This window comes from Pinus tabuliformis, chromosome J (assembly GCF_031772625.1).
Source record: "Pinus tabuliformis cultivar Carrire ecotype Pingquan chromosome J, CPIR1, whole genome shotgun sequence".
Classification (NCBI taxonomy): domain Eukaryota; kingdom Viridiplantae; phylum Streptophyta; class Pinopsida; order Pinales; family Pinaceae; genus Pinus; species Pinus tabuliformis.
In genome coordinates this window covers 1250706902-1250778990 of record NC_142295.1, presented here as the reverse complement: position 1 = coordinate 1250778990, position 72089 = coordinate 1250706902, and positions in this window count along the sequence as shown.

Sequence of the window (72089 nt, the reverse complement as noted above, 5' to 3'; positions counted from 1 at the left end):
AAGCATTGTTTGGCAGGACCGTCGGTTTGCCGTACATGTAGGATAAATAACTTATATCCTTCCAAAAGCATTGTTCGGCCGTATCATAGTTTTGCCGTGCATGTGGGATAAATTATAAGTGAATTATCACTCGGCTGGCCTTCTCAAAAAAATAAGTGAACCATATATGACAAAACTAATATATTACTTGGGTTCCCTATATTTTCCCCATAAACAAAAAGCGTTTTGAGTTTACTTCTCCATAGTGCAAATTGGAAATCATGCTGAAAATGTATCATAATCATAATCAGAAGACATTTGATATCCAGGCATATATTATTTAATATGTTAGTTATTATCACGTTTTTCACGGATTGATACTTTATTAGGAAGGATGGTAAAATTTAAATAAGAAAATGATATATTTGTTAAATGTGTTCAAAATTACATAGTTTATTTTTCAAATAAATCGTGGAAGTTGATATATGAAAGTGGCGCGTAATACTGGAAAGGCCACTGTGCACAAGCATTGGAACAAAAAATGTGGACAAATAAATTTACAGGTAAATGGCTGACTTACAATTGCAACCAGGATACCGCCCTATCTGGGATTTCTGAATCACATCTACTGTCACATCCATTTTCTTTTCCTGCCTTACCATCTGCTACATCATTTTTACTCACACAGGAAAAATTATTGGACAAGAACAGACCCAGTTTCGGGTAGTCCATGCTCATCAACCAAGACTGCAAGTAAGGAGAGCTGCGGGTTTGGGCATCGGAGGCTCCATGAGAATCCACTGCATTACTACTCAAATTATTGAGGTTTTCAGCATCACAATCATCATCAACAGGGGCAGGCAAGTTTAGGTCCAACAGCTCCACTCTTGCAGGCATCTGCTGCTGCTGCATAGGGGTCTCCTTGTTGCTAGAAATAGTACTAATAGTATCAGAAGCTCCAGCACTACCCCAGTGGCATCTCTTGTGACCACCCAAAGCCTGACCTGAAGCAAAAACCCTGTGACAGATTGAGCATTCATGGACCCTTGGAGTCTTCTTCCCTGAAATGGCAGCAGCCTCAATTGTCGTCGTTTCATCCCTCGCTTTGACACAAGAATCCTTAGTCCTCTTCCTGGGACGAGGCAGCTGAGAGGAGTCCGATCCATGAATCAACTCCTCATCAGTAATATCTTCCTCTAGGCTCTCGTTCTCCTCTATCTGTGAAAAAGAGCCCTTGACCTTATTGTGGCTAGTCCTGTGGCCTCCCAGAGCCTGATGGGAATGAAAAACCTTATTGCAAGTGGTGCATTTGTACCTGGCCTTCTTAACCTCATCATCATCATAAAGAACATCTCCATCAATTTTCTTAGATTTGGGCTTCTTCCTGATGCATTTCGGAAGCTGGGAACCAGTGTTGGAAAGCTTGAGGTCACCTGATCCAGGCTTCTCAGCCCCCATTTGGAATTGTGGGTTTTGAGCAGTGTTTACTCCACTTGCAAGCATTACAAGACACATTGCCATGTCCTCTTCTTCATTATTGGTTTCCAAAACAAATTGCTCATGGGAATAATAGATTTCATTGCATACCTGAGTCTCTTAGATTTCTTTTCCTCATCAAACCTGCTCAAGTTCCCCCTTGCATCATCAATCTCGATGTCTTCAACAGTCCCACTTCTGTCTTCTTCTTGGTCTTGGGACTCATGGTTCTGTGATTCTTCAAGATGGGCATCGCAACTATCTTGATCTTGGGTATCATGTTCCCCTGATTTTTCAAGATGGGCATCACCACTATCTTGATGGGTCTCAGAGTGGCACTTCATGTGACCAAACAGGCCTTCCCAGGAACTGAATTCCTTCCCACACAGATCACAATTTATAGAAGAAACAGTGAGTTTGGAATCGAACCTGTGACGCAAAAGAAACGAGGAATCCCGATCTGCACACCGCAAACTGCCCTTGGGATTCCTTCCTAGACCAAACATTCGATTAGTCCCATTGTCATCCGATCCCTTCTCATCGTCTTTCTCCTCCATTGATTTGTGATCCGAAGTTCTGGGCCTCTTGGTCTTCTGCAATTCAGTTTCAGTGAGTGTATCTGCAGCCATGGAAGCGGGGACGTGGGCTCTCATATGACCGCCAAGAGCTCTTCCCGAAACGAATCCCCTGCTGCAAATCTTGCACAAGTAACTCAATGGATGCTCTGGCCCTTGTTTCTTGAAAATCTCCATACCTTGGGACTTGGGGTACAATATATCCACCGTGGTCATGCTGTAAACTCTTCCCCACCTTCAATACAAAGCTTCCTTTCCACACGGGGAGTATAAATCAATAAACCAGTGAACTGTTGATTCAAGCAATTGACACTAGGTACATGTATGACCTTCTTGAAGCAAGCACGGACTTCATTTACATTTCAAAGCAAGCATGCCGGCGACGGTTTAATAGTCTAATTGCGTATGGAACAAGGCTGTTGAACTGAATTGAATAGATTTCAGAGGTCAAATTAGCGTGGGTAACTTGTAGATTAGGGAATAGCAAACAAAATTGAGAGGAAGCGTCGAAATGGACCATGAATGAGAGTGTGGAAGTCTTCCTGTTTGCTTCTCTGTTGCTTCTGCTGCTTCCATTCACGCGACCTGCGCATTGACTTGGCCTGCTTTATTTTCGGCTGAACCCTCAAACCCGGCTGCCCCGTGAACTGAATGGACCGAATCGTGTCTGACTGACTCGTGAAACCCAGTAAAGTTTCGTGGTAAAGAATCAAAGTTGTTTGTGTCAGTGATTCTACAGTGTGTTCGTTATATTTTAGTGGTATGGTATGATCTATAAGGTAGACCAAATCATTATTATATTAATTCTGTTAAGTCTTAGTTAGCCCACTCCAAATTATGACGTAAAAGTAGGTCAATGAAAAAGTATGCTCTTGCACCAATGTATGCTAGTTGTGATTAGATGAAAATGACATGCCAAGAACGCTTTTTTTTGGGGGGAGGGGTCATCCAAACTTCATGTTGCTGGTCTTAAAGGGTTATTTGGGAGCTGTTTCTATTTTTATTATTGTTTTGGTTTGTGTGCTTTAAGTTGAGGTAATTTTTTATTTAGAAAAAATATTCTTATATAAATATGAATTTAATAATTTAATTAAATAAATTTATAAATATTTCGTAAATTATATTTAAAAAGAATTTTTGTTATTTTCATATAAGCCCAAAATAATACAGTGAAAGGAAAAGGGATTATAAAATATATATATATATATATATTTTTGTAACCAAGGAAAAATGAAAAAAAGGTATATATAAAGAATTTATGAGAATTTCTAAGAGTCATTAAAATAATGATAAAATATAATAAGATGTTAGATTTAACCTTAGTTAATTGATAATGCTTTTTTGTGTGAGTCCCATATATATCTCTTCATATATGCATATATATCTTCTTTTGCAATACCTTGTTGGGCTTAGGTTCAATCTTAGTTGGAAAATGTGATCCAACTAAGATTGAACCTAAACCCAACAAGGTATTTCAAAAGAAGATTCGTATAAAATTGCTTCATTGTTTCTAATCTTGAATAGAAATGGAAAAGTCATCAATAAAACAAGTTTTGGCCAACTAAGCTTTGAAGGGGAGACCCTCATAAATGACCAACTAAGCAAAGAACTATTTGATAGGAGACTCTAATTTGAAAAACCAATTGCACACTCAAAAATTAATTTGCATTATGACAAACATACATATAAATACATTAATTATTGGTCTAAGATAGAAATAGTATCTTAACCACACAATCACTATGTTGAGAGAATATCTCAACCAACACCAACAACTCACAAACCAACTTTTCACATATTGAATGTAAAGTATTAACTCCAAGTGCCCCCCTTAATACTTACATTACAAAAAACCTATTGAAACCACCCATAGACAACAAAATTCATAATCATTCTTTAAATACTTTATAACTCCCAGATCAACATGGACTCCATCAAGTTGCCTCATAACCCTCATAAAGGTGTAGTCAACAAGTTGGATTCCCGAGTTCCACCCCTGAACTCCTGAATTACGGATCTCCCAAAGTCAATTATTGAACAACATCTCAAGTTGTCGCATAACCTCACTCACATCTTCAACAATGAGGGATCCTTCCCTAGATCCACGACTGCCATACTATCCGGACAACCATCTATATTGAGCCTTTACTTACCATTGATAGCTCCAAACCATTTATTCACAAAAATATGCACCTCATACAAAATCTCAAATAATATAATAATGACAATTTGAAACCACCAACATGAGCACCTCATCAATGTCGTTGACCTTAAAGATTGAACTTAACCATGAATTCACAAGGTGATGGGAAAGTGATTGGATTTATGATATCTATCTCATTTAGACTCATCACATCCAACACCCTACAAGTCGTGGCCTTCAACAAAATAAATTTAAGCTTATGCATACCACATACACCTTAGGCTCCATGGTGTACCTTCATCCAAGGCTTTATGATGGTTTCTCACATACAACTTTATACATTGGTCTACAAATCAAAGAACTATCCTCTTTGTGCCACATGTTGACCTTTATGTAGAAATTCCTTGTAGATGCAAACTACTAATTGTAATTTACTAAACTAATAGACTTGAATCTACTCTACCAACTGTGGAAACAATTAACAATCACAAAATCACGAAGAATACAAGAGAAAGAATTCAATCAACACATTACACAATGATTTCCTGTGGAAACCACAACTAAAAAACCCTCCTATCTATTTATTGCATTAGTCAGAAATATGAGAAGATTACAATGCTTTTCACAAGACTGAGCAACCTCTGGACTATCTCTGTTTGTCTCACAACATCCTAGACAAGCCTTGGCCAATACTTAACCAATTTTCTGCTTTCCCAAGTCCCTATGTCTTTTTTCCTTGGGAATTAGCCCCTATTAATAAGGGAAATCCTCAACTGGAATTGTGCAATCCATCATAGGCCTTCCTCTGATTGCATGCACCACCTTTACAATTTGGATGATTATACAACTGATAGTACACTTCCCTTGAACTCCAATCTCAACTGGGTAACTTTCAGATCTCACATGCATGAGTTATTTATCGCTGAATTATTAGTTAACTGGTTGAACACATGAAGCAACACCCCACTATTAGACCTCCTACTAGTTCCTCCAACAATTGGAACTAGTTTAACTGACTTTAACTCAGTTAGAATGAATTAATTAATTACAACTCAAAATAAACTCAACCAGGCTCCTATAAAGTAGGAGACACTCTACATGACTCAAGTTAGGCCCTCAAATCGAATTAACTGAGCCAACTAAGTCAAATTAACGTAGTTAACTCGTACAAGTTGTCTTGTGATGTGGAATGACGATTTTTCTCCTAATTTAATTCAAGGGAAAATAAAATCGAGATTTTCTTGTTGCATTTTCAACACTCCCTCTCAACAAGAAAGGGATTATCAGATAACTAATCATGCCTCTATGGAACACGAATCTGCCTCTTGACAGTGCCTTATTCAAGATGTTTTCATCTTGTTCCTTTGCAGGAATGTACTCCAGAAACATGATTCTCCTTTTCACACAATATCATAGATGGTGATATTGGATGTCGATATGCTTGGACTGATCATGAAAAAATGGATTCTCAGAGAGTTCGATAGAACTTTGATTTTCATGGTAAATCACTTTAGGATTCATCTGCTGACCAAAAAATCCAACAAGGGTCTTCCTCATCCAAATAGCCTCACAATTTGCTTGACTAGTAGCCATGTACTCTACTTTTGCTTAATTGAGTGCAATTGATCTCTCCTTCCTGCTATACCAAGAAACTGTTGTTGACCCAATATTGGATATTCCCCCTGATATGCTCTTCTTGTATGATGGACTCCCTACGCAATTTGTATTTGTAAATCTTTGCAGCTTCACTCCCTCTGTCCATCTTTACCAAAGACCAAACTGAGTGGTGCATCTAAGGTATCTCAACACATGTTTAGATGCCTTCCAATAGAGTTTGGTTGGCTTAACCATTGCTTGACTAAGATGGTTAACTGCAAAACACATGTATGGTCGTGTGTTCACCAAGTACATAATTGAACCCACAAGCTACCTGTAAATAATAGCCTCTACTACTTCGCCTGAAGTAACATCTTCCTTCCTCCAATTTCTTGTTAGAGGAGTCTCCATGGGTTTGTTGCTCTCCATGTGGAATTTCTTCAGTGTCGCGTTGGCATACTTTCCCTAAGAGACAAACAGTTCCCCATCTCCTTGCCATGCTTCCATATTGAGGAAATAATGCATGAGCCCCAAGTCCTTCATCTCGAATTCTCTTGCAAGATCCTCTTTGCAAGATTTCACTAGCTTCTCATCACCTGTTAGAATTAAATCATCAACATATAATACTATAATCAATAATTTACCTTCAACCACAATATGGTAAAAATTTTCATCTGCTTCATTTTTGGTGAAGCCAAACCTGGTGAAATAGCTATTAATCTTGGTGTACCAAGCACGAGGTGCTTGCTTCAATCCATACATCTCTCGCTTGAGTCTGCACACATGCGACTCTCTGTTAAAGGTCTCAAATCCTTCTAGTTGCTCTATGTACACATCTTCCTCAATCACTTCGTTGAGGAAGTTGTCTTCAAGTCCATTTGATGTATCTTCCATCCCATCTACGCTGAAAGTGCTAGAATATATTTGATTGAAGAGTACCTTGCTACTGGAGCAAAGGTCTCCTCGTAATCAATTCCCTCCACCTGAAAGAACCCCTTGGCCACAAATTTGGCCTTGTGTTTCTCAACACTCCCATATGTTGTTTTCTTCACCTTGTAGATCTACTTGGAACCTACCACTGACTTGTCCTCTGGTCTTGGGACAACTTCCCAAGAATTGTTCTTGATAATGGAGTCATACTTCTCTACCATGGCATCAACTCATAGTGGTTATTGCACTGCTTCCTCAAATCAGGATGTCTCAATCTCTACACTCTCGCCCATTAGAGCCATGAAGTGAGTGTACCAATCTGGTCACCTCCCCTTCCGGTGTTGTGATGTGGGTGCTCCCGCATTCTCTCTAGAATCATGCATCAATTTTTCATCTTCTCTTGCGTGTTTCCTTCCATCTTTGGATGTCTCTGCAAGAGTGGGTGCTTCCACTCTCTGCTTCTCTACATGTGGCTTCTCCACATCATCTTGAGGTTCTCCCTTTAGAGCTAAAATCTCCTCATCTGCATGTAACTGAAGCTCCCTCTCAAGGGAATATCTCATGGCCTTTCATCAAACTTCACATCTCTACAAACAATTTTCATCCCATGAGATGGAAGGTACACCCGATAGTTGTGAGGTGTATCAGTGTACCCCACAAATATTCCCAAATCAATTGTCGGCTCTAGATTTTTCCTCGTATCCTTGGTAACATGAAAGTTAATTGATGAACCAAAGATTCTGAAGTTTACCACATCTGGTTTCATGCATGAAAAATCTTCTTCTGCGTACTCATCCCGAGAATCTAATGACGACTCATGTTCTGCACATATACTACTGTGTTGCATGATTTAGCCCACAAGTGCAATGGTAAGCCATAATCATGTAACATCATCCATGAATCTCCCACAATAATTTTCTTCTTCCTCTTAGCGACCCCATTCATCTGTGGGTTATGGGGTGTTATTAACTCCCCTTGAATTCCTTTTGACACACAGAAGTTCTTGAATTCATTCAACACATATTCTCCATCGTTATCGCTCCTAAGAGCCTTCACTTTCCTGCCAGAGTCTTTTTCAACAAGTGCTTTAAATTCACAACATTTAGAGAAGGTCTGGTCTTTCTTTTACAAGAAGGAAATCTAGCACTTATGTGAGAAATCATCTAAAAATACCACATAATAATGTGCTTGGCCATGGAGGCTGTTGAGAATGGTCCACACACATCTAATTGAACTCTTTCAAGGATCGCTTGCACTCGACTGCCCTTGTCATGAAAGGTGGCTATGGTGTACTTCCCTAATTTACACCCTTTGCATGTATCTCCCTGCTCTAGTGCACCCTTGGGAAGTCCTATAGAAATCCGTTTCATGATCTTCAAGGCTCCATGGTGCAAATGGCCCAATCTTCTATGCCATAATTCACTGATGTCTTGGATCTGCACCTTCTCTACTTTCATTCTCAAAGAAGCACAATCTTCTACATCCAATTTGTAGAGGTTATTCACTCGAACCCTGATCCTCTTCACTTGTACTGTGACTATGTGACGAAGGAAAGCCTTTCCTTTGCTAAATATCACATCATAGCCTCGGTCTTCCAACATAGCAATTGAAACTAAATTCTTCTTCAGACCTAGAACATACATGAAATATTTTAACGTGAGAGGAGAACCAGACTCCCTCTAAAAAGTAACTATACTAATACTAGTTGCGCTATACCTTCCATCATCTCCCATCTCGATGTGCATCTGGAAGTCCTTCTCCTCCAAGTCACTAAAAAATTATTTGTTTCCCGTCATATGGAATGAGACTCCACTATCCAGATACCACACACTACCCATCATTCATGTCACCATGCATGAAATGAGGGCGAAATCCAACTCGAATTGTGACGCTAAAGCTTCATTTTTCGCTCCTCCTGAGGGCTTCTTTCCAAACTTCTTGTGTGGACACTTTGTGGCGTGTCCTAGCTCATGATTGTGAAAACATTTAATACTCAACAAGTCCTTCTTCTTTACACCTTAACTGGAATCCCCTTTGGATTGGAATTTCTTTCCCTTCCATTTCTTTTCCTTTCTAGCCAGGGCACAATTCTCCTCATCATAATGCTTGGATGAGGTTCCATCTCTGGTGTTCCATCTTATCTCTTCTTGCACCAAGTCGGACCAAAAATGCTCCCACTTTGGTAGATTCTCCCTCCCATTTACCGAATCCTAGTAGTTGTGCCACCTCTTGGGAATGTCTGGAAGTGCTAGGCTGACCAGATCATCTTCAACAACTATTATAATACCAACACTCCCAATCTTATCCTGACATTGGGTGAACTTGATCAAGTATTGTGGTATTGTGTCACCCTTCTCCATGTTTATCTTTCGAAGCTTGTCCTTCAATGTCAGCTTCCTATCATCACTGTTATTATGAAACAAGTTTATCAAGGCTTGCCACATTGCATATGGTGTATCCTTCCCGTGAATATTCGAGACAATATGAGCTTGAACTCCTTCTAGTATAATCCTCCTCACCTTTACCACACATTTCTTCCACTCTGCCAAAATCTTGAGCATCAGTTGTTGGAGGCTTAGGAATATCATTGTCTATGAATTCCTTTAGCTTGTTGTCTTCCAACACTGCCTCCATATTGTCCTTCTAAGCAATATAATTCGAACTACCCTTAAGGGCATATTCGAGTCTCAATCCATAGAACAACATCCTTCTGGCTCTAAACAATAATCCTGCAAATTCGATTTCACCTGCAAATGCAAAGTCGTATTCTTCTCTTCTAGTGCGATTTAAGCTATGATGCCATGTAGAAATTCCTTGTAGATTCGAACTACTAATTTTTATTTACTAAAATAATAGACTTGAATCTACTCTACCAATTGTGGAAATAATAAATGATCATGAAATCATGAAGCATACAAGAGAAAGAATTCAATCAACACATTACACAATGATTTCTTGGGGAAAGGCACAACTAAAAACCCTTGCTATCTGTATATTACATTAATCAGAAAATATGAGAAGATTACAATGCTCTGTTCAATCCCGAGAAACCTCTGGACTATCTCTATCTGTTTCACAGCATCCTAGACAAGCCTTGGCCAAGACTTAACGAATTTTCTACTTGCCCAAGTCCCTATTTCCTTGAGTTGTTTCCTTGGGAATTAGCCCTTATTAATTAGGGAAATTCCTCAATTGGAATTGTGCAATCCATCATAGGCCTTCCTCTTACTGCATGCACCACTTGTACAATTTGGACGATTATACAACTAATAGTACATTTCCCTTGAACTCCAATCTCAACTGGGTAACTCTCAAATCTCACATGCATGAGTTATTTATGGTTAAATTATAAGTTAACTACTTGAACACATGAAGCAACACCCTATTGTTAGACCTCCTACTAGTTCCTCCAATAGTTGGAACTACTTTAACTAATTTTAACACGGTTAGACTGAATTAATTAATTACAACTCAAAATAAACTCAATTAGGGCTCCTATAAAGTAGCAAACACTCTACATGACTCAAGTTAGGCCCTCAACTCGAATTAACTAAGCCAACTAAGTCAAATTAACTTAGTTAACTCATACAAGTTGTTTTGTGATGTGGAAATACAATTTTTCTCCTAATTTAATTCAAGGGAAAATTAAATCAGGATTTTCTTGTTGCATTTTTAACATTTAACACATTGGTTTCAACAAACATAGGCACATTGAACACATGTTTCCTTACAGAACCCAAGCCACTAAAATGTTGTTGGTCACATGCATAGGTTGCTTCTCCATCCATGCCACTGTTCCACGCTTTTGCTGAGGTCAAACTATGTGATAAAATGGATTTCGACTTATCAAAACATTAATTATGGAACAATTATGTTGCTGGCTTTCCACACTGCTCACGTTGCTTCCTCACGCAGTTGATCAAAATGCTTCCATGCAGAGGTCTCACACTGGTCTCCACATTGTTGATGTTGACACAATAAGTTTCACATTGTAAGTCCTCCATGCTACAAAAATCAAGGAAGTTGTTGACGCTAATGAGGAAGGAGTCTATAATTAGGTCTAGATCGAGGTCACCCTATGACAGCAACAACAAGTTACTTAATCGATCCCTCCTATTACTGGTTCGCTGCAAAACTCAGTAAAAATATTATTGAGTAGGATTCATCATCGCACTCCCCAATGTACGTTGTCTCACACACCTCTATTGCCTTCAGCCTAGGAAGGGCCAAGGTCCACGCCCTTATAGGCTCTGATACCAATTTGAAAAACCAATTGTACATTCAAAATCTAATTTTCATTATGAAAAACATGTATATAAATACATTAATTATTGGTCTAATATAGAAATAGTGTCTTAACCACACAATTAGTATGTTGAGAGAATATCTCAACCAACAACAAGAACTCACAAATCAACTTTTCAGATATAGAATGTAAGTATTAACTCCAAGTTTATAATTGGCCAAACACCATCTAGTCAGTGAATCCAACCACTTTCTTCATTCGTAGAAACCCATCTAGCATTGAGAAATGATCCTAACTCATGATGTTGATGCAAAATAGAGTAGATCTTATGAGAATCATACACAATCAAAGGCTGTAAGAAACTCCCATCCAAATCTCTCCAAAAGCATGTTAAACCATAGGAAATCCCCATGTTAACCTTATAACTCCTTATTGAACTCTAGATATTGAGTTATTAATTTTTTATTATTATATTGTTATGTTCATCAGAAGAAATAGAAGATATCTAGTACTGGGTCTCCAAGTTGGAAACTCATTTGTCATAGGTGCAAGGATTAGTAAAAATGGTGGATCAAAAGATGGAGGGAAACAAGGAAGAAATACAATTTGTTAAGTAATTCCATGGAAAATATTTTCTCGTAGGGGATTCCTAAAAGAGATATAGAAATCCTAATAAATAATGAAAATAAGGAGAACAATTTTGTTGAAATTCAATCACATGTGGGATGTATTTTAGCACAATTGGAGAGCACAAATAGTGAATCACAAAACCACAATCATGATTTTCAATCCAATATCCATATCATCATGGATTCAAGTCAACACCAAAGATCAATATGATCAAGTTTGATGGTAACGATCCAATAACATGGATATTCCAAATGGAAAAATACTTTGATCTACGATAAGTGATAGCCTTACAAAAGATAAATATGGCATCCAAGCAATCTCTCATGAAACACAAGAGTGATCCACGCACATTGATTAGTTGGATCAATACTTGATGTTGTAACAAAAATCTACAAATAAAGTGAAATGGCTAACACCACCCCTCCTCTACTCTCATATTGATCTATGGTCCATAAAATACCATTACAGTCATAACTCATATGCCTAAAAAATACAAAACTAACCATTTCATCTTCTTGTAAAAACATTATATCTAGCTTAACTCTCTACAAAGCTCCTCAACCAACCTACTTCCTACCTAAGATCATAACCTTTGTGAAATTCCATGAAAAATGTTGAGATTCATTCATATAATAAGTGATTCACCAATGAGAGAGACCTATTAGTTATCAATAAGGAAGAAGCCGCCTTCTTAGGAGAATGGGTCCCTCCCTACTTAAAAGACTTAACCTTCAACATAGAACTCATAGAGCTAATAATTCTCTCAAAATTAGTTAGAGACACAGATCCCTTACACTTATTACTTTCGACTTGCTATCCCTCACCCGCTTCCATACTATGAATCAAAACAATGCCACTTGTTGAAGTTGTTTGCCTGGCTTGGCCTCACGGGTTGACTAGAAATCCATTAAAGCTACTAGAAACCATCAAATGTACCAAACCTACAACACCTTTTTGATTTGTTTGAACCATTACTCCATCTAAATTGGCACCAGATCTAGAATCCAAAGGAGGAATATTCCCTCCCACATGAACATGCAAGGTACCTTTCTTAACAACCTGCACTAAGCCAGTTGATGAACCTGCCTTGTTGGGTTGAGCCAAATACGTTGAAGCACTTGCATCTCCTAAAAATTGAGGATCCCTTGGAAGGGTATTCATATGGAAATAGTCCTAAATGAGATGATCATGTTACTAAAAATGGGCATTGGGAAAGTTTAAATAATGTACCTTCTACTGATATACTCCATTTGTAGTCAACATTGAAATATATGGGGGAAGATTTTTATTTGAATCAACCTCAACATAGACTCTCATATTGGGGTGCAAGGAATTGTGTTTTCCATCTAGGATTAAAACTCTACTAAATTGATGACAAAATAAATCAACAAAGGGCCTCAAATTTGTAGGGAGGGAAGGAAACTCAAGCCATAAAAGGTAGTTAGCTCAACCCTTATAATTTAGGTTGAAATAAGACCTCCATGATTATACATAATCCAAGGAACCTGCAATATGCCAAGTACAATATTGAAGGACGTCTTGGGTTATTGAGTATGTGCTTAATAGAAGACAAATGTTATTTATACCCCAAACCCTAGTATGAATATAGAGAGACCCCCTTCGCCTCTCAGTCAAAAAAACAATATTTATTAAAATTTGCCTCATTTGACATATAGAGAAGGAAATTTATAGTCACCCCATGGTGCTCAAGATTTTGTCATCCATTTGTGTATTCCTTATCACTAGCCAAAAATAATTTTCAATTCCCCATTGCTTGTGGGGTAGGGATATCCACTTTATCAATTGTAAGAGAAATCAGTTGCTTCGATGAAGGTGCCTAACCATTCTCAATTAAAAATTTCCCATCAATTGTGATAAGTCTTATTGAGCATCAACAATTTCTACAATTAGATGGATTGACACTAAGGATGAATCTTCATTCTACAAATAGGTTTTATCCATCGTCGGGTGTGAGTCTGAAGTAGATGACAAGCTTACAACTAGATCATATTGAATGAAATAAGAGCCTAAGTGGTTTTAATAAGAAAGATAAAGAAAGTCTTCATTCGGAGAAATAATTGGAACCTTTAGAGAAAAAAATGTCTCTTTAAGAGAAATGGCCACACAACATGAACCACCTAAATCATGGAAGTCAAGGTGAACAAAACCTTGTAGAGATCATTCTCTTGATCAAATAATCCTAATGTCATTTTTTAAGGATAATTTTGAATTAATGTGGTCAACCATAAAAGCTGTTGAAGGAAGGGGAATGGATAAGAGCCTTGAGTCCCGACCCCTACGAAAATCCAAGTTTTCTACAACAACAAATTTTTTTAAGCATGAATGGTTGTAGTATTTGTTTGTAAGCATGCACAACTCTACTCTTCACATGAATAGCTCCGGTCCTCACATGCATGCGTAATGCTCCTAAAAGGAATGCCTTTGATGTTTGGTTGGCCTATTTTTGCTAAATATTTTTAGTTGAAGCACATTTCTTGTAAAAATATTCAGTAAGAAACCTGTTAGACCCCTAATTGAGGAGGTGCAACCAAATGGGTGGAGTGCCTCAGTATAACAACAACCTACAAAGTTGGGGTTTATATAGCACCCAAGAGACGAGATTGCATGATGGATAGTGAGAGAAAATTGAATAGACCCGAGGAGATCCATACTTAGAACGATTGTGAGTGAGGTAAGTGGGACACCTTGGGCATGAAGGCATGGAAAGATGCTTGCAAAGATGGATAGGTAGACACCCATGGGGCACATATCATGTTGGAAATGTGGCATTGGAGGTAGACTCAACTGGTGTGAGATGGCATGAGGCATAGAACACACCCATATATATAAATGGCACGAGTTGGGGTGGGATCAATGAAGGAAGCAAATGTATAAGTCGAGTCACAAGGAAAAGTACAAGTTAAGGTAAAATTGTAAGATGTGGAAAGACATGGGTGATCATTCCAAGGACTGATTCAAGCCACAGGGGAAACAAGTGCGAAGGTGTAAGGTGACTGTGTGTTAAGGCATGAGTCTAGTGACATGGTGGACAAAAGTAAACTGAGGGCATAGGTTTTGGGTTATTATACTAAATAGTTGACACAAAGAGGTTAAGACTTGTGAAATGTCGAGTGAGTCATGGGAAGTGATAGTGTGATATATCACCAAGTGACGCCACACAAAATGGGAGAAAACTTACCATTTGGATGAAGTCTCACAAAGGGTAGTTTGAAAATAAGTTGCATGTAGTGAGAGTGCACTCCATCCGATGTGGATACATGTGGGAAATGCATGAGCTTATGTTGTATTTCTATACAAGTTTGTTGCCTATGCATATTCACAATCTTTGTATTAGAGTTGCATGACTTAGGGGCTTTATAAAAACTTTTGAATAGCTCAACTCTTATTGTAATATTTCAACTTGTGTACTATAACTGAGTGATAGGTTGATTTTCACTACCAAATCTACAATACTTGTGTTCATATGTGTGGTTGCTTTACTTTTTGAGAAATTGTGTTGGTTTATGTAACAAGTGCACAAGATAATAATTCTAACATGGTTAAGTGTGAGATTGAGTAAGTGTAATCTAGACTTTTAGAGTCTTGGATCAGCCAAGTTGGCAAGATGAAATGAGTCATAGCTTCGCACTCACCATAGTGATAGGAAACTTGGGAGCACTAAGCTGAGATGGGTGCTCAAATGACTATGGGGGGATGAAAGATGATACAAGAGTTGATATTGCAGATGGATTTAATGTACTTTTCACCACTTCCACTACCATCATAGATGGTATCAGATCTTAGTTGATGGATAGATTCACACATCCATGGCCATTAAGAGTTAGAGATGTGGACATGATTTCATTTGTAGTGAAATATGTTGGGAGCTCTAGTGGGTTGGAGAAGAACTTGGAACACAATGGTATATTGTGAAAAGGCTTGCCGAAATAAGGAAAGAATGACCACAAACCTAGCATAATGAATGAAGCTAAGGGAAACTCATATACTTTGGCATGAAAGGTAGCTAAGGTGATAGTCATGCACTTTTGTGCACATCACAGGTTAATGACTTTGAGATGGTAACATTTTCATTCATGAACCAAGATGCACATTAGAAATAAAGGTGGTCAAAGGCTAAGTACATTCAAGGGGGCAATTGATCTAATTTTAGATGGAGAAGATGCCATGGAGAAAGGAAGTGAATGAGAATTTGCTATGGAGGTAAGTCGTGGTTGGCCTAGGATGCAACTAGGAAAGTGTCCACTATGACTTGAGATAAAGGAAGTGAATGAGAATTTGTTATGGATGTAAGTCGTGGTTGGCCTAGGATGAAACTAAGAAAGTGTCCACTATGACTTGAGATAAAGGTTGTTCGTATGAGGTAGCATGCGAAGGTGACTAGGAAACAAGTTCAAGTGTAGAATACATATATGAGTTGGTGGTTTGAGCTAGGGAAAAACAGGTTGGGTGAACTTTTCCAAGACAACTTTGTGCCAAGTCACATGGAATTGGTTGGTTATATAGGATTAATGATCCAAAATGTATCTAGCATGGCCCCTAATTCTAAAAGGCTTCAAATAGAGGTAAAGGCAGAAAAGGTGCTAATAGCGCAAACCACATGTAAATCCGAGTTCGGATAAAGAAAATAGAACCAAGTCAAACTTTGGGCCAAAGAGTCAATGGCTACGTCAACAGGACATGTGGCAACCCAGGAAAGAGTCGCGGGTTTATGGTGATGTCAGCGCAGCGGATGATGTGGCAGTCAGAGATTGGTTCAGACCTTCGATAATGAAGAACAAGGTCAAAGGCGGAGGATCATCCAATCAAAGGAGATCAACGCATTTTACAACTAAACCTACAAGCAAGCAGATCCGAAAGAGTTTATGGAAAATAAGCTAAACCTTTTGAGTTCCAAAAGGAGGGCAGTAAACGGTATTTCAGGCGGGCTTCAGGCAGTAAGTGGTATTGGAAGGGCTTCACCTGATTCCATACACCAGCCGACACGTAGCACGCCGCAGGAGAGAGAAAATTTCTTTTTCGGGTGGGTAATCTCTGTGCAAGTGGGCCACCCGAAATGGTTGTCAAATTTTGGATTGGAGATCGTGGATCAACAGTGGAGATTGAGCGAACTGCTTGATGTTTCAGGTTTAGTGCGCACCATCGAATTACACGGGGAATCAACAATAAGGATTTGATCGGAGATCACTGATCGAGAAAGCTTAAGGGCTGCAGATCAGGGAAGCAGCGACCACCGATAAGCGATATAGTGATAATGTTGATAACCAATGAGGCGCTGATCAAAGTGATCGGAGATCGGGAGATCGGGGCGCAACAAAGCAAAGGGGAACAATAGACCATACAACATTGCAATTGGCGATGGATGCATGGACAAAAAATATTATAGATGCGAGTTGATGATCTTTGAGATCTGGATTAATCTGTTTCGAAATGTATTTCCGTGTATATTGCATCTTATTTAAGTTTGCTCTATTTTTGGATTTTGTTACAGAGAAAGGCCGGACGGTGGGGACTATCATGCCCACCGATCCTTTCAACTCCAAACCATTTCTATTTTACTGTCGCGCCCGTCGGTCCTTTCATCTCCAAACCGTTTCTATTTTAAACATCATTGTTCCCCACCATAAGGAAATGATGAAATAGAACGTGTCATGAAAACATGAATTAGAACGCAGAAGAGAAGGTGAAGAGACAGATAGAAGGGTCCAGCACAGAGGAAGGTGTTTTTTGGAACCAAAGAGGTTTTGGTAACTGTCTAGGGGGTCTGGAGGCATTATTCTTGTGGACTCGAGGAGTTCGAGCCATCTCAGGGATAAATTCCATTGTTGTGTAGAGACTCAGGGGGAGCTCACACATTGTAATAATCCGAGCTAGTGAGAGGAGAACAGAGAGAAGCCACCAGAGGTTGGAGGTAGTTATTCTCCTTACAAAGAGCCAAGAGCTGAGAGTCGAGAGCAAGAGCCGAGAGCTGAGAGCCAAGAACCAAAGTCGAGAGCCAAGAGCCGAGAGCCGCGAGCTGAGAGCCAGAGAGCCAAATAGCCAGGGATAAAGATGGCATTCTAAGCCCATTGGTTCAGTTGTAAACCTATGGTGTTGAGTGTGGAACTTGTAAAAGAATTTAAGCCATAATCCCAAAGAGCCTAGTTGAGTTGACTAAAGCTCACGGAGACGTAGCCCAAGAGGTTTGTGTGAACTCCTAATTATATTGTTGTTATGTGTATGATGTTTATTTGCTGCACTGTTTCACTATTATATTAAGCAGTTAAAGGCAAACACAAGCATACACCTATTTCAAGTTCTTTTAATTCCGCAGATTATCAATCATAAGCACAAATCTTGGAATTGTTTAGGCTTTGGAGTGGGAGAGGTTCTTGTTGATTGACAAGAAGCCTTTAGGTCCCCATTTCAGATCAGGTGGTATCAGAGTTGGTTATATCAAAGCAAGTTATACCAGAGCAGGTGTTATCATGATGCAAGTGGTATCAGATCAGGATGCTTGATTGACAAAGCAATCTATTTGCTTGTTTAACTTGAAAGGTGTTTAAATAGTCAAGGATTTATTTTTTTATTGTTTGATTGTTTGTAAACTGACTATTGTTTGAGTTTGCAGAGGTGAAGGGAAAGCTATTGATAGCTAAGCCCAGGAGAGGACAAGAAGGAAGAAGGGTTGAAGGCATTCTTCTTATCCCAAATGACCTCAAAGAAATCCTTGAAGCACAAGAGGTTTGTTGCAAAAGGCTGCTTGAATAAAAGCTTGACTCTGAAGTCATTTAGTTCAGAAATTTGTCTGAATTTTGTTGAAGTTATTTTGTTCATTTTCATAATGACAACTTCTACAAGTAAGTTCTCAAAATACTCCTCATTTACAAAAGTATTTGATAATTACATGACGCAAGACTTGTTCACCATGATGGATATGGTGAGAGAAATGAGTACTAAACTTCGAGAGTAGTTGAATTCCATGAAGGAAGAGAAGCAGTTGCTTTATAACAAATTGCAGGAAATGGAGAGACAACTTCATATTGAAAATATGGACCTGGAAAGGATGCATGAGTTGGAGACACAACTCCTTGTTACCAAAGAATCCTTAATCAAGTATCAGCTTGAAGAAGAGGTAAATAATTCCAGTTTTTCTTCAATTTCCTCTAAGAATGTTTATATTGGTTCTTTTGAAAAACATACCAGAGGCATAGGTTCCAAGTTAATGTCAAAAATGGGCTATGAAGGAAAAGGATTGGGCAAACATGCACAGGGTATTGTTGAGCCAATAATGGTTGAGGAAAGGCCTAAGTATTTGGGTCTTGGCTATGGACAATCTTATGGAGAAAGTTCCAAAGTAGCTAGGAAGGCAATTGAAACAGTTCCTAGAAGGAGTTTCATGTCAGGTCTTCTACCTCAGAAGTGTAAAGATTGTATTCTTGGGGAATGCAATAGTTTGAAACATACTTTGTAGGACAAAGGTGTTCATAAGCATACACTTGAACCAGAGAGTTGTGGAAACTCTGAAAACCTTGAAGAGAGTGATGGTGTTCCAAAGGGAGCCACTTCTTCATTCGATTCACCTCCTCATGAAGGTAAAAAAGGTGAAAGAGAAAGGTATAAAACTGGTTTTAATCATATTCTTTTTTATTATGTAAAGCATGATAAATTTCCACACAGGCATTGGAAAAGAATTGCATGTTCCTTCTGTGGTTTGGATAACCATAGTGTTTTTAGATGTTGGAAGAGAATGGCCGCATATAGGAAACTTTTGAAGGAAAAGAAGCAAGAAGCTAAAGGTTCATTGGACAAGGCAAATCATGCTGTCAAGAAGATGCACATGCATTGCACTTATTGCCATAAGCAAGGACACATTGCTGAAAAGTGTTGGACTTTGAATCCAACAAAGCTTCCATGAAACTTGAAGAAGGTAGAAAGAAAGAATGGCAGGAATGGAAAGAAAGATTCCATAATTGATGTGTTTCAGGATGATTCACATGTTGATGACGATGTGTAGACAAAGGAAACACCTTTGAAATGGATTGGTAAGAAATGTTTAGAGTTCTTATCCAATTAAAGATTGCATGTATTTTGATTTGATGCATTTCTTTGTTAATGGAACGAAAGTTGCAGCGTTTTCCCAAGAAGGTGAATGGAAAAGTTGAGTAGGAGACTCACTTTATTTCTACAACGTTATATTCATTTCAGCTTCGAAAGTACAATGTACTTAAGCGAAAGTTGAAAGATGAAATGCATGCATAAGCATGATATGCATGAACACAAGGATGTTGATGATTTCCTTGTATTTGAACATGTGTGTGTAATTAACTTGAAGGGTTGATTGCTTTGTTTTTAAGCATGCATGTAATGTTAATGTTGACTTGGAAAAATTTGATTTGGTCTCCAAGATGGAGATAATGATGAAGTGTTTCATCTTTGAAAAAGAATCCTAAAGTTCTTTTTCTACATGCTTGACTTGAAGGGTCAATTGCTTTAAAGGAATGTTTTGTTGGCTTGTTATCTAGCCAATCATTTGTATGCAGATGTAAAGACATGGAGGTTTTCACAAGATGTGAAATCTATTTCTTTTGATGAGGCAAGAGTTTAGGCCATCCAGTTTTTGTCTGTAATTCTGTTGTTGTTAACAGTTGTTGTTGACAATATGTCAAACAGATACAAATGTAAATTTTTGTGAAGAAGATGTAACTTCACATTTGTTTGAGCCACCTTGGATCAATGATCAAGGAAGAGAAGTTCAAACTACCTTCTATCTTCTCAGCAGGAGTTCTAAATGAAGTCAAGGAGGAAGACAGTTCTTAATTGGAGGAATAGCACATCCAGGAAGGAAGTGTTCAAAGGCTTTGGTTCAGAGGCACTATGCAAGGCAAGTGTATGGAGGCTGAAAGAAGAGGGCGCTGTTACTCTCATCTACCGTTCAGATCAGTATGTCAGTCTTTTGGGGTCCAAAAGATTCCCAATGGGGAGGCGTGATCCAAAATGGATCTAGCATGGCCTCTAAGTCTAAAAGGCTTCAAATAGAGGTAAAGGTAGAAAAGGTGCTAATAGCGCAAACCACATGTAAATCCGAGTTCGGATAAAGAAAATAGAACCAAGTCAAACTTCGGGCCAAAGAGTCAATGGCTATGTCAATAACACATGTGGAAACCCAGGAAAGAGTCACGGGTTTATGGCGATGTCAGCGCAGCGGATGATGTGGCAGTCGGAGATTGGTTTAGACCTTCGATAATGAAGAATAGGGTCAAAGGCAGAGGATCGTCTGATCAAAGGAGATCAACACATTTTACAGCTAAACCTACAAGCAATTGGATCCAAAAGAGTTTATGGAAAATAAGCTAAACCTTTTGAGTTTCGGAAGGAGGGCAGTAAACGGTATTTTGGGCAGGGTTCAAGCGATAAGTGGTATTGGAAGGGCTTCACCCGATTCCATACACCAACCGACACATAGCACATCGCAAGAGATAGAAAACGAACTTTTTGGGTGGGTAATCTCCGTGCAAGTGGGCCACCCAAAATGGATATTAGTCGTTGGATTGGAGATCGTGGATCAACGGTGGAGATTGAGCGGACTGCTTGATGTTTCGGGTTTAGTGCAAACCGTCAGATTAAATGAGGAATCAACGGTCAAGATCTGATCGGAGATCGTTGATCAGGGAAGCTTAAGGGCTGTGGATCAGGGAAGCAGTGGCCGTCGATAAGCGATATAGAGATAATGCCGATAGCCAATGAGGTGTCGATCGGAGTGATCGAAGATCGGGAGATCGGGGCGCAACAGAGCAAAGGGGAACAACAGACCATGCAACATTACGATTTGCGATGGATGCGTGGACCCAATATATTATAAATTCTGATGATCTTTGAGATCTGGATTAATCTTTTTTGCAATGTATTTCCATGTATATTGCATATTGTTTAAGTTTGCTTTGTTTTGGGATTTTGTTATGGAGAAAGGTCGGATGATGGGGACTGTCGTGCCTGCCGGTCCTTTCGTCTCCAAACCGTTTCTATTTTAAAACATCATTGTTCCCCACCGTAAGGAAATGATGAAACAGAACGTGTCATGAAAACACAAATTATAACATAGAAAAGAAGGTGAAGAGATGGACAGAAGGGTCCAGCACAGAGGAAGGCATTTTTGGGAAACAAATAGGTTTTGGTAACCGTCCAGGGGGTTTGGAGGCGTTATTCTTATGGACTCGAGGAGTTCGAGCCATCTCAAGGATAAATTCCATTGTTGTGTAGAGACTCAGGGGGAGCTCACACATTGTAATAATCCAAGCCAGTGAGAGGAGAACAGAGAGAAGCCACCAGAAGCTGGGGGCAGTTATTCTCCCTACAAAGAGCCGAGAGCCGAGAGCCGAGAGCAAGAGCCGAGAGGCGAGAGCTAGAGCTGAGAGCCAAGAGCAGATAGCCAAGAGCCGAGAGCTAGAGATCCAAACAACCAGGATAAAGATGGCATTCTAAGCTCATTGGTTCAGTTGTAAACCTATGGAGTTGAGTGTGGAACTTGTAAAATAATTTAAGCCATAGTTCCAAAGAGCCTAGTTGAGTTGACTAGAGCTCATGGAGACGTAGCCCAAGAGGTTTGGATGAACTCATAATTATATTGTTGTTATGTGTATGATGTTTATTTTCTACATTGTTTCACTGTTATATTAAGCAGTTAAAGGCAAAAACAAGCATACACCTATTTCAAGTTCTTTTAATTCCGCAAATTATCAATCATAAGCACAGATCTTGGAAATTATTTAAGCTTTGGAGTGGGAGACGTTCTTGTTGATTGACAAGAAGCCTTTAGGTCCCCATTTAAGATCAATTAATGATGGAACAATGAAATTCGTCCTATGAACTGAAGTGTATTTTGGTTTTGTTGAGAATGGATTTTCAAAGAACCAAACAAAAATAATGGAATGATTTGGGAAACAATAGAAGTGTGGATTTATCCTTAGTGTGGAGACCAACAAGGAGAGCAGAGAAAAAATGGTGGATGCATGTGAGATGGGTTTACAAAAATTTGGACTTGGATAGGTTAAATTGATGAACTTGGGCACCGACAAGTAGGATATTTCATGCAAAGGCTAGTGGTTCAAAATGAAGATAGATAACAACACGATGGGTGTGACCAAGAAGTCGTTGTGCAGAGGTGCAAATGCTTGTGTCGTTGTGTTTTAAATTATGACGAGGAAGATATGGAGGAAGAAATAGGTGGCTAAATAGATCAAGTGCAGCTTGTTCAGGCAGACTTAGAGCTAGCTAAGTCACACCACTTTGGAGTAGATTTGACAATTTGAGATTGACAACACTTGGGTTGACATACTTGCATGAATTAGGTGAGATTATTAAGAAAATTTAGTTGTAGCCGTGGTGAGGCCTTAACATGGAGGTACTTGGTTAGCTTGTTTGAGATGTGTAGACTTGACCATCGTAGTAGAGGACCAAGGATTGAATGATTGAGCAATTAATTGATCCATTCCAAGAGACAAATGGAGATAGCAACAATTCAATGAAAATATTTGTTGACACGTGATCGAGTTGGGGTGAAATGTGGTGTGTGTGACTTGAGAGGTGTCCACCTTCCACTAGTATGGGACATTGGATAAGGCATGACATTATTGAGGTAGCTTATGGGTTTTGGATGACCCAGAGGTCGAGGTGAATTGAAAAGTGTCCACCCACCCACCTTTGGTATGGGACATTGGACAGAGTAGGACATTTTTGGGGTAGATAATAGGTGCTAGACAAACTAGAGGTTCTGGAGACTACGATTAGAGTTAATAGAGGCATTTTCACAAATGTTTCTTCTTAAGGAGGAGGGCACAAAGATATTTGGTGGCTTGTTTGAATTGGAGCACAATGGGTTGTACATTGAGACAATTGATGGGGCAAGTTGAAGCTTGCCTTTATTTTCAGATTGCATGGACATTATGGATGTGTGAGGCAAAACATTATGCATTTGAGTGGATAGATGAGGAGGGAGAAAGACCTAGCCTAAGAAGGATTACATTTGATTTAGATATACTTCACAACAAAAAACATGTTGTGGAGGGCACGATCACAACTGTCGAGATGACATGACATGATTGCATGATAGACTTAGTGAGACATGTGAAAATAGAAATTGCACAACTTTCAATACTCTTCATCTGACTTAGGTATGGCGTGGGTGATGGCAACAGTGGACGAACTTTGTTTTGGGGTGGCTTTGCAAGAAAATAGGGAATAAATGCCTTGATCTAAGATGTTGTGCAAGTGGATTGAATTGCATATTGTAGTAATGAGTACATGCATGATAGAGTAGGTTCAGAGGCATGATGCTTGGTTATTGCAAATGAACTTCTTGATGGAGATTGGATAGTGGCAAACTTGGGCAAGTTAAGGAAATTTCCTTGAGTTTAGAGGTTGGGCCAAGAGATGGGATTGTGCATGAAAAAATTAAGTATGGCATGAGAAGGTACATTCTCATGGGTTGGGCATGATGAATGGATTATATCTATAATCAATGTAAGACATGAGGGTCAACAATATGTGCATCCATGGTAGAATGATTGGAGTAGGGGCATAGAAAACAAGTTGACAAGGTTCAACATTTGGATATTGTAAAGGATAATAACAATAGTGGTAGGAGAGTGAAATAGAGCTAGACAAGTTTGACTTTGGCCAGAATTTGTGTAGGAGTTGGATAATTTGTAGTTGATTTGTCTAGGGAAAGTTTAAGCTTTCTATTGGCACAAAACTAGGGGTTTCTAAGAGGTTGTATATGGAGGATCTACCTCAAGTGGAGTTGGAAATGACAGGTTCTCATAGATGTTTCCAAGGACAATAATGACTTGGGGTGGGGGAAGAATATTAAAACCTCGACTGAGGAGGCACACCCAAATGGGTGAAACACATTAGTATGACAACAACCAACAAAAGTTGGGGGTGCTTCAGTATTCCAAGAGATGAGATGACATGATGACTAGGACGAGAAAACAAAATGGAATTGGGAAACTTCATACTTATATCAGTTGCAAGTAATGTAAATGAGATGCCTTAGGCATGAAGGCATGATAAGGGGCATGTTGAAATGGATGGGTCAACACCCATGGGGCACACGTCAAGTTGGAAACATGGTATTGGAGGATAGTTTGACCAATGAGACATCGAATGAGGCATAGGACATGCCCACATATATAGATGACATGAGTTGGTGTGGAAGAAATGAAGGAAGAAAGTGTGTAAGCTAAGTTGCAAGGAAAAACATACGTTAAGGTGCAAGTGCGAGATGAGGCAAGACACAGGTGGATGGTGAGTGTGTGTCAAGGCATGAGTCAACCACTAGGGGAAACAAGTGCGAAATGTGGAAGGTGAGTGTGTGTTAAGGCATGAGTTTGGTTGCATGAAGGATAGTAGTAAACTGAAGGTATAGTTTTTGGGTTATTGTATCAAAGAGTTCTACATAGAGGTTTAAGTGTGAACCATAAAGTGAGCCACACAAAGTGATAATGTGAAATATCATCAAGTGAGGTTGCATGAAGTGGAAGACAATATATTGTTGGGTGAAGTTGCACAAGGGGTGATGTTTGGAATGAGTTTCACAAATTAAGAGTGTACTCCATCCAAGTGGATATCAGTGGGAGTTGCATGGGGTTATGTTGAATTTCTTTACAAGTTTGTTGGCCATGCATAGGCACAACCTTTGTATTGGAGTTACATGACTTAGGGGCTTTGTAAAAACTTATGAAAAGCTTGACTTTTGTTGTAATCTTTGAACATTGTACTACTAGATGTTAGCCCGAGTTGGGATTCCCAAGCTATACTACTTATGTTCATGTGTATGGTTGTTTTACTTGTTAAGCAATTGTGTCGATTCATGTCACAAGTCCACATGACAATAGATAATAGATGTAGCATGGTTAAGTGTGAGATTGTGTATGTGTAGTTCAAACTTGTGAAATCTTGAATCAACCAAATCGACCAAATGAAATGAATCCTCATGTCACTCTCCACAATGAAAATTAGATGTCCTAGACAAAAGCCCTAGGTTTTGAAGAATGAGGGCGCCCTAGGTTTCGAAGAATGGATGCCCTCAGATTTATTTGTACAACTTTACTTATGAAGACATTGTACACAACTTGATACCATGCCCATTTTGCACTAGAACCATCTATGAAAATGCCATTTCAAAAACTTCCGTACCACTTCAACCATAGCCGCTCTCTGATCTAAATTAGCTACACTTTTCTTTTCTTAAATCAGACGGCCAATCAATGGATTCTCGATGAGCCCTCCATCTAGTGATCCACAACATGAAGCGGACACACATTGTTCTTTGAAGGTAAACTTCGATAAAGACTTCTTAAAATTACTTTAGAGCGTAGAACCATATATAACTAAAAGAGAGTCAACATGAAAATTTCGTGTCTTAATTAATTATAAAAAAATATAGGATAAAATCACTTTATAGGTTATTTATACCATTAAAAATATTCTTACATTTAAATTTTGAGGAAAAAACTATTACTTAAAAAAATATGTAATATTATAGAAATGATAAGAATATTAAAAAAATAGTATTAGTATATATATATATATCTATCTATATATATATATATGTTTGTTTGTCTGGAGTTAAGTTTATTTTATTATAGATTATTAATAGATAATTTTAGATAGTGTGATTTTTTTTTAATAATAATAATGAGTCAACTTGTATTACCAATAATAATGATCTCACTATTAGTTTGACAATTAAGTTATAATATATTTTCACAATTAAATTATAATATAAAAAATTACGCTCCCATATACTAAAATAATAATTAATTTTTTTGTCTACGGTGACATTTGTTCAAAGGTTTTAATGAACTAAAAGAAGCGTTTGTATTTGGCATCTTGAAGAGATAATTATCATCAATATGGTGACGTTAGTTCCTGTTGTGCTATACAACAACACCAACCCCCCCCCCCCCCCACATTTCAATTTTTAAAACTCTTAGTCTTAAAATGATAAATAAGAAATGGGTCCCCTTTTGAATATAAATAAAAGCAATAAACTTTTGAATAAAATAAATTTTCTATAAAAGTCGTATGAAAATGGCTTTTAGAGTAGTTAGGACTGCTCATCGCAAATCGCATTTCTTTACAACCCGTGAACATCCATTTGGAGAGCTTGCGATCCGATCAAAGTCATCTCAAAGCCCACATTGCAAAGTTTCAATCAAAATAAGCCATTTATAAAAACACGATATGATGTGACTATCATGCCCCGCACATCATTAATCCCACGGAATGACTTAAAGTGGCATTGAAACTTTGCGATGCGATAAAGTTATCGCAATCGCATATCGCTAATTCATAGGAAAACATCCAAACACTCCATTGAAAGCTTGAAATGCGATGAGGCTATTGCAATCACATATCATTGATTCATAAGGAAGCATCCAATACACTACATTGAAGAATCGCGATGCGATTTAATTATCGCATGTCGCGCTCTCGATAAAAGCAAAGTGATAAATACTATGAATAAATGCGGTAAAGGGATAAATTGATTATAAAGAAATAACGTGATTTGCCGATATTAAAACTCGCTGTCTCCCCATGCCAGCTCAGCACTCATCGCAATTGCAACTATGCAAACAAACCTTTTGAGTGTGGTGCTTGTAACTCCCGATTTGCGATACGCGATTATTACACAAATATTAAAATAATGCAATCACTGATCGCAAATTGTAGAGTCACGACACCTATTGTTAAAAAGTTCCATTACCAAACTTGTGACGCGACATATGGTTTCAGCATTAAAGTTTCATGTTGGAAGCTACGGTAAAACATTAAGGAGCAGTTATGAGTAAGTCCTTTAAATATTTCATTCGTGATAGCTAAGTACAATAGAACATCTCATGAATCTAATGCGCTTAATTGCATTCGGTCTGTAATTTGTATTATCTCTTCTCAAGTTTTTCGACTGTTATGCTCCTCTTTCTCATATTGCAGAGCTGACTGAGAATCACACAATCAGGCAAGATGTCTAAGAAATCTCGAAAGGCAAAGGCCCCCATTATAGTGGAAGAAGCACCAGCAAAATTGGTGGTAATTGTAGATACTACTTATATATGCCTTGGTAAAATCTCTTGGGAAGTCATATATGCTTTACTCAGAGCAGAAAATCCAATGGAGATAGAATAAGAAGCAACAACGGATGGAACTGATCGAACAGAATGCACGCTCAATGACTTGGCCAGCTCCTTCCTCCATAAAATAGCAGCCCGAGCCAAAGTTTTACCATATAATTATCTAGTGAGATGGGTAATCGAAAGTATTAATATAACAAATAGAGCTTTCTTCAAAGCTGATGGGAGGATGTTTGGGACATTCAAGCCTGAAGATGTCAAGAATATGTATCATTTTCCGAATGCCCAGCGGCACTACAACAAGGCATTTCTGAAAGCTTTCGCTAGAGAGAATGACATAGAGTCAGACCCTATCAAATAGTGGAGGCATTTTCCAAACAAGCATAAACACGAATCCTCTGGTATGTACTATGTGGACTCCTTAGCATCTTTGTATTTGTAGGTTTTAACCCCGTACAGAAATTACCTGCATACGAATTCTAAAACACAGAAAATAAACAATGCGAGAGCGTAACACATAAAACACATATACACAAAGATTTTCCCCTGGATCCCAAAACCAGGACTACTAGCTTGATTTTTCATTTTGTTCCTTTCAATGTTACAATACATATTTTTACATGCTGAAGCATCCAATACCATGGACCGAAAACCATTGCGTCCAATACCATGGATCGAAAACCATCGTGTCCAATACCATGGACCGAAAAACCATCGCGTCCAAAAAAACATGTGCGAAAATCATGCACAAAACCATAGGTGGGTCCACCAACCTAACATAGGGTCCAAAACCAAAATTTTCCGGGGCACTGCCCCAGACCCCATAAAGTGGGGTTACGAGTGCCCTTAAAACCCCCTGTTAACTACGTGGAAAGAATATAACACAACCCAACATTCTCCACTTGTTGTTTTCTTTCCACAGGGGGCTACAAGAGAGCTTAGTCATTTTCCCAGCCCTGAAATGCCCATTGTCTCTCTACACCAAGAGAAATTCTCAGAGCTCACAGATTTTGTCAATGCGTCTGCAGTATTCTTCAAAGTGTCCACCTTTACTAGCAACACCTTTTTGTCTTCTATCATATCCCTCACAAAGTGATACTGAACATCAATGTGCTTTGTCTTTGAATGATATGCAGGGTTCTTTGCCAATAAAATTGCACTTTGGCTATCACAGTCTATCCTTATAGCTTCCTGTACTAACCCCATACTTGAACACAATCTCTGCAACCAAACTGCTTCCCTACTTGCATGAGTGGCTGCCATGTATTCTCCTCTGTAGTTGATAGTCCCACTACAAATTGTTTCTTACTCATCCAACTGACTGCACCTCTAAATAGGTTAAACACATACCCACTTGTAGATCTTCTATGATCCATATCTCCAGCCCAGTCTGCATCAAAAAAGCCACGAATATCCAACACTCTGTCCAATCCTGGTCTTCCTTGGTAGCACAGAACATAATCACTAGTGCCACACAAATACCTGAAAAGCCACTTCACTGCTGTCCAATGCTCCTTTCCTGGTTTTGACATAAACCTGCTCAATACTCCCACTGCATGTGCAATGTCTGGTCTAGTACAGACCATTGCATACATCAGGCTACCGACTGCACTTGCATATGGAACACGGGACATGTCCTCTTCCTCTTCTTGTGTCTTGGGACATTGGTCAGCAGATAACCTCACACCTACAAGAATAGGAACTTTCACTGGTTTACTATCCTGCATATTAAACCTCTACAGTATTGTCTCGACATACTTCCTCTGGTTTAACTAGAGCTTCCTCTTTGCCCGATCTCTTTTAATTTCCATGCCCAAAATATAGTTTGTAGCACCAAGATCTTTCATGTCGAATTTGGAGGACAATTGGGTCTTCAAATCCTGGATAATTTCTTTGTCATTTCCAACCAGCAACATATCGTCCACATACAAGACCAGATAAACAACACAGTCACCAATTAATTTAAAATACACACAGTCATCTGCTTTGCTTCTAGTGAAGCCAAGTTCCCGTATAAATGTATCAAATTTCTGATACCACATCCTTGGTGAATGTTTTAACCCATACAGAGACTTCTTTAACTTACACACCAGTTCTTTCTTACCCTTCACTACAAAGCCTTCAGGTTGCTTCATGTAGATCTCCTCTTCCAGATCCCATGAAGAAATGTTGTCTTCACATCCATCTGTTCTACCTCAAAATCAAAAGCAGTAGCAACAGATAAAAGTAATCTAATAGAAGTTACCTTGGCAACAGGAGAAAAAATATCACCAAAATGAATTCTCGGCACCTGGGAATAACCTTTTGCTACCAACCGAGCTTTGTATTTCTCCACTTTTCCTTTTGCATTTGTCTTCTTTTTGAACACCCATTTGCTGCCAATGGGTTTCCTTCCATCCGGCAACTCCACCAGATCCCAAGCCTCATTTTTGTGCAAAGATGCCATTTCATAAACCATGGCCTCTTTCCAGAGTCTTCCATCCTCTAAATCCACTACTTCCTTCACGGTTCTGGGATCATCATCAGTAATAGACAAAGCAAAATTTGAACAGAAAGCAGATGGACTATACCTTTCTGTCTGCCTTCTTTCTCAAACTGATCTTCTCATAGCCGGAGTTTGTGGCTCTTCATCTTCTGATTCCTCCTCTACTATAGAGCCTGATTCTTCCTCCTTTAGCTCAAACTCTATCTTCTCAGGTTCCTTTGGTTGGACTTCATGTTTAATAACATCTTTCACCTCTCTGAACGCCACATCTCGACTGTACACAACCTTCCTTGTTACTGGGTTCCAAAGCTTATAACCCTTTAACCATCTTTATACCCAATAAAGATGCACTTTTCAGATTTACTATCCAACTTGGTTCTTTTCTCCTTTGGAACATGTACATATGCATCACATCCAATACCCTTAGATGTGAAAGAGAGGGTTTCTTACTAGTCCATACCTCTTGTGGAGTCTTATCCTCCAACGTTGATGAAGGTGACCCGTTGACCAGGTAACATGCAGTATCCACCGCCTTTGCCCAGAATTCTTGTCCTAACCTCACACCACTTGTCATGCTTCTTGCCCTTTCCATCAACGTCTTGTTCATTCTTTCTGCAACTCCATTTTGCTGAGGTGTATATGGAGTAGTATTCTGTCGTGATATACCACACTTCTTACATAATTCTTTAAATTCCTTACTGCAAAACTCTCCACCATTATCTGTCCTTAGTACCTTTATCTTCTTCTCTGTCTGGTTTTCCACCAAAGCCTTAAATTCTTTAAACTTGTCAAAGACTTCAAATTTCTTCTTAAGGAAATATATCCATGTATTGTTTGAGAAGTCATCTATAAATTACACATAGTACACAAACTTACCTAGTGATGGAACCTTCACAGGTCCAAACACATCACTATGCACAAGCCCTAATATCTGTTTCGCCCTCTTACCACCAGATGGGAAATTCACCCGATTCTGCTTCCCATATACACAATTTTCATAGAAATCAAAATCCAGAGAGCTATTACTCATACCTTCTACCATACCTTTACCATGAAGTATTCGAAGGCCCTTCTCTCCAATATGTCCAAGCCTTTGATGCCACAGCATGGTCTTCTATCCAGAGTCCACTAGATTTTTTGCTCCACTTTCAGGAACCATAGAACTATTTCACCCATCAATAACAGTGCTACCTTGCAGCTTGTACAGAGTTCCAATCTGAACTCCCCGCATCAATACCAGTGCTACTCGAACCATTTTGCAGGTATCCTTCTCGAACACTGTTTTTACCCCTGCATCATCCAGCTTGCTTACAAAAATCAGATTTCTAGTTAATGCAGGAATATGTGGAACACCTGGAAGCGTTCTAACCCTTCCACCTTACAACTTGAACTTTACTTTTCCACAACCAATGATTCTAGCCTTCCTGTGATCCCCCAAGAAGACATCACCACCATCATATTTCTCATACTCGCAGAACCACTCTCTATGGGTGATCCAGGTGGATGTTGGTGGCCACCCACCTATCCCATTTGGACCCCCACAACTGTCTCTTTTAGCTTTTTCAATTTCCTAAATTGTATCACAGTTTACTATTTTTAGCAGTTTTTCGGGTCCTGAACTTCCGGAGCCGTTTTGAGGCCCTAAACGACGTTTTTTTGGGATTCTGGGGCAACATGGGTCCATGGACCCATGTTGCCTCCCAAAGTGGTAGTACTCGGATTGATCTTTCTAACGAGCTATCGTGCGCGTCAAACGGAGATCGTATGCCAAAGTTACGACCCCGGGAAATTGATGTACCAATTTACCCAAACGGGGCCCACAATTTGGCGTTTCATCTTCTAGGGTTAGGTTTTGGAATGTGAAGGGTTTTCCATTGTTTCTCAACAATAAATAGGCCTTCGAGCCTCATTGTAACTCAGTTCGGAACAGTTCAGAGGCATGTAGCCATCACATCTCTTCTCAAAGATAAGCTACCATCGCCCTAGCTAGTTCATTTCCATTTCTGTTTGTAAGCATATTTCAGTATTTTCCATTAATGAAACGAAGTATTATTTCCGCTGCATCTTTGTGTATATGGTTATCTCTGTAATTTTTTGCGTTCCTGTTTAAATCCGGATCAGTGGTATCAGAGCGGTCTGCTTTTTCTCTGTTTTTCTTTGCATGTCCCCAACGAGGTCGGGATATAAGGAGTTAGGGCTTGAACTGGTCGAACCTTTGCAAGACCAGCCTCGCAAATCCCGACGGCCTCCCATGGCGGATGAGAAGAAAGACGAGGGGGCAGGAGATCCTATCAAAATCTTGCTCGAAGAAGCGCTCGAGCGGCAAAGGAACGCGATGATGGATAGCTTTGCGCAGATCCTTCAGCGGCTACCCAGAGGCGACGCATCGGCTTCCAACAGCGACTCTGGAAACGCCACGCCGTTTAAGGTACAAGTTAATTTTGAAATCCCCATCTTTGAGGGTCAAATAGACGCAGATGCCGTAGATAAATGGTTAAATCTGCTAGATGGGTATTTTTCTGTTCATGAATTTTCAAGTCGGGAAAAGATTGTTTTCGCTCTTCTCAAAGCAGCCCCCACGTCAAGGACTGGTGGGAAACCTACTGCGAGCAGAAGGATGAAAGTACAGGCTCACTATTTTCAGCCGCACCCACTTGGAATGACTTCCGGGATGCCATCAAGGAGCAGTACTACCCTGTCGGAAGCTATGAGGACAAATACATCAAATGGACCGCATTGTGGCAGGGACAAGACCAAGATGTGTCGGAGTTCACAAACATTTTTCATACCCTTCGCACACAGTTGGGTATCAAAGATTCTGAGCTGCATCTGGTACTCAAATACCGTGGCTGCCTACACAGATACATCCAGGAAGAGATGGGGTTCTTGAACATCCCCTCACTTGGCACAGCATACCGATACGCTGTCAAAATCGAGCAAAAGTTCAAACAGAAGAAGCGAGACTTTGGATCTGCAAATCCGAAGCCCAAAGGACAAAGCCAAGGCGAGGTGACCCAAGATAACCCGTCGAAGCCACAAGAAAAGAACAACACCACGAAGCCCAAGAAGGACACAGGGAAGTGGTGTGAGTTCCACAAGAGTCCCACTCATAACACAAGTGAGTGTCGGACCAAGCAGTCGCTGGTGGCTGAGTTGAAGGCTTCCGAATCAGATGCATGTTCCGACCCTGAGCTAGAACCCGACAAGGGGAATGGCAAAGGGAAGCAGATAATTGATGCGGATCCCAGCGCCACTGTTGCCACCGCCAAGATCCAGAAAGATGAGCCCGAAAATCCAGAAGAGGGGGAGCGTCTGTTCCACTCACAGATGTGGGTGAAGGGTTCGCCGCTACAATTCATTGTCGACAGTGGCAACCAAAAGAACCTCATTTCAGCAGAGGTCGTGAAGCGGTTGGGCCTACCAACTACACCACACCCACAGCCGTACAGTATCGGGTGGCTTCATGAAGGACGAGATCTCAAAGTTCGCCAGCAGTGTCGCCTTCCCTACAGCATCAAACCCTTCACAGACGAGGTATTGTGTGATGTTACACCTCTGGATGTTTGTGATGTACTATTAGGCCAGCCATACTTATGGAGGCGACATGCTGTGTATGAGTCAAGGCCTCGTGCTGTCATTATTTCTTTGAGTAATTCATTATACAGGATACCAGAGGTAGCCCCACCTACTGCCACATCCTTGATCACTACCAAGAAAGGCAGCAAGCTCATATCACAGACCAGGAAATTCATCTGTCTGGTTCACTCCCAAAGTAAGGGGAAGATCGTTGCTACATCCATGACCCCCGCAAAGGGTTCCTCTACGCAGCAGCAGCAGCAAAGGAATACAGTCATGACAGAACACAGGAACAACTTCTCCTCACCCACAGGGGTACCACACAAGCTTCAAGTGGGCAACAAAATATGGTTGCATCTGCAGAGAGAACGCCTTACCAGAACCCATCAGAAGCTCAGATCACTCCGACATGATCCTTATAGCAGTACCAAGGCTATGGGGAACAATGCTTTGGAGCACATCATTCCTCCATTCCTTCGCCTGCACCAAATGTTCAATGTGGACCGTCGTCGACCATGCTTCCCACCATCACTGGACACATCAGAGATTGCAGGACAAGTTCAGCAGATGGAGGAACTCAACGCAATGGGGACCATTGCTTCCTAAGGGGGGAGGAATGATCCAGGTGGATGTTGGTGGCCACCCACCTATCCCACTTGGACCCCCACAATTGTCTCTTTCAGCTTTTTCAATTTCCTAAATTGTATCACAGTTTACTATTTTTAGCAGTTTTTCGGGTCCTGAACTTCCGGAGCCGTTTTGAGGCCCTAAACGACGTTTTTTTTGGGATTCTGGGGCAACATGGGTCCATGGACCCATGTTGCCTCCCAAAGTGGTAGTACTCGGATTGATCTTTCTAACGAGCTATCGTGCGCGTCAAACGGAGATCGTATGCCAAAGTTACGACCCCGGGAAATTGATGTACCAATTTACCCAAACGGGGCCCACAATTTGGCGTTTCATCTTCTAGGGTTAGGTTTTGGAATGTGAAGGGTTTTCCATTGTTTCTCAACAATAAATAGGCCTTCGAGCCTCATTGTAACTCAGTTCAGAGGCATGTAGCCATCACATCTCTTCTCAGAGATAAGCTACCATCGCCCTAGCTAGTTCATTTCCATTTCTGTTTGTAAGCATATTTCAGTATTTTCCATTAATGAAACGAAGTATTATTTCCGCTGCATCTTTGTGTATATGGTTATCTCTGTAATTTGTTGCGTTCCTGTTTAAATCCGGATCAATGGGGAGTGAAGTGAAAGGATGCACCTGAGTCAATCAGCCATGCCTCATGATATACATGTGTACTTGAAGAAGCCAAGTACACATCCCCACCTTCATCTGAGGTGGTTTTCGCCTCTGTAGAAGGAGCCTCATCAGATCCCTTTCCTTTGTCAGGAGCTTTAGATTTACAGTCCCTTTTGAAGTGGCCTTCCTTTCCGCATTTCCAACACACTACCTTTACAGGTTTTCCTGGAGATTTAGATCTCCCACTCGATGACTTATTTTTTTTTGTGTTCTGGGACCGTCCTCGTACAAACAAGGCATCACCATTTTGGCTCTCCATATTTTTCTGTCTCATCTCCTCTGTCAGCAAGGCTGAGACTATTTCATCAAATTGCAAGGTAGTTGCATTGCTACCTATTGCAATAACCAGACTATCCCACAAATCCGGTAGAGAACAAAAGAAACTGATGCACTTATCTTCATCTAAAATTTTAATATCCACAGATGCTAACTGACTTACCACAGTATTAAAAGTGTTCAGTTGCTCTGTCACTGAGTCTCCATCTTTCATCCTCATGTTATACAACTTTTTCCGTAGGAACAGTTTATTCACTAGAGACTTAGATTGGTACAAAGTCCCTAACTTGTCCCACAAAGTCTTCGCCGTAGCTTCCCCTGATACATTCATCAATACTGAATCTGAGACACACAATCATATTGTGATTTTTTCCTTCCAATCCAACTTCTTCCATTCTTCATCGGACACTCCCGTTGGTTTAGTACCCGGATCTACCGTGATCCACTGATCTTTATCCACCAAAAGATCCTCCATATTGAGTTTCCACAACTCAAAACTCTGACCATTAAATTTCTCGATCTCTATCTTTCCACTGCTCGCCATCTTCTTTCACCACCAGAATCGATCTCTCAAATCTCCCACTAAATAGGGTCTACCACAGGCCCGAGCGAAACCCCTTAGCAACAAAGGCATCCCCTTGAATCCAAATCTGCTTCGATACCAAATGTAGGTTTTAACCTTGTATAGAAATTACCTACATACGAATTCTAAAACACAGAAAATAAACAATGCGAGAGCATAACACATAAAACACATATACACAAAGATTTTCCCCTAGATCCCAAAACCGGGACTACCAGTTTGATTTTTCATTATGTTCCTTTCAATGTTACAATACATATTTATACATACTGAAGCATCCAATACCATGGACCGAAAACTATCGCGTCGAATACCATGGATCGAAAACCATCACGTCCAATACCATGGACCGAAAACCCATCGCAACCAAAAAAACATGTGCGAAAATCATGCACAAAACCATAGGTGGGTCTGCCCAACCTATCATAGGGTCCAAAACTCCATGTTAACTATGTGGAAAGAATATAACACAGCCCAACAGTATTGTTATGCTGCTGCAATGGTATCTATGCTCTTTGGAAGCCCCGATTATGCTAGGTTTTCTATAGAAATAGTTCCATTAATAGAAGCAGCAATCAACTCCTTAATTATGGATTGTGAAACCATTCTGTTAGATAAGATGGCTAGTCAAATATTAGATTATAGAAGGAACAGATCTGTCACCACCCAAGTCGTGCCCCCATTTTATATGAGCACCTACATAATGGAAACAATCTGTTTTAATTCCGACTTTCCCATTCTAGGTTGGAAATGGATTCTTCAGGATCCAACCCCCATTCATATTTATCATAAGTATTTATGGAATTCTGTTTACAAGAATCATATATACAGAATTTGCCATGGTTTTGTTTTACCTGTTCATCAAGCCATTTTTAACAAACCGGCTCCTCGGGTGTCTGATGAGGCTAGCATTGACCTAACTTCAATCGCCAGTTGGTTCGGGGAGGAAAATTTCACCTATATTAGGGTTTTTAGCAGTATTACAGACCCTCATGTCCTTCCACTCTATATATCAGATAAACTATTAGCTAGGGAAATAGCATACCAAATGGTGGAAAAGGGGATGACTAGAAACCTTAAAGACTCTAAAAAACAAGTGTGGCCTCTATTTCCCCTCCACTGTGACACTTACACATTGCATGATTTTAAACATGCTGAGAAAGAAGCAGAGAAAATTAAGGATCTGAGTCTATCAGTGATTCCTAAAAGACAGCATGATCTAAACAAGGTCGCTTACAATTTCATCAGTCAGGTGAAAATTGGTAAATTTATACATGAGGAGGATGAGTTTGATTATTTATGTGCTTTAGCAGAGTTATTCTCACAAGTAACTCATCTGGCAAGATTCAAACTAGGAGCCACAAAGATGGATAAATTCATGGAATACAAGACACGGAGGTTATAGACATTGCCTCTAGATTTATTGAATACTACCCCTACTGTTCAGCAAATAGAGCACAGCAGGGAACAACCTATTGAAGAGATTTCCGGAGAAGGGGAAACAATCGAAAAAACTAGTGAACCCCTTAGCACAGATGTTAATATTGACCCCATCTTGATTAAAGAATGGGAACAGTTTGATCAGCAGATCAAAAGCCAGAGCAGCCCCCAAAACATTAACGCATCGACATCGCCCGCAACACAATAGCCCATTGTTACTGAGAGTGCGATTGAAGGGACACCCAGTATAGACATAGCTCAGAAAGAGATTGAAATAATCTTTGAAAATCCTTCAAGAGAAATTACATTAAATATTGAGGAAATACCAACTTTGGATGTCTTTTACAACCCAAAGCACAGGGTTGTAGTCAAGAGACAGAGGAAAAAGAGGAAAATTGACCAAACATCATCCATAGCTCCTCAATCTGAATTTATGAATGTTATATGGAAGGATTTAGAGGTCAATCCTTCTGAGGATTTGACTAAGTTATCCCAATATGTAGGGGCTTACACAGCTGCCACAATTGATAAGGCCAATGAAGGTAACAAATTAATCAAAGAAAAAGATCAAAGGATTACTCAGCTTGAAGAGCAAACAAAAGTAGAACAACATAAGATTAATCGGCTTGAAGAACAGTTGGCAGAAGAAAAACAAAGGAACGAGTAGCTCAAAGTTCAATTAAACCTGGAGAAACTAAAGATTGACCAACATGCCATCCAAAAACAACAACAGTAGTCCCAACAGCTCGAATTGCTTCAATTGACACATCAACAAGAAATGAAAGCTAAAGAGGAGAAAATATCAAAACTACAACTATATACAGAACAGTTCAGAGAATATCCTGAGGTCGAGGAATTCAAGAAGGAAGCCCTAGAAGAAAATAAGACCTTATCGCAACAACTCAATCTACTTTGCCATAAAATATCTCTTGTCGAACAATTATGCATTATAACTACATCACTGATCGATTAGGAAGTTAATACCATATTAGTATTTGAGGATGCAGATGACAAGGTAAAAAATTTCCTCTCGTGGCAGAGCACAGTGGAAGGAAGAGCTGCTAACCTACCGAAAATTCAAGAGTCACATAAAAAAATATTGTTTTCGGAATGGGAAACACAATTAATAAAGGCAGAAAAGGCTACTTCCAGGGCTAGAGTTATAATGAACAATGTGATTGAGCTGGTAAATAATAATTTATATGGATCCAATTTGATTTCTGATTGTACCCCAGGAAAGCTTCCAAAAGTGAAAGCGTTAGAAAACCAATGGAAGCAGTATTTGGCCACCAAAGATGAACAACTCAACAGAGTACAAAGCCTTACTTGGGATGCGTATTGGTCCTTTTTGATCAAATCGCATAGTCAACATATGACCATTAAATGCCTTGCCGATGTTGTTGATCGCATGGTGCCTAAGCTTTCAGATGCCACGTACATGGGACAACTACACTTAAGGATGAGTCATCCTCTAGAAATTCAAAACATGCTCTCAATTTGTTAGTTGTGGATACAGGAGAAGAAATAGATACAATGAATCTTTTCAAAAGAAATCACACTACTATTTTTGCAATTCAAATCCCATATTTTAATGTTTATAGTTCCAACAACTCTAAGCGATTTTTTTGACAGTTTGTTGTAATTCTATTATATAAACCCTTTCATGTTATTGAAGAAAGGGTCCTCAATTTGTACAAAAACTAGACTTAAGAAGTTGCACTTCTACACTTCTAAATTTATTTTTATGAGCAGTGGATCAAGGTTTTAGATTCTTGTGAAAGAAATTTTTCAAGACCTGCATTTTTGTATCTCCTGGAAGTTTTTAGAATAAAGAGGTGGAACCAGAATGTTATTTACATATCAAGACTCAAATGCATGCAATATTTCTATCACCGTTATTTTTGTGTTGATTTAATTAGCATTTCATTGTATTTGCTATTGTTGATGTATTCACACACTTCAAGTAATTCTATATTGACTCACTTCTGAACAATTTAGAATTGTTACGTTAGAGATATATATCAGCAATAAATATTACGATGTCATGCGATATGTTTTTATAATTACTTTGTTTAATTTATTAAACAAAGTAATCATTATTTAAATGCATCTTTCTATGGATAAGTAAATCATCTATATGATTGTTTGTCTGATAGGAATTATCAAGAATCGCATTGTTATAAGATTACCCGGGTTATATAGGTATATTTGTATATTTTAAAGTCATAGATTAAACCATCTACCATCTCCGATATACATTTTAAAACATTTATTCATTAAACCACACATTATTGGGAAACTGGTCCCATAACATCCAGTTAGAGCCACCATCCCAAACGGAAAAGGAGTTGTACTAAGGTCCAGATCGGGTGGTTATCCCCCAATGTTGGTGCTACGATTTTAGAGGCATCAACATTTTTGGTGCTAGAAGGAGGGCCTAACTATGAATGGCGAGTAAATCTAAATCCACAGGCCATTCTAAGAGTAAAACTCCCTCACCATCTCCTCCAACTTCTCCTTCACATTCTAAAGCTCCTATTCCTAAGCAAGAAGTTGAAAAGAATAATACAACACCCACTGCTGAAATCTTAAACACACCAGATAATTCTTCTCCTAAACCCCCTGAAGTACAGTCTTTGATTCATAAACTCCAAGGGTTTTCAATATCCTAAGAACAGTCTGAGTTATCCCAAGGCAGTGTGACTTCGCAATATATCCCATCATAGCTGCTTACTAGATCACAGAGTGAAAAACTTGGTATTCCACCAGTTGAATTCCCTCTGCCAAGTCAAAAAAGGGCTAGGAAGACACCATCTGAATCTAACAGTGAGACTCTATCATCATCATCGTCCATTCCATCCATACCATTGCAAGGTCATCCATCTGTTTCCCAACTTCAGATCATAGTCCAAAAAGGTACAGGAACTTCAACATCCTCTACCCAATCACTTTCAACTGCTTCTTCACCCTCTTCTACTATTAGCTCAATGATGGCACATAATCAACCTCAACTGAGGCCATGGACCAACCCAGGAGCTGTCAAAATTCCTGCACCTTTGAGCCAATTACTAGCAAATCCTGAGAAATGGTTACCAAAATTTCATCCTGACATTGGCCTATTAGCAGAAGAACATATAAATAATTTCATGTTATCAATTAACTTAAATGGAGTAATGGAAGAAGATGTTGTTGTTAGACTATTTCCATACACTCTACAAGGAGCAGTAGGATCATGGTACTTTTCATTACCACCAGGGTCTATCAATAGCTAGGATGCTTTTTAGGAGCAATTTCTAACTAAGTTCAGAGATGATAGGTCTACTGCCACTTTGATTAATGATCTCTCCAATCTGAAATCTGAATCAAAGGAACCCATCAAAGACTTCAACTCACGCTTTAATAAGCTGTTGAATAAAATTCCTGGGACATCCAAGCCTAGTGAGGAAGTCTGAAATGAATGGTATATCTCTGCCTTACCTTCAAACATAGCCATCTTCATTGATAGGGCTGCTAAACCAACATTAGCAGAAAATATGAAGGAAGAAATCGTTGTTTAAAAATGTATCCTTGCTTTGGAAAAGAAAAACGCTATAGAAGAAAGAAAATCCAAAAAAGTTACCTTTAGAGATGATTCAAAGAAGAAAGCAATCAAGGATCCATATGACATGGAAGGTTTACAAAAAGTTCTTAAAACTATGTCTAATGAAATGGTTGAAATTAAAAAGCAGGTGGCTGAAACTTCTACGAAAAAACCATTTAGGAACTTTAAAAGGAATCAGTCAGTTGATCCTAAACCGCCTAATGCTATATCTAATGCCGAATCTGATCTGGATGATGATGAAGATGAAGATACAATTTTATCAGCTAAAGAAATAGAAGAAGATGAAACAGTTGAATGTCATGGAATGTGGGACTTTATCTTACCCAATTCTGATAATGAAAGTGAACAAGAAGCTCTCCCAGTAAATACCAGAAGCAAAAGTATAGCTGAGCCTAATTAGGCAAATTCTAAGAAGAAAAACTCAAGTCCTGTTACTAAAGACAAAGCTCCCACAAAGAAAACTCCAGTTGCACCTCCCCACAATCAACCATCATCCTCCAATCCTCCCTCATCACCTAAAATGCTAGTAGTTTTAGACTCCATGGATTATAACATTGTGGAAGACATGAAGAAGACTCGAGCAAATATTTCTTTGCATGAACTTAGCAAGCTCAAACATCAACAAAAGTTGTTGCTTAAAGAATTAAATGTTGTACCTTCTTCTCCTCTTCCAACTAGTGTATTATCCAAGGCTGCTAAAGGATCAAGTAAGCCACCATCTAATAAGGTAGATGCTATTGATGTTGTTTTAATTGGGGACAGGTCGAATTCTCATACTCCTCCTTTTCTCTTGACTTATGAGATCTACAATAGAAATTTGCATAACTGCCTGATAGATTCAAGGGCTTCATCAAATATAATGCCAGCCTCAGTTTGCTCCAAATTAAATATTGAACCCCAGAAGTTTGCAGTCCATATTGTTCAATTAGATCAAACTAAGGTACAAGTTTTAGGAGAGATAAATTTAGTTACTATTAGACTAACAACTGATCCCAGGGTTGTCCAAAGAATTGATATATTAATTGTTGATATCCCTGAGTTTTATGGTTTGATCCTGAGCAGCGATTAGTTAGAAAAACTTCACAAATATATTTCAATTGATTGGTCTCACATGTGGCTTCCCTATAATGGGAAACCAAATCAAATCAGAATAGATCGCGAAAAACATTTGACTCATATAGTAACTAAGTTTGAACAAGAAAATCAACCTGTGGCCTTCAATAATAACATTCTCGGAAACTATTCGGCTGAGTCATTTTTTGGAAATTTTAATGCTCAACAATCTCCTTTTCCTGTTAATAGTGTCATATCGCAAATCGAAAATTTTTCCCATACTGATACCTCAAAGTGTGTTAGTGTTGCTGATGAACTTGTAAATAAGCCTGTAAATAAGCCTTTATTTTGGTCTTTGTATTTTGATGGATCAAAATCCAATGACGGTGTAGGAGCAGGATGTATTTTAGTTAGTCCAGAAGGAGAAAAAATGATGTTATCATGTAGATTAGAATTTGAGTGTTCTAATAACACTGCAGAATACGAGGCATTGGTTCAAGGGATCTGTAAAGCAGCAGGCCTGAATTTCCAATATCTAAAGGTATTTGGTGATTCTGAGATTGTTATTAAACAAGTAAGAAATACTATCGATTATCTCTCGAGTCATCTCAAACATTATCAGTCACTTGTTCAAGATCTCATAACTCATTTTCTGGCATTTGACATTTCTCCTATTCCTAGATCACAGAATGCAGTAGCCGATATTTTGGCTAATGTTGCTTCTAAGCTCCTTCCATCCGAGGATTATAGTCCAGATAGATTTTCAATTGAATTAATTTTTCGACCATCTGTCCCAGATAATGTCACCAATTGGCGTGTATTTAATCATGATGAGGATATCCTAAATTTCCTGACTTCTGAAGGATCTTATGATGAGCAGATTATCGATGAAAGTGATCATGATCTTCAATTAAAACAAAGACTTAATGAAAATCCTATTCCTAAATCTATGGTCAAGCTAGAAGATCTTTATGATATTAAGGATAGATTCAAAAAGGTCACTAATGCAAAACTTCAAAGTTCTACTTTAAGGTTTGAATTAGTAAATCTTGGCACTGAGGCAAAACCCCAGAATATCAATCTAGGACTTGGACTTTCATCAGATGAAAAATTTGCTTTCCTCAGATTATTAAAGAAATACAAAAATGTTTTCGCTTGGAATTACGAAGATCTGAAAACTTATGATACCTCTATTATCCAACACACAATTCCAATGATTTCTGATGAGAAACCTGTACAACAGAAGCTAAGTAAAATTCACCCAAATCTTGAAAGTCAAATCAAAGAAGAGTTGAATAAACTCCTTAAAGCTAAAATAATCTTTCCTGTCAGACATTCTAAATGGGTTTCAAACTTGGTACCTGTGAGGAAAAAGAATGGTGATATTAGGATTTGCATAGATTTTAGAAATCTCAACAAAGCATTTTAGAAAGATAATTTCCCATTACCAACAATGGAACAGATACTTCAATTAGTAGCTGGCTCAGAGTTAATGTCTTTTCTTGATGGTTTTTTAGGATACAATCAGATACTGGTACATCCAGATGATAGATTAAAGACTACATTCAAAACTAAATGGGGAACATATGCTTATCAGAAAATGCCTTTTGGTTTGATAAATGCTGGAGATACTTTCCAACGAGCCATGGATATAGCCTTCAAAGGTTTGATCAATAGGATAGTCATTTTTTACTTGGATGACATTACTGTCTATTCTAAGAAAAGAAGCAATCATCTGCATGATTTAAAACAGATCTTTGAATGTTGTAAAAAATATGGGATTTCTTTAAATCCCAAGAAATCATTCTTTGCTCTTAATGAAGGTAATCTCTTAGGGTTTATTGTATCCAAAGATGGCATATACATTGATCCAGACAGGATAAAAGAGATTTCTGATATTCCTTTGCCACATAACAAGAAATCTATGCAATCATTTTTGGGATAGATAAATTTTGTGAAAAGATTTGTTCCTGATTTTTCTCAGATAGTTTTACCCTTGCAATCTATGATTAAGAAAAATTCAGTTTTCAAATGGGGACATAATGAAAAAGAGGCTTTTGACTCAATCAAACAAGCAATCATTAATGCTCCTGCATTAAATACTTCGAATTTTTCTAGTCATTTTATTTTATATACTTTGGCCACTGAAACATCTTACATTGTTGTTTTAACACAAATCAGTGACCAGCAAGTAGAAGCACCCATATCTTTCTTTAGATCTAATTTGCAAGGTGCTGAACTCAACTATTCCGAAGTTGAAAAACAAGCTTTCACTGTATTTAAATCTATCAAACACTTTAGACCATTTCTTTTAAAAACACACACTAAAGTAATAGTCCCATTCTCTGCAGTGAGACAATTGCTATTTCAAAGGGAAGTAGGAGAGAAGAGAGCTAACTGGGTAACAAATTTACAAGAATATGATATCGATATTAAACCAGTGAAAATTGTTAGAGGACAAAGTTTTTGCAGGTTATTGGTAGGAGCAGACAATATACCAGACCATGAAGATTCAAATAATACTGCACAAGTAAATGAGACAAGTATCATTAATGTTGAATCTCAATATGTTGATCTTATCTTTTACTTGAAAAATGGATATGCTCCCCCTGAATTCAGTTACAAAAACAAACGTGCCTTAAGATTAAAATCCAAACACTTCGAAATCATTGATAATGTGTTATTCAGAAGAAATTATGATTCAATTTTATTAAGATGCCTTGAAAAAATTGAAGTGCAAATGGTTTTGTAGGAATTACATGATGGCCCAGCAGGTGGACATTTTGGAGGAGACACTACAGCTCACAAAATACTACATGCTGGATATTATTGGCCAACTTTGTTTAAAGATGCCCATGACTACGTAAGGAAATGCAAGATATGCCAAACTGCTAGCGGAAGACAAAGGAGACCAGCCTTTCCTTTACAACCAGTAAACATTGAGCAACCATTTGAACAATGGGGACTTGATATTATAGGAGAGATTTTTCCACATTCTTCCAAGCAGCACAGATACATCCTCATGGCCACAGACTATTTCACAAAGTGGGTAGAAGCAATTCCTCTAAAGGTAGCTAATTCTGATGCAATTATTGAATTTATTGATCAGTTCATCATTACAAGGTTTGGTTTACCTAACGCACTTATTTTTTATAATGCATCTTATTTTTATGGAAATAGTATAGTTGAATTTGCTCTTAAGAGAGGTTTTAAGTTAAAATACTCTGCAAATTATTATCCTCAAAGAAATGTCTTAGCAGAGTTAACTAACAAGAATCTCATCAAGATTATTTAATGAACTGTTGATCAAAACCAAAAGAATTGCCATAAATCTTTGATATTTGCATTATGGGCAGATCGCATAATTCAAAAGACCTCAATAGGAACTTTTCCTTTTAACTTGGTGTATGGGGAAGAAGCTGTAATACCACCAAATTTAGCACTCCCATCTCTATCCCTAGTACAATTCATTGAAGAAATTCCTTCTTCCTCTATTCAATTGAGGTTGGATCAAATCCTTAAATTGGATGAGGAAAGAGAAAAGCCCAAAATTACTCATGCTGAACATCAGCAGGTCATTAAATATTCTTTTGATGCAAGCTATACCGGCTCAAAAACATTACAGATCGGTGATCTCGTTTTGAAATGGTACAAATCACATGAAGACAAAGGTAAGCATACCAAATTTCAAAAGATGTGGCTTGGACCATTTCAGATCATTGAAAAGATAGGCTCATCAACGTTTCTATTGCAATATTTATCAGGAAAGAGAGATTATCTTCTTGCGAATAGGCTTATATTAAAGAAATTGTTTTCCTAAGGAGGTAACCCCTTCTTACCTGTACATATTTTCTATGCAAGCTAGTTTATTTTAGGAAATAATGTTGTAAATAGTCTCCCATTGACTTTTCACTATTGAGAAGTTCTTTGAAAGAATATTGTGAATACTGGCCTTCAAAAGATAGAACCTTTCAAGGAAATGATTACAGTTTTGGAAATTAGATAAAACATGAAACTCTGAGAACCTCTTTAATTTTCTGAAATCTTTCAAACCTAGAAATACAGTAAATCATTTTGAAGTTTTATAAAGTTAAGAAAGGTTATTTACAAAAAGGTAAAGACTTTCTCCAGCTAAGCATTCACAACTCTAAAATTGTCATCCATAAACTCTTAAGGAGTAACTCATTCACCCCATCCACTAGGTTTATGATTTTTCAGAGTGTAACTCTAAAATATATTTGATTTAAAAGATAAGAGGTCTCATGACGAGCCTGCTTACCATGATCATAGGGAACTAATTAAACTGACATTACCAAAACTGCATATCAAAACAGGGTAGTGGCTTGTAATCATAAGACAAGGGGTATCATTACAAGCCAACTTGTTCAGTTCCATTACAACCAGTGAATGGCATTGTCATCATCTGGCTCCCAAACCAGGACAATGGCTTTTATCCAAAAAATGAAAAAGTAAAAAATAAATGTCGACATATCTTTTGGGTTTGTCTTTCAAAAAGTTATACTCTTAGATGGATGGGACAATGAATGACGGATGGTTAAAAGGTAACCCTGTCGAGACTACAGATGTTTGTTGGCAATAGATGCACTACCTATGACAAAAGAGTAAATATAAAAAGCTAAGTTGGAAGAGCCCCCTACTTTATCTTTAACAACCAATCAAAGCTTGAAGAAACCAAAAAATGTTTTTATTTTATCATAAGGGTTTGTACAAGAAATTGCAAAATTCATATATTTTTATTCAGAGTTAATTTTTATCTAACCAATTCTTAGATAGTTATCTTTTTCCTCAATTGATTCTACTTAAGAAAGTTTTAGAAATTTCATTATTTTTTCAGAGATAACTGGTTCTCCAAATGAATCGATAATTGTTGTGCTATACAACAACAACACCCCCCCCCCCCCCCCCAAACATTTCAATTTTTAAAACCCTTAGTCTTAAAATGCTAAATAAGAAATGGGTCCCCTTTTGAATATAAATAAAAGCAATAAACTTTTGAATAAAATAAATTTTCTATAAAATTCATATGAAAATTGCTTTTAGAGTAGTTAGGACCGCTCATCGCAAATCACATTTCTTTACAACCCGTGAACATCCATTTGGAGAGCTTGTGATCCAATCAAAGTCATATCAAAGCCCGCATTGCAAAGTTTCAATCAAAATAAGCCATTTATAAAAACACGATATGATGTGACTATCGTGCCTCGCACATCATTAATCCCATGGGATGACTTAAAGCGGCATTGAAACTTTGTGATGCGATAAAGCTATCGCAATCACATATCGCTAATTCATAGGAAAACATCAAAACACTCCATTGAAAGCTTGCAATGTGATGAGGCTATCGCAATCGCATATCGTTGATTCATAAGGAAGCATCCAATACACTACATTGAAGAATCACGATGCGATTTAATTATCGCATGTCGCACTCTCGATAAAAGCAAAGTGATAAATACTATGAATACATGCAGTAAAGGGATAAATCGATTATAAAGAAATAACATGATTTTCCAAGATTGAAACCCGTTGTCTCCCCATGCCAGCTCAGTACTCATCGCAATCAAAACTATGCAAACAAACCTTTTGAGTGTGGTGCTTGTATCTCCCGATTTGTGATATGCAATTATTACACAAATACTAAAATAATGCAATCGTTGATCGCAAATCGCAGAGTCACGGAACCTATTCTAAAAAAGGACCATTACCAAAATTGCAACGTGACATATGGTTTCAGTGTTAAAGTTTCACATTGGAAGCTACGGTAAAACATTAAGGAGCATTTATGAGTAAGTCCTTTAAAGATTTCATCCGTGATAGCTAAGTACAATATAACATCTCATGCATCTAATGCGCTTAATTACGTTTGGTCTGTAATTTGTATTATCTCTTCTCACGTTTTTTCACTGTTACGCTCCTCTTTCTCATTTTGCAGAGTTGGCTGAGATTCACACAATCAGGCAAGATGTCTAAGAAATCTCGAAAGGCAAAGGCCCCCGTGAAGAAGCACCAGTAAAACTGGTGGTAATTGTAAATACTACCTGTCTAGGCCTTGGTAAAATCTCTTGGGAAGGCATATATTCTTTACTCGAAGCAGAAAATCCAATGGAGATAGAAGAAGAAGCAACAGTGGATGGAACTGATTGAATAGAAAGCACGCTCAATGACTTGGCTATCTCCTTCCTCCATAAAATAGCAGCCCGAGCCAAATTTTTACCATATAATGATCTAGAGAGATGGGTAATCGAAAGTATTAATATAACAGATAGAGCTTTCTTCACAACCAATGGGAGGATGTTCGGGACATTCAAGCCTGAAGATGTCAAGAAGATGTATCATTTTCCAGATCCCCAACGGCACTACAACAAGGAATTTCTAGAAGCTTTCGCTAGAGAGAATGACATAGAGTCAGACCCTATCAAACAGTGGAGACATTTTCCAAACAAGCATAAACACCAATCCTCTAGTATGTACTCTGTGGACTCCTTAGCATCTTTGTATTGTTATGTTGCTACAATGGTATGTAGGCTCTTTGGAAGCTCCAATTCTGCTAGTTTTTTTATAGAAATGGTTCCATTAATAGAAGCAGCAGACAACTCCTTTATTATGGATTGGGTAACCATTCTATTAGATAAAATGGCTAGTCAAATATTAGATTATATAAGGAACAGATTTTTCACCACCCGAGTCATGCCCCATTTTATATGAGCGCCTACATAATGGACACAATCTATTTTAATTCTGACTTTCCATTCTAGGTTGGAAATGGATTGTTTAGGATCCAACCCCCATTCATATTTATCATAAGTATTTATGGAAGTCTGATTACAAGAATCATATATACAGAATTTTCCATGGTTTTGTTTTACCTGTTCATCAAGCCATTTTTAACAAACCTGCTCCTCGGGTGTCTAAGGAGGCTCGCATTGACCTAACTTCAATTGGCAGTTGGTTTGGGGAGTAAAATTTCTCCTATATTAGGGTTTTTAGCAGTATTACAGACCCTCATGTCCTTCCACTCTATATACCAGATAAGCTATTAGCTAGGGAAATAGCATACCAGATGGTGGAAAATGGGATGACTCGAAACCTTGAAGACTCTAAAAAACAAGTGTGGCCTCCATTTCCCCTCTTCTATGGCACTTACACATTGCATGATTTTAAACATACTGAGAAAGAAACAAAGAAAAATAAGGATCTGAGTCTAGCAATGATTCCTAAGACAGTATTATCTAAACAAGGTCACTTACAATTTCACCAGTCAGGTGAAAATTGGTAAATTTATACATGAGGAGGATAAGTTTGATGATTTATTTGCTTCAGCCCACAGGGCTTTGGATTGACGGTGAATGGGTGCATTGTTAAGGCACTCCTTGCGATAGGTCACTGGTTCAAATCCACCATGGGTGCTTACCTACCAAAAAAAAAGAGATGATTTATTCGCTTCAGCAGAGTTATTCTCACAAGTAACTCATCTAGCAAGATTCAAAATAGGAGCCACAAAGATGGATAAATTCATGGAATACAGGACATGGAGGTTACAGACATTGCCTCTAGATTTATTGAATACTACCCCTACTGTTCAGAAAATAGAGCACAGCTGGGAACAGACTATTGAAGCAATTTTTGGAGAAAGGGAAACAATTGAAAAAACCAATGAACCCATTAGCACAGATGTTAATATTGACCCCATCTTGATTATAGAATGGGAGCAGTTTGATCAGCAGATCAAAAGCCAAAGCGACCCCCAAAACATTATCGCATCAACATCCCCCACAACACAACAACCCATTGTTACTGAGAGTGTGATTGAAGGGACACCCAATACAGACATAGCTTAGAAAGAGATTGAAATAATCCCTAAAAATCCTTCAGGAGAATTTACATTAAATATTGAGGAAATACCACCTTTGGATGTCTTTTACAGCCCAAAGTACAGGGCTATAGTCAAGAGATAGAGGAAAAATAGGAAAAATGACCAGACATCATCCATAGCTCCTCAATCTGAATTTATGAATGTTATATGGAAGGATTCAGAGGTCAATCCTTCTGAGGATTTGACTAAGTTATCCCAATATGCAGGGTCTTACACAGCTGCCACAATTGATAAGGTCAATGAAGTTAACGAATTAATCAAAGAAAAAGATCAAAGGATTACTCAACTTGAAAAGCAAACAGCAGTAGAACTACAGAAGAAGAACAGTTGGAAGAAGAAAAACAGAGGAACGAACAGCTCAAAATTCAATTAAACCTGGAGAAACTAAATATTGACCAACATGGCATCCAAAAACAACAACATTTGTCCCAACATCTCGAACAGCTTCAATTGATACATCAACAAGAAATGAGACCTAAAGAGGAGAAAATCTCACAACTACAACTATATACAGAATAGTTCAGAGAATATCCTAAGGTCGAGGAATTCAAGAAGGAAGCCCTAGAAGAAAATAAGGCCTTGTCGCAACAGCTCAATCTCCTTTGCCATAAAATATCTCTTGTCGAACAATTATGCATTATAAATACATCGTTGATCGATTAGGCAGTTAATACCATATTAGAATTTGAGGACGCGGATGAAAAGGTGACAAATTTCCTCTCCTGGTAGAGCACAGTGGAAGGTAGAGTTGCTAACCTACCAAAAATTCAAGAGTCACATAAAGAAATATTGTTTTCGGAATGGGAAACACAATTAATAAAGGAAGAAAGGGCTACTTCTAGGGCTAGAGCTATAATGAAAAATGTGATTGAGCTGGTAAATAATAATTTATGGAGCCAATTTGATTTCTGATTGTCCCCTAGGAAAGCTTCCAAAAGCAAAAGTGTTAGAAAATTAATGGAAGCAGGATTTGGCCACCAAAGATGAAAAACTCAGCAAAGTACAAAGCCTTATTTGGGATGAGTATTGGTCCTTTTTTATCAAACCGCACAGTCAACAGATGACCATCAAATGCCTTGCCGATGCTGTTGATCACATGGTGCCCGAGCTTTCAGATGACACGTACACGAGACAACTACACTGAAGGATGAGTCGTCCTCCAAAAATTCAAAACATGCTCTCAATTTGTTAGTTGCAGATACAGGAGAAGAAATAGATACAACGAATCTTTTCAAAGGCAATTTCACTATTATTTTTGCAATTCAAATCCCAGATTTTAATGTTTACAGTTCCAACAACTCTAAGAGATTTTTGTTGACATTTTGCTGTAATTATATTATATAAACCCTTTCATGTTATTGAAGAAAGGGTCCTCAATTTGTACAAAAACTAGACTTAAGAAGTTGCACTTCTGCACTTCTAAATTTATTTTTATGAGCAGTGGATCAAGGTTTCAGATTTTTGTGAAAGAACTTTTTCAAGACCTGCATTTTTGTATCTCCTGGAAGTTTCTGGAATAAAGAGGTGGAACTGGAATGTTATTTACATATCAAGACTCAAATGCATGCGGTATTTCTATCACTGTTCTTTTTGTCTTGATTTAATTAGCATTTCATTTAATTTGCTATTGTTGATGTATTCACACACTTCAAGTAATTCTATATTGATTCACTTCTGAACAATTTAGAATCATTACATTAGAGATATATATCAACGATAAATATTACGATGTCATGCGATATGTTTTTATAATTACTTTGTTTAATTTCTTAAACAAAGTAATCAATATTTAATGCATCTTTCTCTAGATAAGTAAATCGTCTATATGATTGTTTGTCTAATAAGAATTATCAAGAATTGAATTGTTATAAGATTACCCGGGTTATATAGGTATATTTGTATATTTTAAAGTCATAGATTAAACCATCTACCATCTCCGATATACATTTTAAAACATTCATTCATTAAACCACACATTATTGGGAAACTGGTCCCATAACATCCAGTCGGAGCCACCATCCCAAACGGAAAAGGGGTTGTACTAAGGTCTGGACAGGGTGGTTATCCCCCAATGTTGGTGCTACGATTTTAGAGGCATCAATAGTTCCAAAGGTTTTAATGGACCAAAGGAAGTGTTTGTATTTGGCAGTTTGAAGAAATAATTATGATCAATACCATTATTTTATGGAATTAATTAATTAATTTTATTTTATTTTTATATTGGTATGGTTGTTTTTATGAGATGTTTCTAGTTGTTTAGAAGTATGATAAGGCATTATAAATCAAATTCTGGTTTCAAGTTGGTTTTTAAGACTAAAGGCCCTCTTAAATATTAATAACAATTGTTTTTTTTTTTTATTGTTAAGTAACAATATGTTTTTTTAAGTTCATAACATTAAATTTAGATAGAAAGGATGTTTAATAGGGTTGGGGAAATTACAATTAGGGTTAAAATTTCGAAAATGAGTTATCTTTTAGACATTTAAAAAAATTTAGTCAATTTGATTAAAAATTCGCCACTTTTTTACATATATATGATTAAATGGATGATATTCACCAAAAATTTACCAATTTTAATAGTAAATTACATTTTTTATTGCATGTTTGCCTACATTATATACATATGAATTTTTAAATTAGAATATTCTCCTACAATACTATATGTAGGAAAAATATTTAAATCCTTAAAAAATACCTTGATCCCAAGAAATTAGGTTAAAAAATTGTCAACCTTTCAAATCATAGGCCTTTCATTCGGTACAGAGTCTCAAAATATAGAGCACAAAGGGTGATGATGGAAGATGGAAGAAAAAGAGAGTAATATTAAATCATAAGCCTAGTAATGAGTAAGGCAGTCATTGCAAAGTTGAAACAAAGTAAGATAATCTTGTTGGGCACTTAAACTTGAATCCAACAAATGAGAAGTGCTACTTATACTGAGCATGAGTTGAGCACAATATTTACTTTAATGAAAAATGAATTAATAATATATCTTTAAATTTAAATTAAAAAAAAATAACCCAACTTATTTACAATATTACACATCATATGTGTGTGTTTTTTTTTGGGGGGGGGGGGGTGCGGTTAATTTATTTTAGGTGGATGGTAAAAATAATTATTATCATCCCCACCAAATTATTGCCCTTACCTACAAAATAGAGAGTGAAATACTTAATTACATGGAAAAATTATGATATATATATATATATATATATATATATATATATATATATATATATATAGATATATGTGGGTGGTAAAAATAATTATTAACATCACCACCAAATTCTTGCCCTTACCTACAAAATAGAGAGTGAAATACTTTATTACATGGAAAAATTTTGTAATCTATATATATATATATATATATATATATATATATATATATATATATATATATATATATATATATATATATACATATACATTTAACAAGATTCTTAACCATGGATATTCACCCTCACTCTAGCACGGGGATTCTTAAGTTGCAAATAGGCTTTGTTACAATACCATGGGTACCATGGTTTATCAAGACCACGTGTCCAAAAAACCATAACTCATTTCATATATGTCACAAATCCAAAGCATTCTCGGGAGTTAAGGTGCATTGTGACCTTTGAGCATGCAACATCAACATTGTTCCTCAGCAATGTCATGACCAACTTGTGAGTACTACATGTGGACTACACCTCTACAATTATACTTCTTTTTATGTGATTAGTTAACAATGTCTGCATAATAAACTAGTGACTAGTCATAAGTACAATTTCTCTTTTTACTTCATCAAACATCATATATGCATAGTTCTTTTATCCAATAATTACACATACACATCAACATAATGTAATAGTACACATGAATATGGAGAAGGATTATAACCTCCAATAATCTTATTACAACCCTATATATCCAAATATAATCTTACGTCAAATATGAGGAGGCTTGTGTACTCCCCTACCCATCCCCTCCACAAGATACAAGATAGAAATTAACTTACAAGCACCCTCGATTGGCCTTGGGTTTCTTTGAATCTCTCAGGTTACACCTGAACCTACCTATTGGTTCCCTTTAGTTTGCATGCTTTCACCTTATCTCGGCTCAAACTTTCAACACTACCATGACCTTGACTACACCTCAAAACAACCACCACCTTCACACTTCAACAACTGTAACCCTTCTCCATCGCTACACTTGGTAGGGAGGACTATCATGTGCATCTAAGCTAATTCATGTGAGTCCTCTATGGATTTGGCTCATCCTTTGCTCTTCGGCTGAGTTCTTTTGTTTCCAAATTGCTTTCTCTACTCTCACCAAGTCTTGGTTATATATATGTCTCATGTGTGTAGGTAGATGAGGGGTTACAACCCCTTGGATCCACAGGCTATCACAACACCCTAATTTATATCATGCATTACCTTAAGTTAAACACGCACTTCCATCATTCATCTTGATCAACACACTTTTGGTCTTTGGTCATCGGTTATATATGGCATTAGGTGGTCCCATCGTGTCATGTCATGTAGTGTTGAGTGTGTCCCTTAGGTGCACTTGTCTCAACTCGTTCCACTATGGTCGCACACTTGTCATGCAAACATCCAAGTCAATGCCTGATGTAATATTGTTTGCATTATGATGAGTCGTGCTTGACTTCATGTCACTCTTTCATCATTTTTTTTATTTTTTTTTATGGGCCCTCCACCGCACTTTCCATCCCGATGTCATTCTAAGTGAACATGAGCGATCACCTTTGAGTGTCTTACAACCTCCCCCACTAATAAAATATCGTTTTCCTCATCAAGAAACCTCCTCTCTAGAAATTTGACCACCACCAAAGATATAGTTTCATCAAGAGGAAGGTGCACATATCTAACATCACATCTCATCAATCTATGAATACCCTTGTATGTTGTTATGTGTTGGATCCCCCTATGTTTGTGGTTAATTAGAAAAATAATTTTATCATCACACCAAATCCATAAGAATGCATGTCATCTCATATAAGTGAAAAAATCCCCATATCACATCGTCATTTGAACATCCTCCTCAATAACATTGCTCATGAAGAAAGTACCATAAGAAACTCTGCCATTTATATAGGACTCACTACCCTGAGAAATTGAAATCAAGCCTATCTCCCAATGGCTCAGTGTGAGGATGAAGTGGGGTAGTAACTACCTATCCAAACTCCATTCTCAACTCCTCTTGCTCCTACAGGTGCTCCTCATGCAAATGAGTAAGCCTTGTATAATCTTGGAAAATTTCCTCTCATCCTTGGGATTACTGCTCCATAACTCTCCATGATGTATCTCAACAAAGGAGTGTAGGAGTTAATCCTACCTTCAGAAAATCCTCAAGAATATGCTCCAACTATAGATCTTGAGGCTATGCATCCAATTCTGATGTCTCTTTAGAAGACCAATATCCCTACTGGATCATCTATACCGAGGCTCATCTCCTTGGCCATCATCATGGATCTTGGATGTGATCCTCACACCCTCATAATAACCATGAAAATCACCCTTTAACTCATAATCATCATCATCATCATCACCATCATCATCACCATCATCATCATCATCATCATCAGGTAATGATACCCCATCACTACCATCCTCATCTGCTACATGAGATCCTGATGATCAGTTCAAAACCTTATCTTTCAAAGTCTCCATAATATTCACATGATGTAACAGAACAGACTCCACATTGTCTAATTTCATATGTGCATCAATGCTCATTTGTTTTTCCTCCATATGAATAGATTTCATCCTCGACATTATATCTATATCAGCTCTCAATATATGCACCACCACTAGATCATGCCTTGAGAGAATGAACAATCTCTCTATATGAGGAATGAGTATAACTCTTTCTCCTATTAATAACTCATGTTCCAATATAACATCATAGTCATCCAACTGTACAATGGTGAATTCAAGCTTCCCCTTCCAATCTCCTATCTAAATGGATACATCCCTGACTATTCTGAGTACCCTCTTATCCTTAAGTTAAGTACTTAGAAGAACATGTGAGTTCATAAAATATGTAAGTCCAACTTCCTCACCATGATTTTAATCATAAAGTTGCGATTCGCTCCGCTATCCACCATATGAATCCATTGACACCCAACCATATCATCACACACAAAGCTCAATTGGTTCCAGCTTCGGTCTAGCTCTATAATGTCCTCCTTCATAGAATTTTCTACCAAATTCTACATCACTTCCACATATGGCTTCTCTTCTTACTCTATAGTAGCAAAGTTCTACTTCAATGGAAAATTCTTGGCCATATGATCCTTTACATGGACCCAACACAAAAGAGGCTTCTTCTACTTCCCTTTTCTATCTTGCTTCAATTCATATTGTTTCAAAGACTTACCCTTTCCTTTTTCATCTTTATTCTTTCCCTTTCCTCTATCATGCTCTCTTCCTTCTGCCTTCCCATCATTCTAGAAATCCAAAAGTTTATTTGTTGCAGTGATAGCTACTACAACCATCTATACACTCAATCATCTTAGTTTAGCATGTGCCCTTGGGTACAATCCAAACATAAAATTGAACAAACATTCCTCCTTTGACATATAATTAATCAGCAATGTGAGCCCTGAGAAATCTTTAATGCAGGCCTAAAATCTCCTTGTATGTTTTAAACTCCCCGACACATTCCTTGAGATTCATGATTGATTCCCTAGTCCAAATTGCACATACAAAGCTTCCTTCATTTATTCCCATGTAGTGATAATTTTAGCACTACAACTAGCTATCAACTCTTCCATCTTGTATCTCCATCAAATATTGTCTATCATTGTCAAATATGTAGAAATAGTTCCATCTTTTGTTTCATTTGAGCATCCACTAATCTGACCCAAATACTGCTTTATATCCAAACAAAATTTTCCTAGTACCTTTGCACTCATAGTACCATCAAATGCCTCTAGTTCTTTGGCCTTCACTCTTATTGAAGTGTTGTAAGAGTTCTATCTCAAAGCCTTTTTTAATAACACAATTGTCTCAAATTTCTCCTTAACAAACCAATGAGAATCATTCACCTTTTCTTCAAGTGGATCCATTCTTTCTCCATATATATGGTTTATTTCGACCAACTAAGAGATAAAATCAAGAATTTTTTTCCTTGTTTTGCCACTATTCTTAGCAAGTGAACAACAATCTCCACCTGCTATAAAGAACCTAGTCACTAGCCTTGCACAAATGCCCCTGATAACCAAGCACTATAAAACTAGAAGTCAACAAAATACTCCCTTTTGGAAATTGATCATAGATTTACCTCTATCACCACAGATAGTAGAAAGCCTCCAACTTACAATATCTATAAATCACCTCCTCATTTGATAAACCTCTTTCTAGATAAACCTGCTCCAATATTATTTCACTGATTAAGAAGATTCCCTATGTTAATAAATATGTCATAAATGAGCTCTAAAATCCACTTTGAGAATAAGTCTCCAAAAACACATCCATCAGTGAAGATGATCCCACCACAAAATATGCTCTCGATACCAACTCTCTTAGTGGTATGCAACTTGCCATAGAAAATGCTCTGATACCAACTTCACTGGTGAAGAGATACCTGCACCAATTATGGCTTTGATACTAATGCCCTTGGTGGTATGGAGCCTTCTATATAAAATGCTTTGATACCAACTATCACACCCCCAAAACACTCCCACGAGTGAAGGTGCATTGTGACCTTTGAGCATGCAACATCGGTGTGTTTCCTCAATAATGTAATGACCAACTTGCGAGTACTACACTTCTACAATTGTACTTCTATTTATGTGTTTAGTTAATAATGTGTGTAGAATAAACAAGTAACCAGTCACATGTAAAATTTCTCTTTTTACTTAATCAACATCATATATGCATAGTTATTTTATCAATTAATTACACATGCACATCAATACAATACAATGTAACAATACACATGAATATGGCAAAGAGTCATAACCTCCAATAATCTTATTATAACCCCAAATATCCAATATACAATGTTACATTAAATAGGAGGAGGCTCAGGTGCTCCCCTACCTATCCTCTCCATAATATACAAGACAACCAAACTTACAAGCACCACCTTAGGTCACATTGGGTCACACCCAACCTTACATGTTGGTTCCCTTCGATTTGTATACTTCCACCTCGTCTTAGCTCACACTTGCAATGGTATTGCAACCTTGGCTGCACCTCCGAATGACCATCACTTTTACGCTTCAATAGCCACATTTTGTCCCTACGCTTTGTAGTGAGGACTATCCCATGTGTCCTAGCAAAGTCATGTGAGTCCTCCACAACTTCAACTAATCCTTCGCTCTTCGGCTGAGTTATTTTCCACCCGAATTTCTCCCTCTACACACACCCAGTGATCCAAATTGGATCATTATATTATTTTTCATCCATATCGATGCGTTCAGAGCAGAAAAGTGGAGGTATTAGCTCATGTACGTTTTTACCGGCGAGACCCAGTTTGGCATGGGGTCTAAAACATTCTGGGAGCATTTTGAGGCATCAGATAACATTTTTTGAGGGTAAAATTTGTCACTTTAGTGCACACCTTTTCATGCTATTCTATGCACAAATATCTTTCCAATGATGCAAGAAGCATGTCAATCAGAGTCTGTATGCAAAATTTATGCCACTCAGAAGTTGACCTTCTTGTTTTCACACCTATAGTTCAGGAGGATGCTACGCTAGCCCCCATTATTCATGGAAAAGGGGCTAGTCACGCGATAGTGATGTAAAAGACTCTAGAAGATCCTATATGTAACTTTAATTAAGAGATTATGTAGTCAAACTTAACCACTAGTAGGCTATCAGGATGTGTTATAACCAGGCCACTAGGAGGAAGAGGCATTTCATTCTTTCGAGAGAATTTTGTTCCATAACTAAGCAAAGATAGCCATGAGAGATAGGAGGTAGGGCACATAGATAGGATCTCTGCATTGTAGCATCCCACGAGCCATAGGCATTACTTCTTTGTACATGCAGCCATATTTCTAGACATAGAAAGAGAGCAAAGTGGCCTCCCCTTCTAGTTGGGTTTTCTCCCAAAAGGGTTTCCCGAAGCATATATTATGTCTTATGTGTGCGTGTGAGCTTATTTTATGGTGCTCTACTTTTCTGTATAATTTCCATTCGCATGCATGCACTAATTACAGTTAAATCTGCAGATCTAGAGTTTTAATAAAACTATAACAGTGTATAAATTGATAATTTTAATATATTATTATCAGATATGATGTGACGAACTATCTAGTGGAATATCCAAAACAATTTATAGATCACACTGTCTTGATTATATATATATGTCTCTTGTGTGTAGGTAGATGAGGGGTTTTGACTTAATCTCCTCGAGTTAACCCCTTGGTTTGTTGCAACACCCTACTCCATATCGTGCAGTCTCTTCGGTTAAGCATGCTCTTTCATTGTTCGTTTGCCCGACACGCCCTTAGTGTCTGGTCTTTGGTTATATTCAAGGTCATATGATCAACTATAAACATTCATATAATGTTGTAGGGCCATTAATGCGTGGAGACAATATATGCCACCCGTTGGATTTAAGCAAGTACAAAATCTAATAGGTGGCATATACTGCCCCCACTAATTAATGTCCCTATAACATTGTATCTATTGGTTGCCCATACAGTCCTATCATGCCATGTCGTATAGTGTGGATACATCCTTTGGGTATGCTCATCTTAACTTATTCCACTTTGGAGGTGCACTTTTCATGTGAGTGCCCAACTCAACCCCTGACTCATCTCATATTGCCCTGCTCACACGATCGCATGATGATGAGCCATGCTTGAGTTTGGGAGGAAACCCAAAATTTGTTTCTTTCATCAAATTTCTTATAATGGGCACTCCATTGCACTCACCATCCTGATGTCATTCAAGTTGCACGTGGGAACTCACCTTTATGGTTTTGACGCCACTGGTTCACGTGATATTTTTTTGTTAATCAAATTAATTAAAATGGAAAAAGAGCATAACTACTTTGGAAATAAATCTCAACCTTTGATTTGTGAATACTACGAATATTATAGAATTTTTTTTGTAGGTTTAATCTCTACCATCCGCCTAATAATTATTGATAATTAAACTAAAATTATGGAAACCCTCTTCCAAGATAAACACCCCTGTCAACATAATTAGGTGGGATGAAGGGTCCTACAGATTATTACTCAAAGTACATATGAAATTTGTGTAATCATTTTCCCTTGTTCTTTTCAATCAATGACTTGGATATGGATGGACTAAGAGGGTCATGTTTAAACAAAATTCCCCACTTTATGGAACCTGATTATAATTGTTTGTCATATTTAACCCATACTTGTTGGTGATTTACAATCTCCCCATTTAAAAAGATTTATTTTTTTAACAAATATGAGAATAGGTTTTTTGTTGGCTGTGGAGCCTGATTATGTTCTTTATTTTGAGGTATTTCCACATTGGAAACTAGTTCGAAATGGGGCAGCAACACCGAGAATTTGATTGCTGCTAAGAGGGTCCAGGGGGAGCAATGCCTTTTTTTATGAGCCACCCCGGTGGGGGTTTGGGGGCAATGCCCTCAAAGCTAAAAATAGATGTAAATTTGCCTTGTAAAATATTGTAATTTCGTAGTCAATTTGAGTCGTTCATTAGGTGGACGATCTGACGGTAGAAATTATGTTTAATTTAGTGTTTTTTTCCCTAGAAGGCAAACCCTCGCTATATATGAGGGAATTGTATTGCGACTATAAATATGTGTATTCTAAGTGAGAAAGAGAGATGATATTGTGTGAGAGCAAAGAGGAAATTACAACGGATTTGCTGTAGGCTATATCTCTTCATTTTGCTAGATAATATAAAGGAAGCACTGGTTGTTTCTTCATGGATGTAGCCCAAATTGGGTGAACCATGTATATTTGTGTCTCTTTTTTTTATGCATTTTCTGTGTTTATGTTTCCACAATATTTTATTTGTTCCATTGCTCTGTAATATATAATTTTTTAACAACTGGTATCAGAGCCAAAGGTCTATTTGGCTGATAAAGTCGCAGGAGAGAAGGATTCCTGGTTCGAGTGGGAGTAATGGCAATATATGGTAGGTTTAGGATCGAGAAATTTAATGGCCAAAACTACCAGTTGTGGAAGATACATATGGAAGATTATTTTGTATCAGAAATACCTGTACCTACCATTGAGTGGAAAGAAAAATAAGTCAACGAGTATATCAGACAAAGAAAGGAATTTTCTTGACAGAAAGGAACTTGGAACATTACGGCTGTGCCTAGTTGTGTCAGTAGCCTTTAATATTTCAAAGGAAACCCTACAACAGAGGGTTTAATGTTGGCATTGGCCAAACTATATGAAAAACCCTCAACCTCAAATAAGCTATTTCTTATGAAGCGTTTATTTAATATGAAGATGTCAGAAGGTGGATATGTTGTTGATCATTTAAGTGAATTTTATAGTTACCAGTCAGCTAAGTTCTGTAGGGGTAAATTTTGATGATGAAGTTAGGGATCTATTTTTTCTGTTCTCATTCCAGGAAATCTTGGATGTTTTAGTTATGGCCATTAGTAACTCTGTAAATGAATCTAGTACTTTAAAGTTTGATGATGATGTTGGTGCCATCCTCAGCGAGGAAATGTGACGGAAAAGATTGGGTGAGACATCAGGAAATGCTTTGACTGCAGAGACTAGGGGAAGAAAAATGGAAAGAGGAAAGAGCACAAGATATTGCAGTAAGTCAAGGAAAGGTAGATCCAAGTCCATATCAGGGATAGTGTGCTGGAAATACGGGAAGAAATGACACCTGAATAAAGACTATAAGTCTCAGAAGGGAAAAGAAGGAGATGGGCACCAAGAAAACAATCATGAAGTGAATGTGACAGGTGATGTGTTGCAAGATGCTTTGATTCTTTCTTTAGAAAATATTATGGATGCCTAGGTGGTAGATTTAGGGGCCTCATTCCATGCCACATCTAATAGGAAACATTTTCATGATTATGTTCAAGGAGATTTTGGACAGGTTCGTTTGGGTGATGATAAACCCTATAAAATCATTGGAATGGGTAAAGTTTTCATAACACAACAGAACAAAAATCAATGGCTATTGAAGGAGGTAAGGCATGTTCCAAATTTGAAGAAAAATCTAATTTCAAAAGGGCAGTTGGGAGGTGAAGGTCGTGTAACTACTTTTACAGATAAAACTTGGAATGTCATTGAAGGAGCTCTCGTAATAGAAAAAGGAGAAAAGTTTGGTACATTGTATTTATGAAATGGTATTTCTAATTATGTTAATGTTTTGACCTCTACAAGAGAAAATACAACATTGTGACATTATAGGCTTGGGCACGTGAGTGAGAAGGGGATGCAGATTCTTCACTCAAGAAATTTGTTGCCAGGTATGAAGCATGTTAATTTGGAATTCTATGAGAATTTTGTTTATGAAAAATAGAAGAGAGTCAGATTCCTCAGAGTTGGGAAAGAAAAAAAGAGCGAAAAATTAGAGCTTGTGCATACAGATATATGGGGACCTTCTTAGGTATCATCTCTCGAATATTCTCATTATTATGTTACTTTTATTGATGATGCAACCAGAAAAACCTGGATTTATTGTATTTGAAATAAATCTGATGTATTTGATACTTTCAAGAAATGGAAAGCTTCAGTTGAGAATGAGACATGAAAAAGGTTGAAGTGTCTCAGATCAGACAATGGAGGTGAATATTGCAGCAAAGAGTTTGATAAGTATTATTCAGAGCATGGAATTCACAGAGAGAATGTAGTTCCAGGAACACCACAGAATGGATGAACAGGACAACCATGGAGCATGCAAGGTGCATGAGATTTCATGCATGATTTCTTTTACAATTTTGGGCAGATACTGTAGATATTGTTGTTTATCGAATAAACAGAGGGCCTTCAAGTTCCTTGGATGGAGGTATTCTAGAGGAGGCATGGACAGGTAAAAAGGTAAACTACTCATTTTTAAAGACTTTTGGTTATGAAGCTTTTGTCCACATTAATAAAGAAAATAAACAAAGCTTGAGGCAAAATCAAATAAATGTACCTTTATCGGATATGGTGTTAATGATTTTGGTTATTGAGTATATGATTATGAAAATCACAAAATCATTAGGAGCAGAGATGTCATACTCAATGAAAAGGTTTTGTATAAGGATCAGATGCAAGAAAAGAAACAGGAAAAAATAAAACAGAGAATACACAGTGCTTGATGAGATGACAGAAAAAGTAAAGGTGCCTGAAAATCATAATGATCATCAACCAAAACAAAAATAACAACCACAACAGCAACAGGAACCTCAAACACCTGAAAGTGGCATTAGAAGATCTAGTAGGATAATTAACCCCCTGAATGATACTCTCCTTCATTATATTATGTATTGTTGATTGATTCTGGTGAACTAGAATGTTATGAAGAACCAGTGTAGGTAGAAACCAAGAAGAAGTGGGAGTTATCCATGAAAGAAGGGATGGGCTCCTTGGTACATAACTAGATTTGGGACTTAATCAGGTTACCCGCAGATAAAACAACATTGCAGAATAAATGGGTTTATAGATAGAAGATGTAGGTAGAAAAAGGTATCAATCTAGACTTGTGGTGAAGGGTTTTGCACAGATGAAAGGTATAGACTTTGATGAAATATTTTATCCTATTGTTAAAATGAATTCAATTAGAACTATTTTAAGTCTAGTAGTTGTATAATATTTGCATCTTGAGAAGTTAGATGTAAATACGACCCTTCTCCGTGGGGATTTGGAGGAAGAGATCTATATGTAGCAACCACAAGGATATGAGGTCAAAGGGGAGGATAAAATAGTGTGCAGGTTGAAGAAGAGCTTGTATGGATTAAAACAATATCCAATGCAGTGGTATCTATAATTTGACATGTTTATGTCTGAACAAGGTTATACTGGATGTCACTCTGATCATTGTGTTTATCTCAAAACAAAAAATGATGGAAGCTATATTATATTTTTATTGTATGTAGATGACATGCTTGTTGTAGGGTCTAACATGTAGGAAATAAATGTGCTGAAAGGAAAATTTGAAAATTCATTTGCAATGAAGGATTTGGGTGCTACAAAACAAATCCTTAGTATGAGAAAAACAAGGGACATGACAAATCACAAATTAACATTGTCTCAGAGTGAGTACATACAAAAGGTGTTGGAAATATTTAATATGTAGAATGAAAAACCAGTTACTACACCTTTGGCTAGCCATTTCAAACTAAGTAAGGAGATGTGTCCCAAGACTCAGGAAGAGATGGATTATATATCTAAATTTCCATATGCATAAGTAGTTGGAATCTTAATGTATGCAATGATCTGCAAAAGGCCTAATATTGAAAATGTAGTGGGAGATGTAAGAAGGTACATGAACAATGCAGGAAAAGAACATTGGATGGCAGTGACGTGGATTCTCATGTATTTGAGAGGTACCACATATCAACCATGATATGTTGGTGGTTTAATCATTGCTCTACAGGGATATGTTGATGCAGATATGGCAGGTGATATAGATAACAGGAGGAGCACCATAGGGTATGTTTTTACTGGAGGTGGAATAACTGTCAGTTGGGTTTCAAAATTGCAAAGTGTTGTTACACTCTCAATGACGGAAGCAGAGTATGTTGCTGCTACATAGGCAAGTAAAGAAATGATTTAGTTATAAAGGTTTTTGGATGAATTGGGTAAGAAGCAGGAGTTGGGTAGGTTATACAGTGACAACTAGGGCGTCATTCATCTTGCAAAGAACTCTGCATTTCATTCCAAGACTAAACATATACAACTCAAGTACGATTTCATAAGGTCAGTGTTGGAATATGGACAGTTGAAGTTGGAAAAGATACACACTAGCTAGAATCCTATAGATATGTTAACAAAAGTTGTAACCAAAGAGAAATTGAGATTCTTTTCGGTTTCAATTGGTCTTCAAGTACGATGATGAAAATGAGAAACAACCAAGTCCAAAGTGGAGTCATTTTCCAACAAATGAAGCAACTTTGGAGTTGCTATAATCAATCTCCAAGTGGGAGATTGTTGGGTGTGGAGGCTGATTATCTTCTTTATTCTGAGGTATCGCCACATTAGACCCTAGTTCATAATGGGGAGGCAATGCTGCCCATTCGATTACTGCTAGGAGGGTCCGGGGGGAGACAATGATTTTTTATGACCACCCCCGCGGGGGTTCAGGGGCAATGCTCTCGAAGCTAAAAATAGATGTAAAATTTCCTTGTAAGATATTGTAATTTCATGGTCAATTCAAGCCATTCATTAGGCAGATGATCTGATAGTAGAAGTTATGTTTAATTTAGAGTTTTTTTCCCTAGAAGGCAAACGCTCACTATATATGAGGGAATTGTATTGCGGCTATGACTATGTGTATTCTGAGTGAGAAAGAGAGAGTATATTGGGTGAGAGCGAAGACGAAATTACAATGGATTTGTTGCAGGTTGTATCTCTTCGTTTTGCTAGATAATATAAAGGAAGGACTGGTTGTTTCTATGTGGGCGTAACCCAAATTGGGTGAACCACGTATATCTATGTCTCTCTTATTTTATGCATTTTCTGTGATTATGTTTCTGCAATATTTTATGTGTTCCATTGCTCTACAATATCTAATTTTATAACATTTTTATATTTCAAAAATATATGTTGTGAGCGTAGTTGTTACATCCTTTTCATAGTTCATGAAGGTCAATTCTATTTTATTTTCTTTACTTTATACTCCTAATGGCCTTTTCAAAATTCAAAATTTTCACATCCTTAACATTTATATAGTGTTCTTATATGCGTAAACACACAAAAAAAACATGTAAAATAAGACAACAATTATAATTTAGCATTTTAGTGATTTCACTCAAGTAGGTTCCCTTCTGTACTTGAATTTCCTTGTTGAGGAGTGGTTGTCTCGTTTATGTATGGGACTAATTAAGCTATTGTCAACATTTCTATACCTGGAAAGGATTAATCAAATGTTCTTGTGTCTGTTGGGTTGTGTTATCTTCTTTCCACGACTACCCTACACACGTGGGGGTTGGGAGCCCCCCTTGTATGTTGTGTTAGGGAGTCACAAGAAATGGTTTTGTGCATGGTTTTGGGCATGATGTTTTTTTGCCCACGGTATTTTGTAGATCTGGTCAAGGGAACTATGGTTATGTTATAATCCAGGGTTAATGGATTGGGGTTTATGGATGCTTCGACATGTATATATATGTATTGTAACATTGAAAGGAACATAATGAAAAATCAATCTAGTAGTCCTAGTTTTGGGATCCAGGGGAAAATCTCTGTGTATATTTGTTTTATGTTTTGTGCTCTCGGCATTGTTTATTTTTTGTTTTTAGAATTCGTATGTAGGTAATTTTTGTACGAGGTTAATTCCTACATTTGGTATCAGAGTTGTTTTGGCTTCAAGGGGATGCCTTTGTTACTAAGGGTTTTTTTTCTCAGGCCTGTGGTATACCTTATTCAATGGGAGATCTATGGGATCGATTCTTGTGGAGAATGAAGACGGTGAGCAATGGAAAGATAGAGATCTAAAAATTTAATGGTTAGAGTTTTGAGTTGTGGAAACTCAAGATGGAGGATCTGTTAGTGGATAAATATCAGTGGACTGTGGTAGATTCGGGTGCTAAACCAATAAAAATGTCATCTCAAGACTGGGTGAAGTTGGATCGAAAGGAAAGAACACAATACGATTATGTGTCTCAGATTCAGTATTGTTGAATGTACCAGGGGAAGATTCAGTGAAGGCTTTGTGGGACAAGTTAGGGACTTTGTACCAACTTGAGTCTCTAGTGGCTAAGTTGTTCCTATGGAAAAAGTTGTATAACCTGAGGGAGAAAGATGGAGACTCGGTGACAGAGCATATGAACGCATTTAATATTGTGGTAAGACAGTTATTATCTATTGATATTAAAATTTCAGATGAAGACAAGTGCATCAGTTTGTTGTGTTCTCTACTAGATTCATGGGATAGTTTGGTTGTTGCAATAGGTAGCAATGTAATTGCCTTGAAGTTTGATGAAATAGTCTCATCCTTGCTATCATAGGAGATGAGATGGAAAAATATGGAGGGCCATAATGGTGATGCCTTGTCTGTATGAGGACAGTCCCAGAACATAAAAAAAAATAAGTCATCGAGTGGGAGATCTAAATCTAGAGGGGGATCTAAATCTCCCGAAAAACCTATAAAGGTGTGCTGGAAATGTGGAAAGGAAGGGCACTTCAAAAGGGACTGTAAATCTAAAACTCCTGAGAAAGGAAAGGGATCTGATGATGCTCCTTCTACAGAGACAAAAACCACCTCAGATGAAGGTGGGGATGTGTACTTGGCTTCTTTTGCAAGTACACATGTAGATCATGAAGCACGGTTGATTGAATCAGGTGCATCCTTTCACTTCACTTCCCATAGAGAGTGGTTCTACAAGTATGAGAAATATGATGGTGGTGATGTCTCCTTAGGGGATGACAAGAAGGCTAGAATCATTGGTTGCAGAAAAGTCAAGTTTAAGTTGCAAGGTGGAAGGATTAGAACACTTTCGGGTGTTTTGCATATTCCTGCATTGGCCAGAAATATTATTTCTGTAAGCAAGTTGGATGATGCAGGTGTAAAAACAGTGTTCGAGAAAGATACCTGCAAGCTGGTTCGAGGAGCACTAGTATTTTTGTGGGGAGTTCAGATTGGAACTTTGTACAAGCTTCAAGGTAGCACTGTTATTGACGGGTTCAAAAATTTTGTGGTTCCTAAAAGTGGAGCAGAAAATCTATTGGTCTCTGGAGAAAAGACCATGCTATGGCATCAAAGTCTTGGACATATTGTAGAGAAGGGACTTCGAATACTTCATCGTAATGGTATGGTAGAAGGTATGCCTAATTACTCTGTGGATTTTGATTTCTGTGAAAATTGTGTATATGGGAAGCAGAATTGGGTGAGTTTTCCCTTTGGTGGTAAGAGGGCGAAACAGATATTAGAGCTTGTGCACAGTGATGTGTTTGGACCTGTGTCCATCACTCGGTAAGTTTGTGTACTATGTATCATTTATAAATGAATTCTCAAGGAATACATGGATATATTTCCTCAAGAAGAAATCTGAAGTCTTTGACAAGTTTAAAGAATTTAAGGCTCTGGTGGAAAACCAGACAGAGAAGAAGATAAAGGTGCCGAGGACAGATAACAGTGGAGAGTTTTGCAAGAAGGAATTTGAAGAGTTCGTAAGAAGTGTGGTATAGCGTGGAAAAATACTACTCCATACACACCTGAGAAAAATGGAGTCGCAGAAAGAATGAAAAAGACATTAATGAAATGGAAAGAAGCATGCTTAGTGGTGCTGGGTTAGGACAAGAATTTAGGGCAGAGGCAGTGGAGACTGCATGTTACCTGGTCAATAAAACACCTTCATCGACGTTGGAGTATAAGACTCCACAAGAGGTATGGACTGGTAAGAAATATTCTCTTTCACATTTGAGGGTATTTGGATGTGATGCATATGCACATGTTCTAAAGGAGAAAAGAACAAAGTTGGATAGTAAATCTGAAAAGTGTATATTTATTGGGTATAAGGATGGTTTAAAAGGTTATAAGCTTTCGAACCCAGAAACAAGGAAGGTTGTGTACAACCGAGATGTGGTGTTTAGAGAGGTGAAAGATGTTATTAAACATGAAGCCCTACCAAAGGAACCTGAGAAGATAGAGTTTGAGCTAAAGGAGGAAGAATCATACTCTACAGCAAAAGAGGAATCAGAAGATGAAGAGCCACAAACTCCGGTTGTGAGAAGATCAGTTCGAGAAAGAAGGTAGCGAGAAAGGTATAGTCCATCTTCTTTCTGTTCAAATTTTTCTTTATCTATTACTGATGTTGATGCCAAAACTGTGAGGAAAGTAGTAGATTCAGAGGATGACAAACTCTGGAAAGAGGCCATGGTTGATGAAATGGCATCTTTGCACAAAAATGAGGCTTGGGATCTGGTGGAGCTGTCGGCTAGAAGGAAACCCACTGGCAGCAAATGGGTGTTTAAGAAGAAGATGAATGAGAAAGGAAAGGTGGAGAAATACAAAGCTCGGTTGGTAGCAAAAGGTTATTCCCAGGTGTTGGGAATTGATTTTGGTGATATTTTTTCTCCTGTTGCCAAGGTAGCTTCTATTAGATTACTTTTATCTATTGCTGCTGCTTTGGATTTTGAGGTAGAAAGATGGATGTGAAGACAAAATTTCTTCACGGGGATCTGGAAGAAGAGATCTAATGAAGCAACCTGAAGGCTTTGCGGTGAAGGGTAAGAAAGAACTGGTATGCAAGTTAAAAAATTATCTATATGGGTTAAAGCAATCACCAAGGATGTGGTATCAAAATTTGATACATTTATACGGGGACTTGGCTTCACCAGAAGCAAAGAAGATCACTGTGTGTATTTTAAATTAATTGGTGACCATGTTATTTATTTGGTCTTGAATGTGGATGATATGTTGCTGGTTGGAAATGACAAAGAAATTATCCAGGATTTGAAGACCCAATTGTCCTCCAAATTTGACATTAAAGATCTTGGTGCTACAAATTATATTTTGGGCATGGAAATTAAACGAGATCGGGTAAAGAGGAATCTTTGGTTAAACCAAAGGAAGTATGTCAAGACAATACTGCAGAGGTTTAATATGCAGGATAGTAAACCGTTGAAGGTTCCTATTCCAATACGTGAAAGTTATCTGCTGAACAATGTCCCAAGTCACAAGAAGATGAAGAGGACATGTCCCATGTTCCATATGAAAGTGCAGTCAGTAACTTGATGTATGCAATGGTATGTACTAGACCAAACGTTGCACATGCAGTGGGAGCATTAAGCAGGTTTATGTCAACACTAGGGAGGAGCATTGGACAATAGTGACACAGGTTTTCATGTATTTGCGTGGCACTAGTGATTATGGTTTGTGCTACCAAGGAAGACCAGGATTAGACAAAGTTTTTGACATCTGTGGCTTTGTTGATGTGGACTGGGTTGGAGATATTGATAAGAGAGGATCTACAAGTGGGTATGTGTTTAACCCATTTTGAGGTGTAGTCAGTTGGATGAGTAAGAGACAGTCTATAGTGGAACTTTCAACTATAGAGGCAGAATATATGGCAGCCACTCATGCAAGCAAGGAAGCGGTTTGGTTGCAGAGATTGTGTTCAAGTATGGGGTTAGTACAACAAGCTATAAGGATATACTGTGACAGCCAAGGTGCAATTTTCTTGGCAAAGAACCCTGCTTATCATTCAAAGACAAAGCACATTGATGTTCAGTATCACTTTGTGAGGGATATGGTTGAGGACAAAAAGATGTTGTTGGTAAAGGTGGAGACTTTGAAGAATACTCCAGATGCATTAACAAAGTCAGTGAGCACTAAGAAGTTCTCTTTGTGTAGAGAAATAAAGGATGTTGTAGGGATGGATCAATGACTACGCTCTCCTTTGGAAAGAAAATAAACAACAAGTGGGAGAATGTTGGGTTGTGTTATATTCTTTCCATGACTACCCCACGTGGGTGGAGGGGGGGGTCACATGAGAGGGTGGGAGGTCCCCATGTATGTTGTGGCAGGTGTAGTTGGGGGGGTGGCTAGCCCCCCTGTATGGGGTTTGGGGCAGTGCCCCAGGAAATTTTTTTTGGACCCTATATTAGGTGGGCGGACCTACCTATGGTTTTGTGCATGTATTTTGCACATGGTTTTGGGCATGATATTTTTCTGTCCATGGTATTTTGTAGATCCGATCAAGGGAACTACGGTTATGTTCTAATTCAGGGTTAATGGATTGGGGTTTATGGATGCTTCAACATGTATATATATGTATTGTAACATTGAAATGAACATAATAAAAAATCAATATGGTAGTCCCGGCTTTTGGATCTAGAGGAAAATCTCTGCGTATATCCGTTTTATGTTTTATTCTCTCGTCATTGTTTATTTTCTATTTTTAGCATTCGTTTGCAAGTAAAATCTGTATGGGGCTAAAACCTACATATTGAAGCCTAGATAGCCTTTATTTCTTGATAGAGACTAGTTATCTCATATTTGTTTCTCTAAATTAAGGTCCTTTGTTTCACAATAAAATCCATGATTGTCGCGATACTGGAGGGTTTTTAATTTAATTTTAACTATGTTGTAATAAGTTCCTCCTATAATTGGTTAATTTTTTCCATCAGTTGTTGGATTTTAAGTCTAGAATATTTTTCCATCACTATGTTCCTTTCCAACACTAGACCAATATGACTAAAGACACATCAATCTGCCTCCCTCCTGATGAACTCACCAACACTACCGTAGAATAAGGAATCTTGTTTTGACTGAGAAAAATATGTGACCTATAACAAGTTGGATCTCAATTGCCTCTAGACTTGATGCTTTAATCTGACGCTAGTAGTGTATATGAGTAAGATTATACAATTCCCCAAATTCAATGCCCAGTGATTTTCATGGGTGTGAATTCCTCGTAGCTCTACCACCAATAGTAATCCCTCTATCTATATGAACTAGTAATCTTTGCAATTGCCATAAGATTGAGACAAAGCCCCTATATGTTGACCAGTTGGCTTCATACCACTTCGCAGTTGAGTGCTTAACAATTTAGAAATACACACAATGGTTTCAAACGAAAGGGAGGTGAAATGTAAATTTTTACCACATACCCTGTGTCTAGAGTTATCGGTTTCACTTTGGACTTAGTGATTGCTACATCCAACTAGTCTACAAAAATAGGAGAATGGCCCCCTTCCTCAATCCAAACCAAATGGGTATTTTTTGGAGAAAAAAATAGTCAACATAGCTCCTTACATCATAGACCATATTTGGTCAAATGCTAAATATTTCCCTTAAAGCTTCAAATGCCAGTCTGTTGCTACATTCCAACATGAAATTGGAAGTTGATCAACCTCCTAACTCATAGATATCATGAAAAATCATGGTATCCTTCATTTCTTCCCTATTATTGCCTACAAATTTGAGGTATGAACCAACGATCCAATGGTGGATTGGACATTCCATTAGCTCTCCCTATATGCTAAGGTCTCAACCAAAAATGTAGTTTCCATTGCTTCATGCACTCCTTCACTTGATGCCTTGGAGTGGTACATCCCCTATCTTGAATTGGTGTTTTGCATGGCAGTATT